The sequence below is a fragment of the Carica papaya genome, chromosome 3 (assembly GCF_054855325.1).
Source record: "Carica papaya isolate Zhongbai chromosome 3, ASM5485532v1, whole genome shotgun sequence".
In the NCBI taxonomy this organism is placed as follows: Eukaryota; Viridiplantae; Streptophyta; class Magnoliopsida; order Brassicales; family Caricaceae; genus Carica; species Carica papaya.
In genome coordinates, this window is record NC_142311.1 from 11,340,322 (window position 1) to 11,412,410 (window position 72,089).

At 34.3% G+C, this 72,089-nt stretch overlaps 2 protein-coding genes and 1 long non-coding RNA gene across 5 annotated transcripts; 2 read left to right on the forward strand and 1 right to left on the reverse strand.

Moving 5' to 3' along the window:
* Window positions 1–558: 558 nt before the first annotated feature.
* LOC110808678 (RNA recognition motif (RRM)-containing protein) lies at window positions 559–10,608 on the forward strand. Its single transcript, XM_022034247.2, has 4 exons — window positions 559–809; window positions 950–1,267; window positions 7,241–8,469; window positions 9,182–10,608. Exons 1-4 carry the CDS (start codon window positions 807–809, stop codon window positions 10,458–10,460), a joined length of 2,829 nt encoding a protein of 942 aa, XP_021889939.2. The 5' UTR covers window positions 559–806; the 3' UTR covers window positions 10,461–10,608.
* A 314-nt stretch (window positions 10,609–10,922) lies between these two features.
* On the reverse strand, window positions 10,923–33,662 carry LOC110808698 (portal protein). 2 transcript variants are annotated; one of them, XM_088215770.1, is made up of 21 exons: window positions 32,913–33,662; window positions 31,878–32,101; window positions 31,681–31,764; window positions 31,164–31,298; window positions 30,945–31,066; window positions 30,525–30,698; window positions 30,103–30,208; window positions 29,744–29,849; window positions 29,519–29,629; window positions 28,934–29,097; window positions 28,685–28,802; window positions 14,260–14,484; window positions 13,725–13,915; window positions 13,366–13,533; window positions 13,171–13,276; window positions 12,862–12,999; window positions 12,514–12,672; window positions 12,154–12,360; window positions 11,681–11,875; window positions 11,524–11,595; window positions 10,923–11,315 (listed from the first exon to the last, which is right to left on the reverse strand). In XM_088215770.1, exons 1-21 carry the CDS (start codon window positions 33,456–33,458, stop codon window positions 11,157–11,159), a joined length of 3,510 nt encoding a protein of 1,169 aa, XP_088071896.1. In that variant the 5' UTR covers window positions 33,459–33,662; the 3' UTR covers window positions 10,923–11,156. The 2 variants fall into 2 exon arrangements, with proteins under 2 accessions (XP_088071896.1, XP_088071897.1); XM_088215771.1 differs by having other exon boundaries at window positions 31,878–32,067; window positions 32,913–33,053.
* Window positions 18,783–20,949, forward strand: LOC110808699 (uncharacterized). Of its 2 annotated transcripts, none has more exons than XR_015817771.1 (2): window positions 18,783–19,847; window positions 20,223–20,949. It is a non-coding gene; the product is annotated as an uncharacterized LOC110808699 (long non-coding RNA). The 2 variants fall into 2 exon arrangements; XR_002538674.2 differs by having other exon boundaries at window positions 20,230–20,949.
* Window positions 33,663–72,089: the final 38,427 nt, after the last annotated feature.

The following is a 72,089-nucleotide window of genomic DNA, read 5'->3' on the forward strand; positions in this document are numbered from 1 at the left end:
ATATTTATTTAAATTTTGTAATTTACTAAAAATAAGACTCTACTTAATACTAGTGAAATTACTTATCTTTTAAGTTATGTCAATTTTTATAGAGTTTTACCCGCTTTTATAAAGATGAATTGTTTTAATATGCCTATTATGTCAATACACGAATCATCTGATACTCTATATAGAACAATTAAAGATCAATGATTTTTTTAACACAAATTCATCTAATCAGATATATATATATTTTTAAATTATTAAATAAATAAATAATAATAATAATCAAGTTTATTTTTTAAAAATAACTATTAAAGTAATCAAATATCACTTAACTATTTTTAAAATTTTTAAATAAAAATAAACTTGTTTGAAAAAAATTATAAAAAATTAAAATAAAAAAAAAAAAAAAATAAGAGATGAGATTGTAGTAAATATTAATTTCAAAAATTAATTTAATAATTTATCAAATCGTTCTGAATATTTTGGCCAAATTAAAATTATTTACTACTGAAACGCTAGCACGTGCGACATCATCCGTGTCAAACTCAGAAGTTCTTTTGTGTTTGTCGTTTTGACGTCGATAACGTGAAATTTACCACTCTTCAAATCTATCCGCAAACCCTAGAAAACGAAACGTCTCGAGTTCTAGGCTTAATCGACAGAGGACTCCAATCTCTTTAGCCATAGATATTGCTCCTAAGCGTCAACACCACTTTCACCTCATAGGGTCCCCAGTTTGTGCTTCACTCTCACCTCAATCACCAGAAGCATTAAGAGAAGCAACAACTATCTTATTGTCTCGCTCAAAGCCTACAATCCCAATGGTTAGTTCTTATCCACTTCAATCTCATAGATTCCCCTGCGAATTACGTTTCTTTTCGTTTATTTTCTTACATATGTTTAAAGATACACATGGAGATTCGTAGTCTTGATTTGTGTTTTGTGTTATTATGTATACCTATAGTCCGGTAGAGGAGTGGGAGGAGGGAGGGAGAGGATGCGGAAGGAATACTCATCGAGGTCGGATGGGATTTCGGGGGGGAGAGGGATCAATCCGCCGTCGAGGCACCTCTGGGTTGGTAATCTATCTCACAGCTTGGTGGAGAGTGAGCTTACGGATTATTTCCTGCAGTTTGGAGAGCTGGAGAGCGTGGCTTTTCAACCAGGCCGCAGTTACGCCTTTATCAACTTCGACAGAGACCATGACGCCATCGCGGCAATGAAAGCCCTCCAGGGATTCCCTGTCGCTGGCAATCCGCTTAGGATTGAGTTTGCCAAGGCGGTTAGTCTTGCATTCCTCTTGGTTTCTTTCCTTTTCGGTTTTTGTTTATGTGATAATCTGGAAGCTGCTGCTGTTGTCGCTGCTGCTGCTGTCGCTGTCTTGTCACTTACTTCTCTTGTATGGAGCACTTGTATTTTCTGTGGATGTCAAATTTAATTGGTTTAACGATAAGTTTACTTAGCAGCTTGAATTCCGAGATTGATGATAAAAGAATCCGAAAGATCCCGTTAGTGAGCATAATTCCCCAACTTAAAGACATGGTACTGGGTTAATATTTGTAATATCTTATGAAAAATATGAATTTGATTAATCTAATTCACATAATCAATCTCACCTGAAAGCTCTCATACATAATCAACCTTATCCAACTTGCAATCTTCGAGGCAATTTCATTAGAACTTGAATCAAGCCTTACAACAGCTTGATTCCTAATTCTTCTTGCCCTGGCTTGGTACCTCTTGGCAGAGTGATAAATAGTTAACTAACAAATTTTGATAAAAATCAATTCTTTTAAGATTTAGCATCCATTACTAATTTGCGGAATTCGCACCCCTAAATGAACATATCGAATGACTAAATCCTGTTATCTTTGTTTCATTACAGAAACAGTAATCTATTGGCAAACAACAAAACCTAAAAAATGAGTAAACAAATCCAATAATGTATCTAAGTTTTTGCAGTAATGTTAACTTGGGTTCCTCCACTAGCAGCTAATATAATTTCATGAGAAAAAGTAGAAGGGAACACCAATCTCAAAAGTTTATATGACTTGAAATACTCTTCTCTGGCTGCTTGCATCTTAGATTTTATTATTTGACCAGGTCTCGTGCTCAATATGTAGAATAGTTTTTTGTCTAAAGAAATGTAGAATGAAATACAAGGCTATTGAAACACTTGAAAAGCAATAAAAGGTAATCCTGCTGGCCAAATGAATGTTGACCATCTGATAAAACAACATGCAAGAGAAAGAGTGCAACTCTATTTTTAACTAGGATCGGTAGTATGAGGAATTACATTATTAAGAGTATTTATGTAAACCAGCATTAATTTGAGAGCTTCTGGCAAAACTGCAATCTTTATAGTGACACAGAAACTTATGGATCAAGGAGATAAAGGTTTCATCCATTCCATGGCTGTCCTTTTTTATGTTGTTATACCAATATTCATTCGCAACACCTTGCTTAGTGTTAAGCCTGAACTAAATAATCGCTGTAGCTAGTTCTGGTGACTTTTTGAAGTTGGCATTACCAACTGCACTTTTAGGTTTACTTAGTATAGTCGCATGTAATTTATTGCCTATGGTGAGCTCAGTGATTGGCCATCTTCATTATGTCAATTCATCTATTATTCATGTACTTCACTAATGCAAATCAACCTTTATTACCCCTATTGTTGCCCTCCTTTTCAAATAACCTGCACATTTTTCTTCCCGTTGGCTTTGGATATTGATGGAAAATGAATGTACAAAAGACAACCAAACTTTCAGTTTGAAGGATAATAATTTTGCTCAAATTAGTATTTACTTTTTATACAAGAAACTGGAGAGAAGGATGATATCTTCACGGATGATCTCTTTTCAGATAGGTTAAAAAATTGTGATTAACGTAACTTCACTGCCAAAAAGAAGGCATCAAACTGATTGGTACACATCTGCTGGGCTTGTTGGTTGAACAGATGCTCCATTAGTGTGAAATCTGCAGGGAAGTAGGTTGCTTTAAAATCCTTATCTACCATAGATTATTGAAGCCGTATGTAGCCAGGGAGAATAACCTGCTTAATTTTCATCATATACAGTTGTGGAGCCTGGATATGCCCATGTGATAAGCAAACTGGATATTTTGATCCTCATATTCTGCTCCAATATTTTTCTTTTCTCACGTGATGTAGAGGTTTAGGTAGCAGCCAATAATCTGAAATTTTTTCCATCTTTATGAAACTAGTGTAAAATCATCAAAATGTCTTTTGTTCTGCTGGAACTCTCCTTGATTGCAATTCTGAGGAACAGGCTGTCTCCTTGATTGCTATTGCGGTCCAATTGCAGGAGTTTTCTCTTGCATTCACTTGTGCAATTAAACATATCGCAAAAGTAGGGTTCTCTGCACTGGATGATTTGAAGGACATTTTTTATATATAGGAAAAGAAGTATTATTAGAAAGAAATGGAGAAGTATGATCAGAAGAACCTGTGTTACATTTTCTTCTCTTCAACTTTAAGTTAGACTTTAAAGTTTCACGAAGACAAAATGAAGGAAATATAACAAAAATGCACCTGAATATATCAATTTATTGAATTTGTGGCTAGAAACGGCATTCGTAAGACTTGAAAAAAGGGAAAGAAGGATGCGGGAAAGATGACAAATGAAGGACTTATCTTGTGACGATAGAAGCTGAAATGGAGAAGGAAGAACTGAGGGATTAAGAACTGAGTGATGGAAAACAGAGAACAAGTAGTTGTTCTTGACCGGGTGAATATTAAATTCTTTTCATCCAAGTGTTATGGCCTTTAAACTTGTATTCACCTTCAACCATCAAGGTCTTTAAGTTAGCCATATTGAAACGAATAGCAGTAATTTAATGTATAAAAAACATTCTGAAATCTCTGTTACAGTTTTACTCTTCCAACCAAAAAGAGCAGCACATACATGTTCTTCCAATACGGAAAGAGGATTGCACAAATTACAAAAGTTGCATTGCTTATCAAGTGGTTGAAAATTAACATGACACATAAATACACGTTTCCTAAACATACACAACTAAGATTTATACCAGGCAGAGATCATTAAGTGAAAGTTGACTAGATGGGAACAAGGGCATGCAAGAAATAACAGATTTGCAAGTTATCCAGAAAACGCTAATTCAATAAGAATGATCAGACAAATGAAATTTCTGGTTGGTTGTCAAAGGGTTCAATTTACCCTGAAATCCATTTTCTACATCTCCAGTGTTTCTCACGATAGCAAGGATATATGTTTATTCAGCTTGCCAGTGTTTGGAACATGCGCACAGTAAATAGATAATTTGTGACAATTCATAGTGACAATTCATATTACAGAAGATGGTATTTGAATCGGACAATTAAAACGATTTGGTTTTGTTATGTTGCATACTTCAAGTGACTTTTTTTTTTTGGTTGACTATGAAGCAGTTAAGGGCTGCACTTGAATCCTTTGAAAAGGATAATAAAACACAGCCTCTGGACTGACGGCCAAGTTTATGTTTCAAGTGGCCTATCAAAGAAATATGTAGAAACCGTGGAGTCTGAGTATCCATAGGCATCTCCAAATGCACGTGAAAAATTCTATCTGATTAATTTGTACAGAGGATGTTATGTCTTTGGAAGTCTAGACATTTTTCCTTTTCTCTATTTCAGCATACGTTCTCTTCTAAGTATTTTTATTTCCCTGGAAAATTGATAAAATAACCAGAAGTGGAAAAAGTAAATGTAATTTAATAACTTAACAAGCTGGGTGTTTCATGGCCTTAATATCTTCTATTTAAGTCAACCTAACTGAGAAGAATGCATTTTCATAGTAGGCTAAAAGTGATTTTATGTGTCATGCCCCTTCAGTGTTCAATATCGTGTGTATAAAAAAGGCGGTGCTTCTCATTTGCTCTATATCGTTGGCGTGTCTTGTATGCGGAAAAAGGTAATCTACTAGGTTCTTCCTTCATTAGCCATGGTAAAATAATAAAGTAGGAAAGATCTTTATATTTTCAGAAAATTTTTGATAAATCAACTCCAGCTCAGAGGAGATAGTAAGTCTACTGGTCTTGCTTCATGTTTTCCCTTTGTAAGAGATCAAATTTAAGTGATTCAAAATTTTCAATAGTTTATTTTTCATGTGGAAACCGCACTGCAATTATGTGGAGTGGCTGAATTCTTTTGTCTTCAAGGTGAATTTGTGGAGCATATGCGTCCATGGAAATATACAAGCGAAAGTTGATTCATTTCATACACATTAATATTTGTGGGGAATACTAGCGTCTCATTTGTGCACCTAATGGTTTAGGCGTATGAGTAAGTTAGAAAACATACCTTGGCAGCTACTTTATCTTCCGGGAAGATACATTTTTGCCATATTGTATAAGCTTTTTGCACCCAGATTTTGCCAGATCAGTTTCCTCTCTTCTTGAATTCGGAATTAGATATTGTTAAAATTGTGGGAAGACAATTGAAATTATGGTATACCTCCATTTATGGTTTCTTTGTCATCATTGATTGACTGATGAATGACAAAGAAGCTTCTGAAAAGATAAAGGGTTTTTCTATTTGAGTTGAGTATTCTATTGCATAGGCTTATTATTTTTTTGGTAAACCAATTAGAAAATTAAAAATATTTAGGTCCCTAATTGTTTAGTATTCCATTTCTTATTTTGTTTGGATTTATTCTAGAATCAGTAAAGTCCTATTAGGAAATTAGACTCTTTAAAAAGAGAAGCACAGCACTGTAATAGGCAGTTCTCTAGAATTTCTCTGCATTTTCCTGGTTTTCATACCAGAAGAGTCAAGTCTCTCTTGATTATACTCCTACTGTTGTATTCTTTTTTTTTTCTTGAGCATCTCTCTTCTTCCACTCCATCACAACCGTGTTTGTGCTGGGTTCTGCTTCCTGCATCGAGTATAATCAGTTTTCTGGCTTTTGACAAGCTCATTGTGCGCTAAAAGAAGATAGTATTAGTCCTCAACAAAGTTGAGCCTTTGACTTTCTTGCTTTTATTTTCATATGTTTAGGATAAATTAATTCCTCAAAAAAATAAAATATTTGTAATTCACATTTTCATATATAGAATCATTCAGAAAGGTATAATTCATTTTAAACGTGTAACTTTGAGAATTTATGGAAATAATTTTGTACATTGATTGCGACCTCTTGGTGCTTGTAATTAATGGTACTGCATATACTTTTTATTTTTAAAAAGGTGTTTTGCATTCCTGTTTGTGGTTCTGCTAATTGAGGCAGCAAAACACTTTCAAATATTATGATTTATTTCAAACATCAAATTTCGTTTGCAAATGGATTTCTGATTATTTTAATTTGCCTCATTTCTCCTTTATTCTGAACAAAATCTTTAGGTTACCTTTTGCTGTATGATCTCATGGATTGATCTCAGATAGCAAATAAGAGACTTACTAGCTTCAGACATGATAAGTTTGGTACGGGTCGAGTCATCTTTATTTTAAGGATCGATGCAGCTTATGAACGTCAATGTTTTGGGTTTGGAAATGTGCAAATCAGTTCAGGGGGTCATATTAGAACGATGCATGTTTAGAGACAATTCAAAATTTTGGGTCATTTGATCTGATTCAAGTAGTCTGATATTAGGTACAACGTGAAATTGAAGATACAAATTGGCTGACGATGATACTTGAATGTGAGAAATGTCACTGAAGTCCAGACCCGTGGGTTGTCTTTGAAGTTGAGGAATGATTAGGTAAGTGATCTAAGTGTGCAAGTCTAGGTAGTTGCTGCAAGATCATATGTGAATATTCGAGTTTGTTTTGATAGCTCCTTCTGTACCTCGCAAGAGGAACTTACTCAGGTTCATTTTGATGGTTACATTCTCTTTAAGTGAAAGAAAAATCCTTTCACGTTGACACTGGGGAGATTCCTGAAATTTATTGCTCTATTAGCTGTTATTTCCTTCTATGTCATGCCAAGGAAACAAAGAGAAACTGTGATAAACTGATTACATATTTTATATTGAGTGCCTGGCTATAGACTATTGATAATGCTGATGGGGTTATCAATAGTTCAAAACCAGGATATCTTTACACTGCTTGAACTCATAAATGATTGTTCATGCACTTGTACTTTGACAGTCCCCATCCTAGCTATGTAGAGTTCATTGCAAATCAGTTCAGGATGTAATCGTATTCATTCATTTCTTTCAAGTATTGTAGGCCAATAAACAGTTTCATCATTAATTGTTTAAGTTAAGGGTGGTTTATCCCTTATCTCGGTCTTTATCACAGGATAAGTCATCAGCACCTCGCACTGAAGATCACGTACGTCATGATGAACCACGATCCAGTGTAAGAGCATCTCCGTTCTCTCAAAAGGATTCTAGAGCACGCCATGCTAGTCCTGATCATTTAAACACAGAAAAATCCAGAATGAGTGATAGAAGTTCAGAAGCTAGTGAGGTCCTGTGGATAGGTTTTCCAGCTTTATTGAAGGTGGATGAAGTGATCTTGCGGAAGGCTTTCTCCCCATTTGGTGAAATAGAGAAGATTACTGTATTCCCTGGTCGTAGTTATGCATTTGTTCGTTTCCGGAGTATAACATCTGCTTACAGGGCAAAAGAAACTCTTCAGGGTAAATTGTTTGGAAATCCCCGTGTGCATATTTGTTTTGCAAAGAGTGATGCTGGTTCATCCAACAGCGGTAGGAGCTCAACAAGTGCCCCTCTCACCCCACATCTGAAATCAAATGGTCGGCTGGGATCTTCTGATAATTTTCATCATGATAGGAATTATGGAAGCACTATTGGAGATCCTAGGATCAGATCTCCGAATCTTATTCCAGATGTGGATTCTAGTGATCCAGATGTTTATAATTATAATAGGAAGAGGTCTTTGTGGAGCGAGGATGATGAAAACTGGAGGTTTGGGGAAGGGGGGCCTGAACCAGGCCTACCACAAGATGTGTACGAACGTCATAGTAGTCCAAGAGAAAGGGTCTCTATTGTCCATGATTTTCCTCAGAAGTTTCCTCAAAAGAGTCAATTCTATGAAGAACCATGGGATTTGCCAGAAGATGCCTATTATCATCATGAAATTAAGAAACTGAAGACTAGTGCCTTTCCTCCTGAAAAAGAGTTGCCAGAATATCCGTTCTCTAAGCCAGAACAAGAGAAACATGCTCTTCCTCGGGTATTCTCTGATTTTCCGCAGAATGAAGCCTTCGATAAAAGCTTTAATTCTGCACCTTTTGGGTATAAACATATTCCTGATCTCCCAGTGAGTATAGGTCTGCCTCATATAGAAAGAAGTGATCATTTGAGAGCACCTTATGATAATTTGCAGATCGGATCTGTCTCCATGCCATCAAATACTGTTGAGAGGAAAAGTTTTACCCCGGAGTTGGATCAGGCATCCATGAATGACTGGAAATGGGAAGGCACTATAGCAAAGGGAGGCACTCCAGTTTGTCGTGCTCGCTGCTTTCCTGTGGCTGTGGGAAAAGCCTTGGACATCATGCTGTAAGTAGTAGTCATCCTTTACATAAAGTTTTTATCTCTCTTAGCCAAGGCATTAGCTTGCTGATAACTTCTATCTTGCCCAATTTGTTCTCTGTGTGTGTGTGTGTCAACTAATATGCAATCCCACTCTCGTACCCTTAAATGAAGAAAAAGAAAGCAACAACTGATATGCCATTATGTATTTTGTTTCTTTATACTTGATATCAATTCAGTAGACAGTTCGGTATCCACTGGATGTATCCAGTTACTTTCTTTTTGTATGCACTCAATGGTTCAATTTACTGTGTTGGACCAGAGCAAATAATAATTTTTTTTTTAGTCTTACAGGCAGGTGCTCTTTGGGTATATTCTGGTCCTGTGGGTTAAAAGTGTTTGAAAACTGAATTATTTATCTCCTGGAGCCAAAGCAAATCACTTGATCATGTTCCAATCTTTTGTAATGCTGATGTTCACTTTGATAAATGAATATTTTAAGTTATACAAGTACGACTGTCAACAAAAACAGATTTCATATTGATCTCCAGTCAGCGTGCATGCCAAATTTGAGTAAATCTTTTCTAAAAATAATTATTTTTCTATTAAAAATGAAAACAATGTAGTGCAACTTCAATTTCATAGGCATCACAATTGAAAACAAACATGCATTTATATGTTTCTCTCTCTGAGTACATTAATTCATGCTCTGAGATGATTTTTTAACGCTTTTTGGCAGGCCTGAATTCCTGGATTGCACAGCAAGAACTGGTTTAGACATGCTGGCCAAACATTATTATCAAGCCTCTAGTGCTTGGGTTGTTTTCTTTGTCCCAGAAAGTGATGCTGATATAGGATTTTATAATGAATTTATGCACTATCTGGGGGAGAAGCAGCGAGCAGCAGTTGCTAAATTAGATGAGAGAACAACATTGTTCCTGGTACCTCCATCAGATTTTTCAGAGAAGGTGCTGAAAGTTCCTGGTAAGCTGAGCATCTCCGGTGTTATTTTGAGACTAGAGCACCCTGGTTCTAGTTTTGGGTCTCTTCCCCAACCAAATGATTACAGAGATGGAAACTTGTTAGCTTACCATGGTGATACATCTAACACAAAGGCTTCTGCACCTCCTGGGTCTTTTCCTCCGATTCCTGATCTGATTAAGGCAGGAATTAATGATCTATCTTTTGTTGGGAATCTGACTGCGCCAGCTCCATCAGCATCATTTTCGGGCTCACTGAATGCTATAAGGAATCTGACCGACTCATATGTCGATAACAGACATGATCACCCACCTCCCCAACGATTAGGACCAAACTGGTCTCCTCAGGATCCACGGAACTCAATTTCTAGTGCTAGAAGCTTACCATCACAGGTATCCAATAATGCTGTTGATCTTCCTTTTCACTCGGGCAATCCTAGGTTGGTTCAAGAAATGAGCTCTGGTCACAATGGCAGTGTGATTTCTGGGATTCCACTATCTGGCCCCAGCAAGTCATCTATCGATGAAACTAAACACTCGATTCCTCCCTTATCTCTGCCTATCTCTGGTTTGCAACCAGAACAGCTTGCACAACTGGCGTCATCTCTTCTGGGACAGTCCAGGCAGGTGGGGAGCACTCCAAATGTATCTATGGGGGAGGAACTTAAGCAGATGAACAGAATGAGCCAGTCTGACAATCTATATAAACCACAAGACAGGTATTCTTTCCAAAGCAATCAGGTGACTCCTGAGTTCTTAGCATCCCAGTTTAGCCAGGTGCAACACCTGCAGCTGCAGCAACAGCTACTGCTACAGCAGCAGCAGCAGCAGCAGCAGCAACAACATGTATCAAATGTTCCTGCAACAATGCTGCCTCCGGGTAAAAGGGATCACCAGTCATTGTCTTCAGGAAATCAACAGCCGCAAAGTAGTGGTACACAAGAGGAAACAGATTCTGATCCACAGAAACGGTTGCAAGCAACATTACAACTGGCGGCAGCTCTTCTGCAACAAATTCAACAAGGAAAAGGAACTTGAACTGCAGCAGATTAATTTTCCATGCGGTGGTCTAGTAGATTACTTTGTGAAAAGTTGACAAGTGAAATGAAGATGACTTTTGTGTTTTGGATGGATGACTCTACTATGCAATTTTATATCTTTTGATGAATCACAGATGGTTTCCACATATTCTTCTCGATTGCTTTTCAAAGGTAAAATGCAAGAAATTATTGAATAACATAATTAACTTTTTCTTTTTATGATAAAAGAAGAAATTTCAATAAAAATAGAAAGAAGCAAAGAACAATACAATCATGGAGTATGAGACATCATAATTGACTAAATATAATCAAGGAGTTAGATGTCCTTCTTGGCGGTCTACTATATCAATGGTTCTGTTGGAGAAAATTGCAAAAGGAATCAGATGTATTTCTGTGCCGTTGCTCAGACTGAAGATAGCCGGAAAACAATAAATCAAGGAGTTAACAGGAATATACAAAATTCAGAAGTATGAAGCTTGTGCTTGAATTGACTCAGTATTGAAAATTGTTGTAAACAGACGATTTTATATATGCATTATTTTAAAGAAGATTTACAAAAGAATACAATGAATTTTCTTGCCACAGATGTTTGTTATCATACAGGTAACATATGCAAACCAAAAGAAGAATTATGATCATATCAGTGATTTACAAATAGGTAGCCTCCAAGATCACCTCATTGGATATTTCAATATTAAACATAGAAGTATGGTGATGTATCTGATATATTTGCTGTGTCTCTACAAAGAATGGATCGAGCTTCAACTACTGAACGAGGAGGCTCAAGATCTTTTTCTTGTAGTGAGTTTCCTTGCAGTCTTTGCATTTGGGAAGCAAATGTGTCATCCAATATCTACAAAGAAAGTAAGAAGCACTTCAGAAATATAATTTTGATACAAGAAAACCATGGATTCCAGATCTATCCATTGTTTAAAACTTCATTTAAGATGAATCCGCTCTAAATCAGTATTATCATAAACCAGAGGCCTGACATCCTCTCTTAAGAACAAGAAGTTGCTGGCATAAATGAATTTCAAAAGATCAGAGGCAGAGCTGCTTACCCCAAGAGCATAATAAGATCCATTATACCATATTCTGTTCTCCTTCCTGCCTTCCAGAAATTTCAGAACAACCTAATATAACAACAAAATGGAACACAGTCAGAAGTTATGAAATGCTGCTACTAAGATACCTTTTGCATACGCTATTTGTATCCACCTGTCCCATTCTATCCCAGAATCCACGGCAGGTGGCAATGAAAATCCGACTTGTAAAGACTTCATGCAGATTAGATATAGAATCAATAAGTTGCGAACTCAGCATCTGCATTCTTTCACGGACCTCCGACTCTCCATCTTCTTCATTTATCTCCTCGAGTATCCTCTTCAGCCGTGTGCTCCTGTTTGCTTGCATCTGAAACAATATTTGCCAGAGTACATTTCATGTCCATTATTTTGCTGATTGAAATTGCTTTGTCAAGATACTTCGTCATGCAGAATTTATGAACTACATTTCTGAGGAATTTTGTGCACACACAAGAATAATATATTAAATCTATGTCGCATAGAATTCAATAAATCAATACTGCAGGGTTACCTTGACATTATCAGGTAATCTTTCATTCTTTTAATAATATATTAAACTTCATGCTGGTGAAAATACAGAAAAAATGAATCTGTTATGGAACATACATTGCTGACGAGTTTCTCTACCATTGCCTGCATATAGTTCTTGTATTTTGTTCTGAGCATAACTGTTATGGCATTCATCTGCTCTCCCAAGATTGATTTCTTATCTCCTAGTTGAGGCAGGTAGGAGCCCCAAGACTTCAAGATGTCCTCTATTCTACAATGCAGGACATCAAGAATTCTCTTGATGGTGTTCAGAAAAATCCCCAACTGGTAGAAAGAAATGTATCAGTAAGAAAAACATATATTAACTGTAACCTGCACAAACTTTTTTCATATGATATCTGATCAAATTCCCTAGTGGCTCTACACTTGAGAGGCCAAAACCATCAAGAATTATATGATAACCTATGCTGCACTTACTTGATTTGGAACCAGATAGAGAGCTGTTGATTGCCTTCTAGTTAGCTTTTGGACGTGCATGTTTAGCCTCTTTGGAATGCTATCTTTCAAAGGAGTCAGAATGTCATTGTATTGCTTCTCCAGGGCTTTAACGATTGCTCTTTCCACATTGGCAACAGCCTTCATACGATAAACAAAGGAATCTCAGGTGCAAGAAATCTTATTAAGGATTCAATTATGTCTACAGAAATACCTATATGCATAAAAAAAAATGGTTGCATAAATACACACATTTGCATCAGTTGAGGGAGAAAAGAACCACTACAGATGCTACTTCTGCCAAGCACTGGACGGGATATTAGAACTTACAGTTTCTAAGATCAATGAATATTGGGGCCATCGGCTTATCACCACTTCATATTCAACAAAAGAGTCTTTGATTTTCTCATACATTTCCTCTGCAAATGGTGAGGTGGAATGATTTGTCATTACTCCAGACCAAGGAACCTGCAAGAAATATCGTAAGTAAGAAGCTCGAATTTTATTTGAGCATAGAAGTTAGGCAGTTTCATCTGATCATTTCAGTGGGGCATGCTTAATCGCAACCCCCCTTTCCTAATTCATATACTGAAGGGATTACACATTGCACAACCATGCATAAAAACCTTGAGATGATACCTTTTCTGCTTTGCAGAGATCAAGTAATTTTAGTTCCATATCCTGGACCCACACCATTATATAATTATGGAACAAACACCTTGAGTCTACACCTCCTTGCACTGGACTGAAGGAAAAAAGTATTCACCAGTCAGAAAATTCAATGTTGGCAATATAAATCATCAATTTTGTTCATATCATATTATTAACACGAACCTGATTCTCCAAGATTCAAGATGTCTTTCAAAATCAGCAATTTCTATTAAAAGTTCATTGACATGAGGCTGTGGTCGAGATGGAGGCCATGCAGCAAGGAAAGCTCTAAGCCTTTTACACAACTCAGTGCTGTACACATCAGCTGCAATGCTTGACAGGTCAATTGAACTGGAAGATGAAGAACAAATGTCAGAATACGTACGTCTACGATAAAAGATATATCTCAAATGCAAGGAATCTTATTCTTATTAATTACTCAAATTTGCACCAAATATGATAAGAGGAAACACTAGGCTCTCTGTGGTTCAATGATTATGAGGCATTTGTGGAAGCAAGTGGATAATGAGCACAAGCTTTACCTGGGAAGTACATGCTCATTGTTGATCTTTATATCAGCCTCTATTTCCTTGCTTATGCTTATACAAAGATTCTTCATCTTTAAATAAGCTGTTGAAATGGTAATGGAATCCATCAGGACATCTTCAGAGTTGCTGGATATAAACTCATCAGTCTCCACAATATGCTTCCGCCACCTCTTTTTTGCTGCTGTCTACAAAATGTTCACATTTGACCAATTTATAACTCTGCTGTCCTTAAATGCATCATAGACATTTGCAAAAGATATAGCCCGTCTACTCATATCAATTCATTAGCTTTGGCTAGTTTCTTGCAAAACCATCGTATACAAAACTAATCAAAAGGGAAGTTATCTATTTACCAAAAAAGAGGTTTTCTATGGAAAGCAAGCAGGAAGGAAGGGAGGGAGAAAAGAAATAAGTAGTGACAATACTTACTAGCAAGTTTTCTGGTCTGTAAGTTACAGATGAAAAGAACAAAGGCTAGATATTGGGTAAATAGGTTGACAAGCAAATATAAGTGAAAGTTTTAACTTACCTGCAGATAATTTCTCAGCATTATCTGTGCATCCTGAGACAGAATATCATGGAGGAGGGCATACACTTGCACAGCAGGCGAGAGAGCTGGTGCTGCAGACTCTTGCATTGGGCCAAATATGTCTGCTAGTCCTGTAGGAGAATTTTCATCCAATGATTTGTAGTTCTCAAAAACATTTGCCAAGAGGCTCTCTATTTGTGTTTCGCAGTCTAGTAAGATGCTTTTCTGCAACAATAAAGATCATCTTAATAATAAGCTGCTTTCTTAGTGGGTGATGTTAATGAATGTTAGATTTTACACCAAATCTGGAAAAGAATAACTCCAATATTGGATAGAACCATAGAATGCAATTAATTGTTACAAGAAAAAGAAACTAAAAGTATAGATGGGACAAACAGCTAGAGAGGTGAAAAGTATATGTCATACTTTCGTGAAAAATAAAATCTATAAAATGCCTCTGTAAAGTGAGACTATAACTGGAGCACTATAAACTGAAATGTAAAAATTGTTTCAAAAAACTATTTCCTCCAACTTTTGTTGCTATAATCTTGAAATATAGATAACTTTTAGTTTCCGTACTTTTTAGTTTCCGTATCTTTTCCTTTCAAGTAATAAATACACTAGAAAAAGCCGAAGAGAGATGCTCCCATTATCTATTACGTAAGATCCAATGCATAAAAGAGGAAACAAGTAGCATCCAAGATGAAACAATTAACGAGTGTAAAATGTAAAAAAAAAACCAATAATCTACTGTGTGAGTTCCAATGCATCTAAACAGTTGGCCTACTACATCACTCCTTCCTGAAATAACAATCCCAGGCTCAATATGAAGAATAGTGGTACTTTATCCACTAACGTTCACCCTTGCATCACAAGCGTTCCCTTAACCCAGCAAATATCTGTTCTGATGTCTAGTTCTTTTGGTTCTGTTAATTAAATGGCACTGTTAATAGCATCAAACGGAAAATATTGACAGCTTTTATTCATAGAAACCTCATTTAACCAAAACATATACTATGTTAGATTTGCTAAGTATATAATCTAAACAAAGATTTATTTTATTTGTCAATTTATTTAAGGGCAATTTCTGAAGAAGTATTCCTAAAGTCTGTGCACTCGAAGTAAAGAAAAGTATATGAATTAAACAGAAATTCTTTCTAATTGTTTTATTTCGATAGGTTTGAGATATACATACATACAGAGGGATATATGTAAGGAAACTAACATAAATTAATCTATTAATTTACTGCCTATAATTGCGATAATATATATAGAAAGTCGACTAGCAATAGTTACGCTATTACACAAAAAAATAATTCATAATCTTATAACACTTCTCCTCAAACTGAAGTATACATATTAATCATGCGCAAGTTATTATGAAAATATTCAATTCGAGTTCTATTTAAATCTTTTGTGAATATATCACCTAATTATTCTCATGTCTTCACATAACCGGCAAAAATCAAGTTTTTTTGAATCTTCTCACGGATAAAGTGACAATCAATTTTAATATATTTAGTTCTTTCATGATATACTAAATTCGAGACAATATGAAGGATGGTATGATTTTCACACTAGAGTTTTGTAGATGATATAGACTCCAAACCAACTTCAGCTAAAAGGTAATGTATTCATAAGATTTCGTCTATGGATTGGGTTATAACTCTATATTCGGACTCTGCCTTGGACCGAGACACAATAACTTGCTTCTTTCTTACTTCTTCGTGATACTAAGTTCCCACAAAAAAAAACTGCAATAACCTATAGTGGACCTTCTATCAATTTTAGATCCAACCTAATCAGTATTTGTAAAACATTTTATGTAAAAGTGTTCATGATTGCTAAACAATATGTCAAGTTCCGGAACTCTTTTTAAGTAGCACAAGATCTGTTACAGAGCCTCCCAATATTTGACTATAGGTGTAGACATAAATTACTTAATAATACTAACGACATATGTAATATCTAGACGAGTTACTATGAGATAGTTTAATTCCCAACTAATTGTTTGTACATTTCCGAATCATCAAGGGGATCATCGTCATCTTTTATAGAATGTATATTTGGCACAATTGGTGTGTTGCATGACTTACCTCCTAACTTCCCGGTTTCTGCAAGTACATCAAGTACATACTTTCTCTGAGACAAAAAAATCTCTTTCTTATTTATTGTTACTTCTATTCTTAAGAAATATTTCAACTGAACCAAGTCTTTGGTGTGAGAGTTGATATGCGAAAATGACTTAAGAGGAGATATTTCTGCACAATTATCTACTATAATGGCAATATCATCAACATAAGTAATAATAAATATAATATCGGCTATTAATTGTCTATAGAAGACCTAGGAATCATATTTGCTCTTCTTTAGCTCAAATTCCAAAAGTACTTCACTAAATTTGTCAAACCACGCACGAGAACTTTACTTCAAATCATACAAAGATTTCTTCAACTCATAGACTTTCCCGTACCTCCTCTAAACAACAAATCCTGATGGTTGCTTAATATACAATTCTTCTATGAGATCGCTATGAAAGAATGTATTCTTAATATCCAATTAGTATAATAGCTAGATGTAAGTAGATAGATATAAGTTTGGCCACTGGAGATAAAGTATCAAAATAATCCACTCCATAAGTTTGAGTATATCTTTTTGTTGCAAGTCAAGCTTTAACTCTTACAGTAAAACCATCTAAATTCATTTTGACTGAAAAGATCTATTTGCACCCTATAACCTTTTTTTCTTTAGGTAAACCCACCAAATCCCAAGTGTCATTTTCATCGAGAGCATTTAACTCCTTAAACATTATATTATTCCAATCAAGGTGATTTAGAGTTAGGCGGAGGAGACTTGTGATCATATGAAATAAAATTAACAATATGATAAGTAAAGTTAGGAAGGGTGTACTGACATTTACCTTTATGAAAACTAATGAGAAGGTTAAGGTCATGTGGAGTAGGATAAGATGATGAAGAACTTGGTGCATAACATGTATTATTAGTCTGTTGTCTTCTGAAATACACATGAACAACTGACGGTTGTACTTAATTCGGAGACACACCAATACCATCATTAGTTTGCTCAACTAGATCTATAGGCACATCATCAAGAGAAATAACATTATCTAATTGCTAAGTAGAAACACTTGGTATGAACCTATAGATGAGTCACTCATCATCCTTCCCCTGAATTGTAGAATTAGAAGATGAGAAGAAGAATGTCGTATTCTTTAAAAAGATCACATCAGTTGATATTAAATATTTATTGAAATTTGTAAAGTAGCACCAATATCTTTTTCGAATGTGAGAATATCCCAAAAAAACATATTTAAAGATTTTGGTGTCCAATTTGGTAACATTAAACCGCACATATCGAACATAGCAGGTACTATCAAATACCTGAGACTATACAAGAAACAATGATTTGTTTTTTTAAAAAAATTGTATGGATTGTCTGCATCAAGTACCGTAGATGACAGGCGATTAATTAAGAAATAGGCCATGGAAACAACATTAACCCAAAAATGATTAGGCACGTCTGTTTGGAACAAAAAAGATCAGAATAATTTTCATAAAATATATGTAAATCATTCGAGAAAAATCGTTTACAAAAATAATAAAATATTTAAATTTTGTTTTACACGAAACAGGACAAGGACCCCAAATATCAAAGTGAACTAAGTCAAAAGCAGACTTAACTCATTTATTAATTATTGGATTTGACAAAATATGATGATATTTTACAAACCGAGATAACTCACAATCTAATGAAAATACATCGTGAAATTGAGGACATAACATCTATAACACATGAAAAGAATGGTATCCCAATCGGCAATATGTTTTAAATATACAGACGACACTAGTGCAGACAACCGATTAAGGCACGCAAGTATCAAGAATGTAGAGACCATCTGATACATGTTCTTTACTAATAATCTATTTCGTCATAAGATTCTGAAGGAGACAACGATCAGGGAAGAATGTGATACAATAATTAAGATTTTTATTAAGTTTACTTACATAAATCAAATTTAAAAGCAAGTTTAGCTACATTTAATTCAGATGACAGGATAATAGATGAAGTTGGTTTTATAATCCCATAATCTATAATGTTATAGGTGGACCAGACCCATCAACAATAATTACAAAAAGAAGTGCTATGTGTAATCGAAAGTTAGAAAAGATATTTTAAAATTACCTATCATGTGATATGTAATATCAGAATCAATCACTTATTTGTTTGAATAAGAGATAAAATATCTTTTACCTAATTCAACAATAGTAGAGAATTTTTTCAAAAATTTTTAATACTGAGAGAATTTAACATATTCGTCAGCTAAAATTATAACAGTTCTCGCAGAAGATAAAATAGAAGTAACATCAACAATATTAATAGTTTATATTCTTTGATTTTGATTATTCAATTTCTTGTGGTACCACTTCGTACACCTTTACTCATGGCAGTAGTGATAAACATTTCTACCCATTTTAATTAAGAATTAAATTGTTGGACAAAAAACCACACCCAGCAACTAGAAACACCCGATGTAGACGAAAAATAAATAGAGAGAATTATCACTGTTAAAAATAGACAACCACTCGTAGGGAGACCCATTACACAAAAACCACTACGCGTAACCACCGGAATGCCTCCACGAGCTTCCACACGCTTCCACCGGAATGACTATGCGCTGCCGCACGTGCTATGCCGGAACCACCACTGGCTGCCGCGAACTTATCAGTAATCACTACAGGACCGTGCGAGCGCTTAGATCAGGCACGAATATCGTAAAATCGCGCCGAAACACGCAACGGATCTATGAAATTGCATGATCTGGCCACTGCAGGTCTTCTCCTCCTTGTGATCTGGCTGGCGCGGGTCTTCTTTTTTGGCCGTGCGCTGTTCTCTCCCTCGCCGTACAGACCCGACCTAACACAAATCTTCTTCCGCCTCAATCAGCACACGAACGGGGAGGACCTGCCGTGATGCACGATTCGTCTTATTCTGGTTCAATGCCACACGCAATCTGGTCGCCATCCACAGATCTGTCGCGACTACTCTGGAACATCGGATAGATCTGCCGGATTGTTTGGCTGGTGGAGAGCCGCCGCGCCGCCGCCTCTGGTTTCTCCTTCAGTTGGTGGTCGGGACACAGATCAGATCTGATCTGATTCTTCTCTCCCTTCTGATCTAATCTAGTCTGGTTCTTTCTCAAATCCTATCTTGATACCATGTAATTAAATAGAAAAGTACAGAAATTCTTTCTGATTATTTTGTTTTTGAGATATATATACATACAAAGTGATCAATATAAAAAAACTAACATAAATTATCTATTAATTTACTGTTTATAATTATGTTAATATATATAAAAAGTCGCTTAGCAATGATTACACTATTATACAAAAAAATATTATGTAATCTTTTAACAATATGTTTCAATTGACAAAGAAAATAGGTTGGAAGACAAAGAACTGAAATCCCCTGCTGCTCGTTTACAAGAGGAAAACAACTAGCAAAAAACGTGGCAAACATCTGGAAGGAAAGGGGCACGTGGCATGAATTGAGCTAAACATAAAAAGGTGGGCAACATGGCTTCAATGGGAATAAAGATGAAGAGTAATGTGAAGGATTAGAGAGAAATTAGAGTTAACAGAAGGATTTCGAAAGAGTTAGGTCATTTGTGCTGTTAGCCGGCTAAGACTTTTGATGACCGTCTTCTCTATTGTAACCATATTCTATTGAGAATTTTTTGCAGGGATTTTTCCAATGTTTCTAATTTTTTAGGCTATATATATTGTGTAGAACATTTTGTCACTATGGTAAGTCTTAATTACAAAGAAAAATCCTTCTTATCCAAATCTTTCTCTTGTCTTCTTACTTTTTCTCCTATTTTCTCTCTTGCAGTCTTCTCATTTCTCTAACATTTTTTTTTTAATCTATTAACACAATAATAGTCATCAGGTACATGTCAAAGGTACCTGACAACTTGGTACAAGAGCCAGACGATTCTGACGAGCCACTTGCAAGTTTTATGGTGATGGCAGAAAGCAAAGAAGAGATAGTAGTTAACGAACCACAAAAATGGCAGACCCTAGAGGATAACGTGAGAGAAGTTGACCGGAATCTCTCTAACTTCATGAATGAGATGTATGACGCAGAACATCAAACCAAAGCATTACCCTACTAGAGGTTCGAACAGCTTGCGGAGATATTGCAAGGGGGAGCGAGGGTGGGAGAATCATCACCACATATGTCATTCTCCTTTTGTATAGACTCATGTTCGGAGTATACTCTCCATCCCAAAGCAACGAGATGTTGGGGGTAATTACATGCAAAAGCCGCGGACAACCAGTCGGGGAACCCTACACCAAAGATGGACATTCCCACCTTCAGTGGTCAAAACCTTAGAACATGAATAAGGGGATGCTTGAAATACTTTATTGTGTATAACATACCTGAAGAAAACAAGGTGGAAACAACGACCCGGTACTTAGGAGATAAGGCTGAAATATGATTCTATGGTTTGACGAATTCCCTAAAAATATTAGAATGAGATATATATATATATATAGAGAGGAATTATATTCGAGGTACGGAGGGTTAGCAGGAATTTATGTACTTGAAGAATTTAATTAATTTGAGAAGATAAAGTGATCAACTATCAAGAAAAGTTCAAAGAAATGAGATCCCTCTTACTCACTGCAAACCCTGAATTATTAGAAAAATACTATATATTTAGTTTTCTTAGTGGGTTGAAAGAAGAATTTAGACCTGTGGTGAGGATGCACAAACCACAAACCTTAAATCGTGCCTTTGAGATAGCATTATGGCAAGAACATGCAATGGAAACCATGAATCAACTATCAAGAAAAAAAAGGGATTAACTATCAAAAAAAGTTTGAAAAAAAGAGATCCCTCTTACTCACTGAAAGCCCTGAATATCAACCTGTGATGAGGATGCACAAACCTCGAACCTTAAACCACGCCTTTGAGATAGCCTAGTGGAAAAAATAAGCAATGGAAGCCATAATGACAGACATCCAAAAATAATCTCTCACTAAAAAGTGCAAAAAAGGGCAACCTAATACCACAAGGAGGGAAACATAACAGTTCTTGTTATCATTGTGGTGAGAGGCATTTTCCTGGCCATCAATGTAAGCTGAAAACAGTTATGGCTGAGGAAAAACGTGAGGAGGAAGAACAGTAAGAAACTTTGGAAGACACTGTACCTCTCTCATTACAAGCCATTAAGAGTATTCCTCAAGTGGAACAGTGAGAATCCGAGACCTACTCAATAAAAAAGCAATCCTCCTAAAAAGTGGAAGTTCTCATTCATTTATAGATTTTTCTGTGGGTGAAGGAATGAAAAATAACGTGATATATGATAGACTCCTCACTATGGTAGTGGCTAATGGTCAAAAAGCGATTAATGGAGGGGAATGTTCGGAAGTTCAATGGAGAATGCAGAGTCGTCTTCTGTTAGAATTTCAGAATTATTTAGTTAAGAGGACATGACATGATATTGGAGGTGAATTTGATGCAAATGTACAACCACCGCATAGTTTTTGATTGCTGAGTTAAAAGTGAGTTTCAAAATGGAAGGGAAGTTGATAACATTATATGGAGCGAAGGTAACTGATAAACTGATTAAATTGTTGAGAGAAAAACTCAAGAAAATGATAATTGGTGGGGGTAAACAGAATACAGGGACTATATACTGTCCTGGTTCCATAGAATTAGACCCACCTGCAAGTCAAGTACCCATGAGAGTGATAATAACATAGAACAAGTGCTGTAAGCCTCCTAGGATATTTTTGAAGAATCAAAAGGGCTCCCACATTCCAGGGGCTTATATTATGCCATACCTCTTGCAAATGGCAGTTCTCCAATTAATCTAAGACCCCCATAGATATCTATATTTCCATAAGAAGGAGAATGAACAACTACTAAGAAAAATGTTGAATCCTTCAATCATCCAACCAGACCATTTTCCATTTGCATCTCCAGTCTGGTAAAAAAAGTATGGAACTTGGAGATTTACGTGGATTATAGAGAGCTCAATAAGATTACAGTCAAGGATAAATTTCCAATCCCTATTATTGATAATCTCTTAGATGAATTACATGAGGTGGCAGTATTTTAAAAAATAGACTCGAGGTCTGGATATCTCCAAATAAAAATGAAAGAGGAAGAAGTCTATAGAAAACAGTCTTCTGGACCCATAATGGGCACTATGAGTTCAGAGTTATGCTCTTTGCCTTAACCAATGCACCGACCACCTTTCAATCCTTTTATGAATCACATATTTGAAGCTTATTTGAGGGAGTTTGTACTTGTCTTTTCTGATAATATTCTGGTTTACTGTCCTTCCGGGGGCCATTGGGACGACCACCTACCCCTGATAGAGTTTGCTTACAACAACAGTTACCAAGCAAGCATCGGCATGGCCCCATATGAGGCGCTATACGGGCGCCCGTGCAGGTCACCGATCTGTTGGGAAGAAGTGAGCGATAGAAGATTGTTCGGCCCGGATTTGGTAGAAGAAACCACGTCCAAGATAGTTAAGATCAAGAAGAACATCCAGACAGCTCAGAGTAGGCAGAAGAGTTATGCTGATACCCGGAGGAGAGACCTGGCATTTGAGAAAGGCGACCGGGTGTTTCTTAAAGTCACCCCCTTCAAGGGAATTAGTAGGTTCGGCAGGAGGGGAAAATTAAACCCCAGATATATTGGACCCTTTGAGATCTTAGACAAGATTGGTACCACTGCCTACAGACTTGCACTGCCTCCTGAGCTCTCCCGGGTTCATAATGTGTTCCATGTATCTATGCTACGTAAGTACAATCCGGACCCTTCTCATGTCTTGGCTCATGAACCGCTTCCACTCCGAGAGGACTTGACTTATGAAGAAATACCGGTCAGTATCACGGACCGAGAAAGCAGAATACTCCGCAACCGGGAAATATCATTTGTAAAAGTCATATGGCAGAACCACACGCCCAGGGAGGCGACTTGGGAACTGGAATCAGAATTTAGGGCCCAATATCCCCATCTGTTTGATCAAGAGTAATGAGGCAAATTGGGGGACCAAATTTCTTTAAGGGGGGAGAGTTGTAGCGCCCGGAAAAGGGGCCGAAAAAGAAAAAAAAAAAAAAAAAGCCACGTCGGCAGGCCCGGTCAGCAGTCCCGGCCAACCGGGACCTGCCACGAGGCAAGACCACGTCGTTCCGAAACGGGCCACGTTGGCAATCCACGTAGGCGCGATCGGATGGCCCAGATCAAGCGTGCGATCGGACGGCCCAGATTTAATCAAAAACGGACGGTCCAGATTAAAATAAAATGGACGGCTGAGATCAAAAGGGCAAAGGGTTATAAATAGAACCCCCACACCAGACCACAAACCCTAGCTGCCTGCCGCTAGCCGGAGAAGACGAACCAGAAGCCGGCCGCCGCCACTCGCCGCCGCACCGGAGGGATTTCCGACCGCCGATCGAGGTAAATTTCATACCCCCGACTCGTTTTTCCACGCTGATTTTTCCAGTGGCCAAATTGTAGCCAAAATCCCGGCCAAACGGCCGGAAAACACGGCCGAAAGCCAGCGGTGCCGCCGCGCCCCTTCTCGATTTTTGCCTCCGATGAGGCCCTTCCCGGCCTCCGTTTAATGCAATTTTTATATCACCGTGATCACCATTCTTTTCTCTACAGGTTGATCGGAGCCGAATCACCAAAACACGAACTTCACCGGAGAGCCGCCGCACCCGAGAGCACCGCCGCCGGTAAGCTTCGGTTTTCCGTAAATTTTCGGCCCCCCGAGGGCCGTAGGGTTGTTTTATCACAGGAACCAATGCGAGTGTGGCCGAATTCGGCCGAAAACGGCCAACCCGAGGCAAACCGCCGCCGCTTGCGGCGGCGCCGTCGCCGGAGCACGGCGGAGCCGCCGTGCCGGAGTTGCGATTTGGGCCGAAAGGGGGCCCTGGGCCTAATTTGAGATTTTTTTTGGAACACGTGCAGGTACCAGTAGTGCGTTTCAGTTCCCCGAGAAAAATTTAGGAAAAATTAGGGACAGCCTGTAGGCGCACTGTGAAGTAGTGTTCGGACCCCGAAACGAGTAAGGATCCCTCACCCTATTTTCTATCACGGTATTAAAGCTAAATAAATAATTAAACAGTATTTTGAGACTTTATAGATGTATAATTGATTGAGATTGCCAATGGAGCCCGAGTCTGATACAATGTTGGTCTGTTATTGTTTGATCTAATTTTCAGTATTAAATGCAGTATGAGGTTTGATGTTTTCATTTTATGGTTTCGTGTGCATATTTTACTGTTTTATTGATTATTGGTTGAATGACTGAAATACCGATACTGTATGTTGTCTGTTTGGCATGAATTACTATTTTGCTTATCTGAATGCGAATTGATGATGCTGATTGAGGTAAAGAAGAAAGGAAGATTGTATAAATTGATAATTGTGTAATGGGGTCAGCCTGACTAGATATCCTGGGAGATGGTGGACGGACCGGGTCCGTAGGGGACCCTACCGGGATTGTGGTCTCTCATACCGGACGGGGTATGGGGACGGCCCGTTTCACCCTCATACCGGACGGGGTATTGAGGTTTACAGTTTTGGCGCTCATACCGGACGGGGTATGGGGACGGCCCTGAAAATCTGATTACAAGTATTAAGGGTAACGGGTAGCGGGACCCCTATGGATCCCCATGGATACTAGTAGACTGGTGAATGAGGAAAAGTAATTGTGAAATGATTGAATTGCAAGGGCGTGATGAGTATTATGTTACACAGTTTATATGATTTCACGATTATGATAATGTTATTGCTTTCGTATATTGTTTTATGAATTTCACCGAGGTAAGTGAATGGTAAAGGGTTTTATTACTGATAAATGAGTTTATTGTAAATTATGCTCCATTGGTCTTTTTGTGTTTTCTACCCACCTTTATCTCCGTGACAGTGAGATATCGTGATGTCCTTACTGGGTTAGTGTAGCTCATTCCTTATTTAATCATTTCAGATCAGGAAGACATTGTTCCCGAGCCCGTTCTGCAAGAAGACGACGAAGGGGACGCCTAAAGACTCCAAAGTCATATTCATAGTTTACTTTCGAATCTTATATTTTGAGCACGTTTTTGGTTTTAGTGGTAAGGGATGTTAATCGAATTTTGACTTCGCTTCCGCATTGATATTTTTAATATACATTCCATTTTAAATTTCCGGGGCCGTTACAGTTTAACTAGCCCTACAAAACACGAGAAATCCATCTGAAAAAAATCTGCATCATTACATAATATCTCTAAACAAAGGGTTAAAGTAGACTCTCAAAAGATAGAAGTTATGCTAGCTTGGTCCTTTCCAACCTATATCAAGGGGGTTGGAAGTTTATCTTACATAAGGGGTTAAAGGAGACCCTAAAAAGATAAAGTTATGCTAGCCTAGTCTCTTCTAATCTCTATCAAAGGTCTACATAGTTTTTTAGACTCACAGAGTATTATTAAAAGTTTATCTGCAATTATGACACTATCAACAAACTTTTGACAAATATGTTGAAAAATGATAGATTTAAATGGATAAATGAAGCAAAAAGGGCATTTGAGCTATTAAAAGAGGTAACAACTGAAGCACCAGTATTGAGGTTGCCAGATTTTTTTTTAAATAATTCACTCTGGAAGCTGATGTTTGTGAAGTAGGAAAGCTTATTCTTATGCAAAAAAAAAAATCTATTGCTTATATTAGCAAGGGCTTCTATGAAAAGAATCAACGCTATCGATTTACGTAAAAGAGCTATTTGTTATCCTTTATGCAGTTAGTAAATGGAGGCATTACTTGGAAGAAGCTCTCTTTATCATAAAAACATATAAAAAAAGTGTTAAACAGCTAGTAGTGCAAACGGTAACTTCTATGCTGCAACAAAAGAGAATTGTAAAATTTCTGAGACTGAACAAGATGACTGATGTCCTCTCCAGAAGGAAATATGAGAATCAGATGAAAAAAGACGAGGTGGTAAAGCTATCGGCAGTTACTACTAATTCACCCTCTGGGCTCGCAAAAATCATGACAAGCTACCATGGAGATCCTCTTACTGAAGAACTAAAGAAAGAATCTCTAATTAAGAAGGATGGCCTAACATGCTATCAACTCAAAGCAAGAATATTGAGATACAAGGATTAGGTTGGTCATTAAAACATCGGGAGAATTAGGAGAAACTAATCCAAAGGTGCCATGACATAGAGTTATGAGATCATTCGAGAATCAAAACGCTTACGAACTCCTCAAATAACAATTTTCTAGCCTGCTATGAAAGAAAATGTAGTGGAATGAGTGCAAAAATGTGAGACATGCCAGAGGTGTAAAACAGAAAGTGTTCCACTCTCGGATTTCTATAACCACTCTCTCAAATCCAACCTAACCCCGCATCTCAATGAATTTTATTGAGCAGCTCCCCAAATCATGAGATAAGGACCCAACCCATTCAGGGATTTTTGTGATTTTTCTAATTTTTGTAGGTTATATATATTCTGTAGAATGTTTCATCACCATGGTAAGTCTGCTATGAAAGAAAATATAGTGGAATGAGTGCCAAAATGTGAGACATGCCAGAGGTGTAAAACAGAAAGTGTTCCACTCTCGGATTTCTATAACCAATCTCTCAAATCCAACCTAACCCCGCATCTCAATGAATTTTATTGAGCAGCTCCCCAAATCATGAGATAAGGACCCAACCCGTTCAGGGATTTTTGTGATTTTTCTAATTTTTGTAGGCTATATATATTCTGTAGAATGTTTCATCACCATGGTAAGTCTGCTATGAAAGAAAATGTAGTGGAATGAGTGCAAAAATGTGAGACATGCCAGAGGTGTAAAACAGAAAGTGTTTCCACTCTCGGATTTCTATAACCACTCTCTCAAATCCAACCTAACCCCGCATCTCAATGAATTTTATTGAGCAGCTCCCCAAATCATGAGATAAAGACCCAACCCATTCAGGGATTTTTGTGATTTTTCTAATTTTTGTAGGCTATATATATTCTGTAGAATGTTTCGTCACTATGGTAAGTCTGCTATGAAAGAAAATGTAGTGGAATGAGTGCAAAAATGTGAGACATGCCAGAGGTGTAAAACAGAAAGTGTTGCACTCTCGGATTTCTATAACCACTCTCTCAAATCCAACCTAACCTCGCATCTCAATGAATTTTATTGAGCAGCTCCCCAAATCATGAGATAAGGACCCAACCCATTCAGGGATGTTTGTGATTTTTCTAATTTTTGTAGGCTATATATATTCTGTAGAATGTTTCATCACCATGGTAAGTCTGCTATGAAAGAAAATGTAGTGGAATGAGAGCAAAAATGTGAGACATGCCAGAGGTGTAAAACAGAAAGTGTTTCCACTCTCAGATTTCTATAACCACTCTCTCAAATCCAACCTAACCCCGCATCTCAATGAATTTTATTGAGCAGCTCCCCAAATCATGAGACAACCCATTCAGGAATTTTTGTGATTTTTCTAATTTTTGTAGGCTATATATATTCTGTAGAATGTTTCATCACCATGGTAAGTCTGCTATGAAAGAAAATGTAGTGGAATGAGTGCAAAAATGTGAGACATGCCAGAGGTGTAAAATAGAAAGTGTTCCACTCTCGGATTTCTATAACCACTCTCTCAAATCCAACCTAACCCCGCATCTCAATGAATTTTATTGAGCAGCTCCCCAAATCATGAGATAAGGACCCAACCCATTCAGGGATTTTTGTGATTTTTCTAATTTTTGTAGGTTATATATATTCTGTAGAATGTTTCATCACCATGGTAAGTCTTGATACAAAGAAAAGATCCTTCTAATTCAAATCTTTCTTGGGTCTTCTCAACTTTTCTCTTCCCTTCTCTCCTGCAGTCTTTTCATTTCTTTTATAATCTTTTCTCTCATCAGTTTACACTATAACATGCACCAGGTACATATCAAAGGTACCTGACAATATGCTGCTCTAGCACAATCACTCGTAAATTTCTTGTATTGTTAATCTTTATCCAGCTAGCAACGTGTATCTCTCAAAGGATATAACCTTTTACTTCGTAACTTTGTTAGTTCCTTCGTAGCTACTAACCATGTTAAAAAAATATGACCAGCAGGATGTGTCTTTTCATCATAACAACACCCGGATATGATATATCTCTAATATAGATGTCAAACCTCAAGGCACGTGAAAATAATTGTAAGAAAGCAGCTTCATTAAAGCTTCCGTGAAACGTTATCATCAAATCAGGAAAACAACGTCACGCTTATTTCTCTTTCCCAAGCAATGAAACCAAATATTACCAAAGCCAAGGAGACAAATAATTACTCAACAGCTATGGTATTTCAAACTTCATGATAAGACATTGAAATCTGGAGAGGCATACCTCCTGCCTTGTCAAATTTCTCTCACTCTTTGCCTTTAAAATGGGTACAAGTAACTCATTCACAAGCTCTAGGCAGTTCTTTGTTGGAGTAGCCACCTGCATAACATGTGAGAGGTACCTGCAAGGAGAGAAAAGTAAATACATCAGAAGAAATCCACAAAGGACAGCTTAATAAGTTCTAGCAGCCTAATAAATTGAAAAGATTTGCATATAAGGACCTATAACAAGGAAAAGAACATCTGAAAGTACCTTAACTTCGTGTATGAATCAGAAACTCCATAGTAGTCTGCAAATTCAGTCAACAACCATTTCCAAGGTCCATGCAACCTCAAGTTCCGGGAATGAAAATTTAGTGCATGCATAGCAGCCTCCAAAAGCAAATCATATGCTAGAGTTTCCACAATAGGTCCACTCTGTAATAAGCAGAGGTACAAAAATTAAAGCCTTAACATGTATGTAGGTATGCTCCAGCCAAAAGTAAATCATATGCCAAGAGTTTCCACAAGAAGTCCACTCTGTAATAAGCAGAAGTACAAAAATTAAACCCTTAACATATATGTATATATACTCCATCCACACATCACATATGATCCTAACAAGCAAAAGAGCTTCAGCCATAATCCACACATCAGATATGTACCCTGACAAGCAAAACAGCTTCTGGCCTAACTTTACTGGACAATGTATGATTTATACACAAATTTAACAAGGACTACTGAAGGACCCACATCACCCGTGCCTAACTACCTTATCCTATTAGAAATAAAAGAAAAATCAGAATATAACAGGATATAAATTTTTTATATGCTTTTTTTAGATGGAAAGAAAGGAAACCTTTATATGATTAGCCTCCTCAGATGTTATTGTACTACCAATAAAGAGCTGGATCTTTCCAACACATTCTTGATCATCGTGATGTATAGGCCACCAACGTATTCTTTCATTCTGCATATCAGGGAAACAGCATCTGATTATGAGTTAATGTAGAAAGATGGTAAGTCCATAAAAGAGAGAGAAAGATTTCAATCTGATTCTAGAAGATAGAAGAGTAGTACATACTGGATTATCAGTCAAAGATAAAACTGGAATGGATGCTCGACCTTGAATTGATTTCTTCTTATCCTGGACCTCCACCAGCAACGCATCCCTTTCAGTTTCTGGAAAACTAAAATAGAATGTGTCTGAGTAAGATCTTCTGCAGTGGTGGTTTGCACCGTAGCTAATTGTTACTTCCAGTCTAAAATGCTGAAACCACAGACTTCAAGACAAGATATTATATTTGATCCTTGATTGCATACATAAACAAACTTCACATTTAATAGGATAATATCTCTCAGGTTTTATCTATCAGCCTAACTAACTAAGCTTCGCCAATGGTTCTCATTATAATACCACCATACTACAGAAATGTAACTTACAAGACGTGGTAATCGCCAGTTCCAGGAAGCAAGCAAACTGCAGAACCCTGTTCAACTTGCGCATCTTCTATAGCACTTTTCAGTTGGAATAAGCATGACATTTTCTCTGCAAAAATGAAAAGATTATTTTGTTAGCCATAAAAGTCAGTACCAACAAAATCCCAAAAGAAGTATGCAGTCCATGCAAGTAATAAACTGGGAATGATCAACCCATGCATGCTTTCAGGGATATACAAGATTGTCATCATAATCTTTCATATCATATGGAGTTGAAGATTTTAGTAAGAAAGCTACACAGATGGACTATTGCTAAGTTGTTATACAATTTTAATGATCATAGCTTTTTATTACCATCTCCAAAACAAAAGCAGGGCAATATTGTGGTTGAACTTTTAAACCTATTTGTAGATAATAAGACAAACCTTCTGAATCTACTGTCGTCACAGACGAGGAGGCTAGTTTAAGGGAATTCATCCCAGTTTTCACTAGTGAAGAAACATGTCGAACATATTCTGCCCACTCTTGTATGTCCATTGCACCTCGTAATGAATGAGTGCTCCTAAGTTTCCGCTTGGGTATTATTCGAAGTTTCCTCACTGAAATAATCCAATAGTAATTGAAATCGTGAGTGAACTATATGACATTTTAATCCCTTCTCCTTATTAACTTCTGAACCAAATCTAAATACATGTATACTAAATCTAAGTACATGCAAACGTATATATCAAAACCAATTTTCAAGCAGGAAACTTAATTATAAAGAGAAATAATTACAACAGATGTCCATAACTGTATAAATGATTGATATGTGAGATAACCACTATCGCACAAGAATGTCTTACCTTCCACTCTTATTTTTCCAACTACCTTCTTTGCTTTCACTGCGCACATTTGTTCTGAATGCTTACCAGTCCTCAATTCTGTCATTTGCACGCCTCGAGGTTGCAACAAAAATTTGTGTAGTCTATATAACCATAGAATATGAGAGACCACCGTTTAGACTTAAACTAGCCATACAAGTTCAATGAATTTCATAACTAGGTAAGCATCAGACAACCAACCCAAAGGCACTTCGCAGAAGAAGGCATTCATCACGCAGAAACTCAGGTGCCTCAGTGCAGCCTCTCGCCCACGCAAACAGACAAAGCCGAATGCATGCATCATAAGTTATAAGAGTTTGCCAGGCATACTGACCACTGTCATAGCAAAATTGGAAGGCAATATTAATGAAAAAGATACGTGAAACTCTGGAATGCTAATGTTGACAGAAGAAGCATATCAAGAAATTTTCTTCATAAAAATACATTTAGCGTCTACCAGTTAAAGCCGGTTAAATTAGTACTGAGAAGCAAAAGTACATTTAGCGTCTAACAGTTAAAGCCAGTTAAATTAGTACTGAGAAGTAAAAGTACATTCAGGGTCTACCAGTTTAAGCCGATTAAATTAGCACTGAGAAGCAATGAGCACTGGTAGACATCAAAATTTCACTTGTGGCAACCGTATCATACGCTAGTAAAATAAAATCAGAATATAAAGTCAGTCAACCAGTGCAAATTGAATTTCAGATGCATAATACACCTTGTATTGTAGCAAGGTGAATGATCCAGGCTGCTTTGCCAATAAGGGATTTGCACTTCTCCTCCAATTGTGGTATTTTTTGTACTGCAAAAGGCCAATTCAATAAACTTAAATGCCTGGTATTAATGGCAATTAAAAAAAAAAGGTGCTAACTGTGCACTGTACCGAACACGGAAGAAAAAATAGCTAACAGTCACCTCTCGCTACCAGTGTCTTTTAAAGCTTGCATCTTGCTATCATCTGCTGAAGATTCTTTCCTACCATCAAAATCTGATTCCCTCTCCTTGGAAATTCCTACTTCATGTTGCTCAACTTCTGCAAAGCTCTTCACTTCTCTTTCAGTCTCAATTATAGGTGGTGCGCTTGGTGTACCCATATGTTCTACCTCTGCATGAATGCTTTTAGAGTCAACAGGATTAACCTGTACAATTCACCAATTTCCAGCACAATGAATTATCTTAAAAATAAAGCTTTTAAAAGATTGATATAGTTCTATAAGGAACATCAATTTCAATTCGACACCAAGATCTTCCACTTTTAGGTAAGCCAAGAATTCAAGATCCCTATAAAATTACCACCAATGTCAACTTGTCATAAAAACCAACACTTTTAGCACAATCCTTTTCAAGGATTGATTGGATAACAAGATTAAAATAAGGGAAATGCCCATCTTTACAATTCATACTATAAGATCAGGGTGTTCAAGATCTTATTTGTCAGGGAAGGAATGTGTTACAGACTAAATAATAAATTGGACATCAACACTTTTAGATCCCAAATCTAAATATTTTCTATTATATTCAGACTATAATAAATTCCTTGATCTTATGAGATCAGGAAATGACTTCTACTTTTAAGTAAGCCAAGAATTCAAGATCCCAATAAAATTACCACCAATGTCAACTTGTCATAGAAACCAACACTTTTAGCACAAATCTTTCTTCAAGAATTGATTAGATAACAATGTTAAGATAAGGGAAATGTCCATCTTTACTATTCATACTATAAGGTCAGGGTGTTCAAGATCTTCTTTGCCAGGGAAGGAACGTGTTACAGACTAAATAATAAATTGGACACCAAATGATAATAAACGTATTATATATATGGAAACTCTGTTACTTTACACTATTGATCACCAACAGCAGTAGTTCATGAGTCAAATTTTAACATCCACAAAATAAAACCATGTATCTGTTACCTTATAAAGTGTAGAAAGATACCAAAATTCTTACCTGGGCACTGGGTAATTGAACTCCTTCTCCAAGCCGAGCGCTACCACCTGGGAATGAATTCTTGATGGCAAATTTCCTCATCCCCAACTCGCCATCTGTTAATCTTCTGTTACTTCCAGGGATCTCAATCCTCAAATTCTTTTCCTTCAAGAACCCTCTATTTAACTTTGAGCTATACTTGTTACCAAGAACCTCCTCTTCATCATAAGCCTGTCTAGGTCCCAAAACCTCCTCCTCCTCTTCTTCATCCACAGAGAAACTCCCACCAGCATCATCAGAAACCGAATTGACACTCTCTTGTTCTTCGTCATCGAGGCAAGAAGCTGCAAGGCTGTGAGGAGTTAACAAGGCAGAGTGGAATCTCAATGGTGGCATCCCATGAGGAGACATGAAAGCAGTGGGAGTATTGTAGGAAAGAGGAGATTTCGGAAATGTATCAAGAGGTAGATTCTTTTTAAAGGGAGATCTGATGCAGGGTTCTTGATCCGTTTCCATCCCCTTCTTGATCCAGTTGATTGCATTTTCATCTAAACCCTCCGTGAACATCTTTACACTCTACACTATTTTTACAAATTACGCAAGCACAGAAAAGAAATCAAGAACTTGAATTAGCTAAAGAGACAAAGATCAGGGAGAGAAGCGAAAGAGAAGGACGGGAAGTGGAAACTGAGAGAGAAGAGAAGAGGAGGGGAAGTGGAAACAGAGAGAGATGAGAAGGGAGCGGAGCGGATGTTTCGAATTGGTAACGGCTAGTTTGACATACATAAATAAATAAATAAAACAGCTGGAGCCGGTTGTCCAAACACACCGCCACTATACATCTATACGACCACGTGCGGAAAACAAGTTTATTTCTTATGTATATTTAAATTCTATGAAATAAGAATTAAATACAATATAAATATTATAAAATTCTAAATCAATTTAATGTGCAATTAATTTAGATATTTTTGTCATTTTTTTTTTACTTAATATGTGAGAATAGAAAGTAAGTTTGTCTAATTAATATATAAATAATATTAAATCTAATTATATGTTATGAGTAATTTTTATATATTAATTAATCAGTAATTAAGATTTATCAATTAAATAAAATTAGTATTTTGTATTAAAAAATCCTAATAGTCATCAAAAGTATCATTTTTAATTATTAGTTAAATTGTAAAAAAAAAAAATTACATTATCTTATTTGAATAAATATTTATATTGTCATAATTTAATTACAATCGCAAATTACAATCATACATCTTATTTATAAAATTTAAGTTATAAATATTTAGATAATTTAAATTCTTAATTTTTATTAATATTTACTAAAATCACCTATCACAATTATAAAACTACAATAAAAAAAACTCATAAATTTAGATATTTTATTATCCCATAATTTAATGAATTATGTTGTTTATAGAATTCAGATATTATATTACCATATAAAAATTTAAACTCTAATTATTAATAAATAAAAAAAATTTAAACACAAAATTATAAATATATTTTTCTTCGTATGATCGTATTATTAGTTAATTATGAAATTCAAAATTTGTATTAATAAAAATATCAATTTATCTATTCATTGGTTTAATAAGTAGTTTGTTAGTAGTAAAAAATTAATATTATAAATTATACTAAAAAATTATTATAAAATTTTTAAAAATTATTGATATAAAAAATATAAAATATTATGTTAAATTTAAATAAAGATTAAAAAAGTAAAAATAATCAAATCTTATCATTTTTAAACTGATTTTAACACTTATTTAATATCTTTATTTAACTAAGTTGATTGACTGTTTTGCTAAAAGTCAAATCCAATTCAACCCACTGCTTCAAATTAATTTTAAGAACTAATGCTTTCAAAGCATTAATACAAATCATATTCATATGCTTGCCAAATACATAGGAAAAGGCGGTGAGATAATAAAATAGAATAGAATAAAAAACTCCTCTTGTGTGCGCGGGCTACAGGACAATTGAGAAAGGCCAAGAAACATCATTACCCCTCAAGTATCAAATATTTACATAAATTGCCACAAATCATCAATTTTTCATTATCGCACTGCAAATACGTAATGATGAAGCACGTAATTTTTCCTCCGCTTGCCAAATGCCGATGAAAGTAGGCAATTTGAATTCCACTTCTATCTCATTTAATGATTGATTCATTGATGCTTGCCCATATATATATACATGGAGAACAAGAACGATTCTGGGTGCAGCTTAACCTTAGTCCTAGTACCAGATACAAAATCCCAGTGAAAGCGAAAGGTTAATTAATCCCTCGAGTCTACATCCAGAGTTGAGTTAGTCAGTCTCCAGGTAACCGTAGCAGCAGCTTCACTGGCTTGTTTCGTCCGTTTCGTTTCCGTTTTTGTCCTGATACGTGAGTATATCTCACTCTCCGCCCTCTCAGAAACATACAAAAAATATCCGTTGAGTTTCTTTTTTGGCTTCTTCTCTCTTGCTCCATGTTTTAGTCTCACTACTCGCCCCCACGATATCTCTCGTGTGACCCTTCTTTCCTCCTTCCTTAGGATCTATATATATCGGGTCTCATTGCAAAACAGTTTCTCCAGGTTCTTTCCTGGGTTCATGTCTGATAATAGGATAAATGTTGAAATGATTCGTGCGGGGATGAAGGACAAAGGGAAAGGGATTTTTGTTGAGGAGAGTCCTCATGAGGTTAACCATAGTTGTTACAGAAAGCTTCGTGATGGTCGTCGTGACCAGCTAGATCATGGTGATTCAAACACATTGCTTTTTCTGCAAGAAACCATCGCGCCTTCAACTCCAGTTGTCAAATCCCTAAATGATGACCTTGATTTTGTTCTTATTGATGATATTGACGATGAGAATTCGGAAGAGGTGGAGGAGGAAGCTGGCGGTCCTCTAGCTGTCTCCACCGTCATGAAACCTCGGCTGAAGTGGACCGGAGAGCTGCACGACCGTTTTCTGGGTGCTGTGAAACAACTGGGTGGACCTTTTAGTTAGTAGCCCCAATCTTATCCTCCTACTTGCTGATTTCAAAATTTTAATTTTTTTGTTTGTTTCTTTTATTTTAATCTTTCTAAAAGCTTAAAATGCAGCTTTATTGTTATTTGAGAAATACGTTTTGCCTTCTACTTCTTTCTTTTTTGTCTTCAGTTCCAGAGGCTACTACATTAAACATCTCCATACCCATGTTTTTTATCTTTCAATTACAATCGCCATTGGTTAATTCCGTTTAATTCCTTTTTCCTCCCCTCATAGATTCATTCTTACGAAGAAAATTAACATACATGTATATATATGTGTGTGTATATCACATGCCCTTTGACTATATTGCCTTTGTTTTTTTTTTCCTTTTCAGATCCATTATCGCGTGCTTTATTTTATTTTATTTTTTCATCTTCTGAAATTTCTTCTCTTTTTTTCTGCTTGACATATGAATTCTTCTCTGGATGCACTTTCCTAACCTCCATTGTTTCTTTCAAAAGGCAATCTGGTTTACCAACAACATTTTTTTGAGCCATAATCTTACTGATACGTAAACCAGACAATGATGAGAACTTTAAGTTGGCAAGGAACTCTAATTAATAAATCATTCTTAATTTTCTGCCTGTTTTTCTGTTTTATAAAACTGGGGTTCCCTTAATTCTTTCAGATGCTATTAGGTTCCATCAGTTTTTTTATATCATGACAATTTTAGTTGGATAAAATCAAGTTATATCAGATTTGACCAAGTTGTTAACTTTTGTCTTTTTAGGTTTGTTTCTAGAGAAAACTCTTGAATGTGTTTCAGAAATTCACTGCGCTTGTTGATTATGTGAATTTGTTAATTTGCATACTGCTATTACCTAATTTAGTATCGAGTGAGTTTAGTAGAACATTGAGTTACATATCATTAATTCTCTTCTTCAATTATATGGTATTTGTGAAAAGCACATTGCTCAATGGCCTTTATAGTACATTAAGCCTGGTTCTGAAGAGTTCCTTAAATTTCGATAGACAGCTTTTTAGCACATAAAAATCAAAGAAATTTAATAGTTAATGCTGAATGAGAACTTGTTTGTTGGTAGTTGATTGGACTTTGATAACTATTCTTAATCCTAATGTAGATCGCCTCCCACATTATTGATTCTCTGCCAGGTTTATCGGGCAAGTTTGTCGCTTTTCAGTTGTTTCGTGTGCCCTGATCGAATTTTTTTGCTTTCTGATTTTTGTTCTCTTATAGTCAATTATTTTTGGATAGAATGATCTTGGAAAAATTTTATCATTGATCTTAATACTATCGAATCTTTTTTAACCTTTTGACGTGCATTCTAAGTTACCACTTTTTTACTTAGTAACCTAGGAACTTTATTATTTTCCTATTGCTGCGGAAAAAAATTTGAGATTATCTAGCAAGCTAGATTTTTCTCATATATTAGTTCCCTAGATATAACTTTTCTAAAAATTATTAATTTTCTGCCAGGTGCCAAAGTCAAGTTTGTCGCCTTTCGTTAGCTTCAGACGTTTTTCTTTCATTCTGCAATAATGATACTTGTCGTTTTCGACCTCTTGGATTGAGTTGGAATTAAATGGTGTAAAGGAAAATATATCTAATATTTTTTCACTTTTTATTTCCTGCCATACCCGTTTGGAAAATTTGTCGGTTACCATAGATCGTTTCTTATTTGTTTTGTAACTTTATTTATTCCATCTATCAACTGTGTTTGTCGTATTCTCTTAAATTGAATTAGAATTCAACTACGTAAAGTGTCGTTTAGCGTTCATTGGCTCATGATCCTTTTTTAATGCAGTTAGCTTAAATTTCATATATAGACTAACTTAGGCAGTGTGTTCGTAGTCTTATCTTCATGGTTTTGAAGCTTATGTCAAATATTTTTAGTACTAATTGCGTTTAAGAATCTGGCTTTCAATTTTTCTTTTTTGTTGCCTTGATCAAGACTTGTAAATTTTACCAGGTTGTATTTCCTCATCTTCTGTTCTATTTATGTAAATATTTCTTTGCTCTCTACCAATTACTTTTCTTTGTAAATAATCACATTATTAGATCATTAATATTAAGTTAAAAAATATACATTGCTGTCTTAAGATTTTGAATTGAGGTTTATGTCAAAACCAGAAAAATACTTGCTTCAGACATGAGTATAATGATCTACCCATGCATTATGAGATTAAAACTAAAATGATTCAGCTATAGCCTCATAACTCTAACACTATCACTATTTTCAACCGATAAAATAAAGTTTTCGGAGGGGTGATAGCACCAAGCATATCAAATGAGTTTAAATCTAATTTATTAGTTCAGTACTCTCAATATTCCTTTACTTAATGTTTTTCCTTATCAATCTATATTTCTAGTTCAATACACCTTTCTGTTTTCGTTCCATATTTATAATTGCATCAATATTCTGCTAATTATTTGCAGATGCAACACCAAAGGGTGTTATGGAGATGATGGATATTTCAGGTCTTGAACTTTGTCATGTTAAGAGACATTTGCAGGTATATTTACGTCATATTTTTCCATCAATTCAACTTTAACATCAATTCAAATAACTGAGTTAATATTTATCAATACTTGTTACAGAAGTACAGAATAGGAAAATTTTTGGTGAAGGCTATGGACTCTAACCATCTCGCAAGATCTAAAAGTAATAGTTTTTTGCTTCTCTTAATGCTTGTTCCTTTTGATTTACTATTACCATTATACGTTTCAAGCAGTGTGTTCAATATCTAAAATGTTGTTTGGTAATAGAAAATTTTTGAATAGACATTTCTTGAGAGTTCAGAAGAAATGTGTTTCTTAGCAAAAATTTTCAGGCTTTTAAAGATTTTTACCTTTTCTTCTCCTGCAAGGAAGATGCAGACAAACTTTATATCCAACCTTTAATCCGAACTTTACCTTTTTTAACCCTACATATTATTTGCCTATTTCCTACTCTACCATTGGTTCCCTACAATAATTGCCCTTTGAACATCAACTTTGTCTTCAAAATTTAGATCCAACTTCTAAATATCTAGTGCAAAAACCTATTTAACCTCTCATATATATTTGGTTGTGATAGTGTGACCTGATCTTAATCTATAATGGCACTGAATGACAGGTAAAGAAAGCACAGAAACTGGTGCTTGTGCATGCGCTAATGCTTTAGCAACTGTTCTTTCTACGGCTCCGTATGTTTCTGCCATTCCTGGTGTTTTCCCGGTTCCCCATGCTTCCTTGAGCCCTAGGCTTGGTCCTTCTTTGATCCCCAAGCCTGGTGCTTCTCCAAGTCCTGCTGCTGTTTTATCCCAGAGAAATTTGTAAGACAGAGACACCATTCTCTTTTTGGAGATTTTCTTATTGAACGGAAATAATTAGAAACTCTAAGAGTCTTTTTTTAATATCGATCTAATAATTGTTACTTCCTGTATTATATGTTTATTATTATGGGCATATTAGAAAACCAAGAGCCAAAAGACCTTACAGACCCCGACAGAAGGCAAAGAGACAAGAAGAAGGGGTTTGGCAAGCTGAGGTAACTTTCCTTATCTTTTATAGACTGTGTTATACTAAATTTTCTATACAGAGAAACAACTTCATTTTTTCATAATCAACACCCTTCATTCTTAGCATATTTTATGGAAAACTTAGTCGAAATATGATAATTGCAAGCCAATTACAAACCTAGAGCCTCATTACTTGGTAATGTTTAATCTGACCACTTGATTATGAAATTAATAAAAATAGTAATTTTTTTTCTGGCATAAAATTATGACCTTTACAGGCTGAGAATTATGTGGTAAGATGTCAAGAAGCAGAAATGCAGTACCTAAACATGGCATTGAAGAGTACCCAACAAAAACTGGAAACTCAACATTGGCAAAATCATGCTCTAGCAACGGTGAACCATGGAGCTCAAGGTTTTTGGCCAGGATCTATGCCAGCAGTTAATACTGCCATTATATACCAAAACCAGCAGAACGGTTCATTCTCAACTTGTCCCTTATCTACTCATGGATATGGTTCAGACCCTCCCTTTAACACAATGACGCCTATCCAACCCCAGCTTGGCATTTCAGGTGATCTCCCTAGTAACAATTTTGCCCCTGGAAACAACAGGACTCAAAGGAAACATGCAACAGGTTCATGTCCGGTGCCAGTTGACTTTGCAGATAATCACCATGGTAATCATAGTTTTGTACCTCAAAACTCAGTTTATGCTGCAGCTGGAAACATAATGACTCTAATGGAAAATTCAACAAGTGCATGTCCGGTGCCAGTTGGCTTTGCAGATAATCACTCTGGTAATCATAGTTTTACACCTCAGAACTCAGTTTACGTTGCAGCTGAAAATATAGAGACTCTAACGGAAAATTCAGCAAGTGCATATTCGGTGCCGGTTGGCTTTGTAGATAATCGCCTTGGTAATCATAATTTTGCACCTCAGAACTCAATTTATGCTGCAGCTGGAAATATAGTGACTCCAATGAAAAATTTAGCAAGTGCATATCCGGTGCAGGTTGGCTTTACAGATAATCACCCTGATAATCATAGTTTTGCATCTCAGAACTCAATTTATGTTGCAGCTGAAAATATAGTGACTTCAATGAAAAATTCAGCAAATGCATATTCGGTGCCAGTTGACTTTGCGGATAATCACCCTGGTAATTATAGTTTTGCAGCTCAGAACTCAGTTTATGCTGTAACTGAAAACATAGTGACTCAAATGAAAAATTCAGCAAGTGCATGTCCGATGCAGATTGGCTTTGCAGATAAGCACTCAAGTAATCATAATTTTATACCTCAAAACTCAATTTATTCTACAGTTGGAAATCTAGTGACTCCAATAGAAAATTCAGAAAGTGTATGTCTGGTGCCGGTTGGCTTTGCAGATAACCACCCTGGTAATCATAGTTTTGCACTACAGAACTCAGTTTATGCTGCAGCTGAAAACATAGTGACTCCAATAGAAAATTCAGCAAGTGCCCTATTGTTGGAACCAGAACATCTCCCTGCAGCAGCACCTGTAGCAGGTGAAGAGCAAGAAGCGGAAGCCGTGGAAGAGGACCCTTTGGATTTCTATCTGAATTGGGAGAACATAGAGATGATGAACCACGATGCTTTCCTCAACGATCTAAACCCATCTGAATCTGGTGGGAACATCTGAATTGAAGAGAAAAATTTACTGAGTCCTTAAAATATGAGTGTTATAGAATTTTAAAGTTACTCTAGTTATCTAAATATGAGTCATGGTCATATGTACTGGATTTCATTTGTTAAGGAGTTTCCTTACAATGGTTGCTTCTTATTAATGGTCTCAAATTCTTATTAGATTTATTATAAATTAAAAATTTTAGTATTAGGAAAAGAAAATCTAGAAGAATTATTCTTAATAAAGGGAGGGTATAAAAGTTTTTAAAGTTTTTCTAAATCCAACTAGTTCGATTTAGGATGAAGCAACCTTTTTCTGTTGAAAATATTTTGCCCTATTGGTTCTTAAAAAATAAAAAATAAATAAAAATGTTTGAAATCTTTTTATAAAAAAGAATATTAACTAACTTTTTAAAATGATACTCCAAAATTTAAAACTAATAGCATGTATTTTTTTAATTTGCAAAAAGAAAATAATTAGTTTGCTAAAGATATATAAAATACCATAAATTTACTGCACTTTTAATTTGTTTATTATTATAGACAAATATATTAAGTGCAAATTAAAAAAATATATTCAAACATTAGCCCACTCTATGAGAACTTGTTGGATCTCACGACTATACTTTTTGTTTATTTTTAATTTATTTAGTTATTATTTTGATTATTTTATATTAACCGATCTAAATATTTTTTATTAAAAATATCATTAAAGTATTTTTCCAAATAGTTTTTAAGGAATAAAAAAATGATGAAAATATTTAAATTTTTTTAAATAAATATTTATTAAAATTTTAAAATGGTATTTTAAAATTTAGAAATAGTAGCATGTACTTTTTTATTTGAGAAAATATAGTTATTTTGACAGTGCTAATATAAAATATCATAATTTTACAATATCTTTATTATGTTCACTATTATAACCAAGTATATCAAGTCCAAATTTAACAAAAAAATTCAAACATTAGCCCACTTCATGATGTGCTCGGCTCAGACTTGTCGAAACTCACGGCTCAAGGTATTGATTATTTTTAATTTATTCAAATATATACCTCTTGTTCATTTTTAATTTATTTAACTAATATTTTAATTATTATTTTTTTTTTCTAAAAATATCACTGATCATTTGTAGTATTTTGTTCTATTGGTTTTAAAGAATAAGAAAACGATAAAAATGTTTTAAATTTTTTTTGAAAGGAGTATATTAAATTTTTAACATGGTATTGCAGAATCTAAAAATAATAGCGTATATTATTTTAATTTGAAAAAATATAATTATTTTATAAAAAATAATATAAAATTTTACAATTTTACTATACATTTAATATGTTTATTACTATACACAGATATATCAAGTACAAACGTAAGAAAAAGTTCAAATATTAGCCCACTCCATGATGTTCTCGGCTCAGACTTATCGAATCTCACGGCCTAAGGACTATACCTCTTTTTCACTTTTAATTCATTTGATTAATACTTTAATTATTTTATATTACCTCGTTCAAATATTTTTTACTAAAAATAACATTGGCTTTTTTGTAGCATTTTGCTTTATGGGTTTTTAAAGAATAAGAAAACTATAAAAATGTTTAAATATTTTTTTTAAAAGGAGTATTTATTAACTTTTTAAAATGGTATTCCAAAATCTAGAAATAGTATCATGTACATTTTTTATTTGAAAAAATATAATTATTTTGTCAAAGAAGATAATATGAAATATCATAATTTTACTGTACTTTTAATGTGTTCATTATTATAGGTAAGTATATCAAGTCCAAATTTAATAAAAAAAAATTGGACTTGATGTGTTGGACTAGGACTTATTGGACCTCATGACCCGATGACTATACTTCTTGTTCATTTTTAATTTCTTTGATTGAATTATTGATATTTTATATAGTCCGTTCACGTACTTTTTGCTAAAGATATTACTGGTCTTTTGTAATATTTTATTTTATTTTTCAAGTCTAAATTAAAAAAAAAAAGCTCTAACATTAGTTTGCTCTATAATGTGCTAATCTCGAACTCATCAGGTCTCAGAGTCTAAGGACTATACTCTTTTTTCATTTTTATTTTATTTAATTAATATTTTGATTATTTTATATTATCCTGTTCATGTATTTTTTGTTGAAAATATTACTAATTTTTTTTAGTATTTTAAAGAATAAGAAAATAATAATATTTTTAAAAAATTTAAAATAAGTATTTATTAAAATTTTAAAATAGTAATCTAAAATCTATAAATAATAGTATGTACTTTTTTTAATTTTAAAAAAATGAATTTTTTTTCTAAAAAGAACATGAAATATCACAATCTTAATGTACCTTTAATATGTTCACCATTACAGATATATATATATATATATATATCAAGTTCAAATAAAAAAAAAATTTAACCTACTCTATGATGTGCTGGTCTAGGACTTATTGGGTCTCAAAGCCCGATAACTATACTTTTTATTGATTTTTAATTTATTTGATTAATATTTTGATTATTTTATATTAACCTAATTAATTATTTTTTTTACTAAAATATCATTAATCTTTTGCTGCATTTTGCCAATTGATTTTTAAAGAATAAGAAAACGAAAAAAATGTTTAAATTTTTTTTAAGAGGAGTGTTTATTAAATTTCTAAAATGGTACTCCAAAACCTATAAATAGTAGTAGGTGCTTTTTTAATTTAAAAATGTATAATTATTTTATCAAAACTAATATGAAATATCATAATTTTACTATACCTTTGGCATATTCACTATTATAGACATGTATATGAAGTCTAAATTTAAGACAAAGTTCAAACATTAGCTCACAGGCCAAGGTCAATATCTTTTATTTATTTTAAATTTATTTTATTAATATTTTAATTATTTTACATTAATCTGTTCAAATATTTTTTATTAAAAATATCATTGGTCTTTTATAGCCTTTTGTCCTATTAATTTTTAAATAATAAAAAAATCATTTAAAAAAAATGAAAGAGGTATTTATTAAATTTTTAAAATGATATTCTGAAATCTAAAAATAATAGCATGTAATTTTTTAATTTAAAAAATAATTATTTTGTAAAAAATAAGACAAAATATTACAATGTTACTGAAATTTTAATCTGTTTATCATTATAGATAAGTATATCAAATCCAAATTTTTAAAAAAAAACTTCAAATATTATATGCTAAATGATGTGCTGTGCTAGAACTTGTTGGGTCTCCCAATTTGAGGCCTATACTTTTTGTTTATTTTAATTTATTTAATTAATATTTTGATTATTTATATTAGATTGTTCAAATATTTTTTTTGCAGAAAATATCATTGCAGCATCTTGTCTTATTGATAATTTAAGATGTTGATAATTTAACATATATAGATATGTATTATTTATATATGCCAACTTTGATGTATTATATATAATAATTCTGTTGTTTTACATTATTGATTATTGATATAAGCAGTTCATTGAGTCAAATTTAACATATTTACAATAAAATCATGTATTTTTTTTTTTTATACCTTAAACAGAGCAAAAAGATACCAAAAGTCATACCTGGGCATCTGTTAATTGAACTCCTTCTCCAAATCAAGCGCTACCACTTGAGAACAAATTTTTGATGGCAAATTTCCTCATCCCCAATTCACCATCTATGAATCTTCTATTATTGTCAAGGATCTCAATCCTCAAATTCTTTTCTATCAAGAACTTTCTGTTTAACTTTGAGTTACACTTATTAACTTGCACCTCCTCTTCGTCATAACCTTTTTTGGGTACTAAGACCTCTTCCTCCTCTTCTTCTTCATCCACAGAGGAGGTTTTGGTATCCTAACAGGTTATGATGAACAGGAGGTTCAAGGTAATAAGCGTAACTCAAAGTTAAACAGAGGGTTCTTGAAAGCAAAGAATTTGAGGATTAAGGCCCTTAACAATAACATTACATTCACAGATGGCGAGTTGGGGATGAGAAAATTTGCCATCAAGAAATAATTCTCAATTGGTAGCGGTCTGTAACACCTACTAATTTTATAATTTTTATTATTATTATTTTGATTTTTTTTTTAATTTATTTTATTTAGTTTATTTTATAATTTTTGAATTTTAATTGATTAATCTAATTAAATTAAATAAAAATAAAATAATAATAATGATAAAATTGGGTAAAAATATTATTTGGATTTAATTGAAATTGATTTTGGGAAAAATGAGTGAAAATTAGGATTCTAGGGGTATTTTTTTTAAAAAAATCAGAAACCGGGGGTCAAAACGCAATTTAGAAAAATTGTGCCCCGTCAGCGCCACGTCAGCAGCCACGTCAGTGGCCCAGTCAGCAACCCTGGCCAACCAGGACCTGCCGCGTGGCAAGACCACGTCGACACGGGAACGGGCCACGTGGGCGATCCGCGTGCGCGCGATCGGACGGCTCAGATGCGTCCCCGCGCGCACGGACGGCCCAGATCAAGCGTGCGCACGGACGGCCCAGATGCACGCGCACGGACGGCCCAGATTCAATCAAGTACGAATGGCCCAAATTTAATCAAGATGGACGGTTGTGATTAAAAGGCAAAAGGGTATAAATAAAACCCCCACACCTGACCACAAAAACCCTAGCCGCCTGCCCTCGCCGGAGAAGACGAACCAGACACTGGAGGAGCCAGCCACCGCCAGCCGCCGCCGCACCGGGGAGTTTTCCGATCGCCGATCAAGGTAAATTTCATACCCCCCGCTCGTTTTTCAATGCTGAGTTCCCCTGTGGCCAAATCGGAGCCAAAATTCCAGCCAAACGGCCGAAAAACACGGCCAAAACCCAGCGGCACCGCCGTGCCCCTCCTCAGTTTTTGCCTCCGATGAGGCCGTTCCCGGCCTCCATTTGATACAATTTTTATATCACCGTGATCACCATTCTTTTCTCTACAGGTTGATCGAAGCCAAATCACCAAAACAAGAACCTTGCCGGAGAGCCGCCGCACCTGAGAGCACCGCCGCCGGTAAGCTTCGGTTTTTTGTAATTTTTTGGCCCTCCGATGGCCCTAGGGTTGTTTTATCGCGGGGACTGATGTAAGTGTGGACGAATTCGGCCGAAAACGGCCAACCCGAGGCGAATCGCCGTCGCCGGAGCACGGCGGAGCTGCCGTGCCGGAATTGCAATATTGGCCGAAAAGGGGCCCCGGGTCTAATTTGGGATTTTTTAGGACACATGCAGGTACCAGTAGTGCGTTTCAGTTCCCCGGGAAAAATTCAGGGAAAATTAGGGACAGCCTGTAGGCGCACTGTAGAGCCGTATTCAGACCCCGAAAACAAGTAAGGATTCCTCACCATATTTTCTATCACGGTATTAAAGTTCAATAAATGATAAAAACGGTATTTCATGAATCAATAGATGTGTGAAATTGTTTAAGGTTGCTAATGGAGCCCGAGTCTGGTGTGTTTGTCGGTCAGTTGTTGTTTGACCTATTTTACAGTTTTTAAATGCAGTATGAGGTCTGATATTTTTATTTCATAGTTTCGTGTGCATATATCACTGTTTTATTGATTATGGGTTGAATGACTGAGAATCCGATGTTGTATGTTGTCTTGTTTGGTATAAATTACTGGTTTGCTTGTTTGTGTGTGATTTGATGATGCTGACTGAAGAAAAAGGGGAATGAAAGGTTAAGTAAATTGATAATTGTATAATGTGGTCAGCCTGACTAGATATCCTGGGAGATGGTGGACGGACCGGGTCCGTAGGGAACCCTACCGGGATTGTGGTCTCTCATACCGAACGAGGTATGGAGACCTTATGTGTTTTGGCGCCCATATCGGACGGGGTGTGGGGACGACCCGTTTCACTCTCATACCGGACGGGGTATTGAGGTTTATAGTTTTGGCGCTCATACCGGACGGGGTATGGGAACGGCCCTGGAATCTGATTACAAGTGTTAGGGGTTCACGGGTAGTGGGACCCCTATGGATCCCCATGGATACTAGGAGGTTGGTAAATGAGGAAAATTATGTTGTGTAATGATTGAATTGCAAAAGGCGTGATAAGTATTATGTTATACAGTTCATATGATTTCATGATGATCATAATGTTATTGCTTTCGTATGTTGTTTTATGAATTTTACCGAGATAAGTGGATAGTAAAGGATTTTATTATTGATAAAAGAATTTGTTGTAAATTATGCTCCATTGGTCTTTTTGTGTTTTCTACCCACATTTACCTCTGTGACGGTGAGATAATGTGATGTCTTTACTGGACTGGTGTAGCTCATTCCTTATCTAATCATTTCAGATCAGGAAGACATTGTTCCCGAGCCTGTTCTGCAGGAAGACGGCGAATGGGACGCCTGAAGACTCCGTAGTTATATTTATAGCTTTTATTTTCGAGTTTCTCTTTTAGTTAGTTTGTTCTTTTATACTTTGAGCACGTTTTTGGCTTTAGTGTAAGGGATGTTAATCAAAATTTCTATTACACTTCCGCATTTGACATTTTTAATACACATATTAAAATTTAAAATTCCGGAGCCGTTACACACTCGGTTTGGAGAAGGAATTTTGGTGATAATTGAATCGACACTCTCTTGTTCTTCATCATCAAGGCAAAAAGCCTCTCAAAGCTGTGAGGAGTTAACAAGGTAGAGTGGAACCTCAATGGTATCAACACACAAGAAGACATGAAAGCAGTGGGAGTATTGTAGGACACAGTAGATTTTAGAAAAGTATCAAGAGGTAGATTCTTGTTAAAAGAAAATCTGATGCAGGGTTCTCGATCTTTTTGATCCAGTTGATTGCATTTTCATCTAAACCTTCTGTGAACATCTTTACACTCAATACAATTTTTAACTGTTAAATAATATTAATAAATATATTGCACACACAATTATGTATTTCTCTATTGGTGATTGATTATACGACTTTTCTTTTTCTTTTTACACTTAAACAAACAAAATTCTATATATATATATATGTTATAAACTTTTATAAAAATAATATTTAATTCTACATCAATAATGTGCAATTAATTTAGGTATTTTTGATAATTTTTTTAACGTGAAAAAAAATAATTTTGTGCAATTAAAATATAAGTAATATTAAATTTAATTGTATGTTAAAATAATCAAATCTTATCATTTTTAAATTGATTAGTTTTAACTGAAGTACAAATTTTTATGGGTTTTCTAAAACTCATTCTAACACATATTTAATATATTTATTAACTGGGTCCATTAAATGTTTGGTCATACAGTCAAATCCAGTGGAATCCACTGGGTTAATTTAATTTTAAGCATTAATACAAAAATCATATTTGATATAGTTACCAAATGCATAATGGTGTATGTATATGTAACTTATTATTTTTTTTAATCTTCTTGTTATTTGTTGGTGTAACGTGCCACAGAGGAAAAGGCGAGGAACCAATAAAATAGAAAAGAACAAAAAACTCCTCTTGAGAAAGGCAAAGAAACATCATTACGTAATCGCAAGTAACTGATCAAAGTAAATAAACCAGTCCACAGTATAATTACACCGCCTTCCATTCTCCAAATTCACATTAATTACCCCTCAATTATCAAATATTTACACAAATTACCACAGTCCCACCAATTAATTATTACTTTTCATCATCGCACTGCAAATACGAACTGATGAAACACGTAATTTTTCCTCCGTTTGCCAAATGCCGATGAAAGTAGGCAATTTGAATTCCAATTCTACTCCATTTAATGATTGACTCATTGATGCTTGCCCATATATATATATACATATACATATATTTATTGAAAATAATAATATATACAAGGACAAGGAACTTCTCGTGCTCTAGTTTCGACTAAAATGCAAGGAGTGCAGATGAAAATGAGGCAAATATATCTATCAAGAAACTGAAGTTGTAAGTTATGTCATATATATATATATATATGTAATAGTGTATACATTTAGAACAAGAACAATTCTGGGTGCAGCTTAAACTTAGTCCTAGTACCAGATACAAAATCTCAGTGAAAGCGAAAGGTTGATTGATCCCCCTTGAGTCTACATCCAGAGTTGAGTTAGTCAGTCTCCAGGTAACCATTGAAATAGCTGCACTGGCTTGTTTCCTCGGTTTCATTTCCGTTTTTGTCCTGATGCGTGAGTATATCTCACTCTCCACCCTCTCAGATACATACAAAAAATAGCCGTTGAGTCTTCTTTTTGGCTTCTTCTCTCTTCCTCCATGTTTTAGTCTCACTACTCGCCCCCACGATATTTCTCGTGTGACCCTTCTTTCCTCTTTCCTTTGGATCTACATACATTGGGTCCCATTGCAAAGAGTTTCTCTGTGAGTGTATTTATGTGTATACTTTTATATCTCTGTGTGTGCATGTTTCCTGGTTTCATGTCTGATAATAAGGTAGAAGAAACAATGGTGCGTACTAATCGAAATGTTGAAATGATTCATGCAGAGATGAAGGATAAAGGGAAAGGGAAAGGGATTCTTGTTGAGGAGAGCCGTGATGAGGTTAACCATGGTGATTATAGAAAGCTTAGTCATGGTCGTCATCTTGACCAGCTAGATCAAGGTGATCAAAACACATTGCTTTTTCTGCAAGAAACCATGGTGTCTGCATCTCAAATCAGCAAAACCGAAAGTAATTACCTTGATTTTATTCTTATCGATGATATTGATGATATTGATGATGAGGATTCGGAAGAGATGGGATTAGACGAGGAGGTGGACGAGGATAGCAGCCCCATGGCTGTCTCGGCCGTCAACAATCCTCAGCTGAGGTGGACTGGAGAGCCGCACGATCGTTTTCTCAATGCTGTCAAACAACTTGGTGGACCTTTTAGTTAGTAGCCCCAATCTTATTCTCCTGCTGGTTGATTTTTAAATTTAAAATTTTTCGTTTGTTTCTTTTTTGTTTAATCTTTCTGAGAACTTAAAAAGCAGCTTTATTGTTGTTTGGGAAATACGTTTTGTCTTCTACGTCTTTGCTTTTTGTCTTCAGGTTCAGAGACTGCTACATCAAACATCTCCATTTTTTAACCAAACCCATGTTTTTGATCTTTTAATTACAATAGCCATTGTTTAATTCCGATACAATATTTGATGCTTAAAATTAGGTTTTGTTCCTCTTTCTTGCCCCTCATACATTCATTCTTATAAAGAAAATTAACACATATGTATAGGTGTGCGTGCGTGTGTGTATCACATGCCTTTGACTATATTGTCTTTTTTTTTTCCCTTTTCAGATCCACTATCGCATGCTTTATTTATTTTATTTTTCATTTCCTAAAATTTCTTCTCATTTTTCTGCTTGACACATGAATTTTTTCTCTGCATGCACTTCCTTTCCTCGATTTTTTTTTTTCCAATTAGGCAATCTGGTTTACCAGCACTATTTTTTTGAGTCATAATCTTACTGATATATAAACCAGAAAATGATGAGTTGCCAAGGGTCTCTAATTAATAAATCAGTCTTAATTTTCCGCCTATGATTTCCATTTTCTTTCTGTGCAAAACTAGGGTTCACTTATTCATTTCAGATGGTTCTATGTTCCATCAGTTTTCTGATATCATGCAATTTTAGTTGAATAACTTCAAGTTATATCAGCTTTGACCAAAGTTGTTACCTTTTGTCTTTTTCTTTTTGTTTCTAGGAAAAACCCTTGAGTGTGTTTCATAAAATTCATAGTTAATTATTTGAATTTGTTAATTTGCATACTGCTATTACCTCATCTAATGTCAAAGGAGTTTACCAGAACATTGAATTACATATCATTAGTTCTCTTCTTTGATTATATAATGTTTATGAAAAGCACATTGCTCAACGACCTAAATTACATTAAGCCTGGGTCTGAAGATTCTTTTAGATTTCGATATACAGCTTTTTAGTCCATAAAAATCAAGGAAAGTTGTTAGTTAATGCCAAATAAGAACTTGTTTCTTGATAGCTAATTCGACTTTGACAATTAATTATTTGATAGTTAATCCCAACATTGATTCTCTGCCAGATTCATGGGGTATGTTTGTCGCTTTGCATTTATTTTGTATGTTCTCTTTCAGCTTTTTTCTCTTTCTGATTTTTGTTCTCTTGTAATCGATTGTTTCCAGATGGAATAATCTCGCAAAAAATTAATCATCAATCATAATAATATTAAATCTTTCTTCACCTTTTGATGTGTGTGCTAAGTTAACACTTATTTATTTAAGAATCAAGGAACTTTATTATTTCCCCATTGCTGCAGAAAAAAGAAAAATTGGGATCATATAGTAACCCTTAAATTTTTCTTATCTCTCAGTTTCCTAGATATTACTTTTTGGAATCTTGTTAATTTTCTGCTAGGTGCTAAGCCAAGTTTGTCACTTTTCATTACTTCATAAGTTTTTCTTAAATTCTGCGATAATGATACTTGTCGTTTTCAATCTCTTAGATTGAGTTAGAATAAAATGATAGAAAAAAAAAATATACATATATATATATATATAACATTTTCTTTTTGTAACTTCATTTTTTCCATCTATCAATTGTGCTTGTCATATTCTCTTAAATTAAAATAAAATTAAACTATGTAAATTGTCGTTTACCGTTCATTGGCTCATGATCCTTCTTTAATGCAGCTGGCCTAAGTTTCATAAATAGACTAACTTAGGCAGCATGTTCGCTACAAACTCTATCTTCATGGGTTTGAAGCTTACATTGAGCGATTTTCAATACTAATTGCTTTTCAGAATCTGAGTTCAGATTTATCTTTTTGTTTGCCTTGGTCAAGATTTATCTTTTAGTACTAATTCCTCTACTTAATTTTTTCCTAATCAGTCAAATTCTTGCTTTCTATTTTCATCCATCCATATTTCTACTTCAAATATGTCTTTCTTTCTACATTCCATATTTATAATTGCATCAATTATTTTCTCCTAATTATTTGCAGAAGCAACACCAAAGGGTGTTATGGAGATGATGGATGTTTCAGGCCTTGAACTTTGTCATGTTAAGAGCCATTTGCAGGTATATTTACATCATTTTTTCCATCAATTTAACTTTAACATCAATTCAAGTAACTGAGCTAATATTTATCAATATATGTTCCAGAAGTACAGAATGGAAAATTTTTTGGTGAAAGATATGGATTACAACTATCTCACAAAATATAAAAATAATAGTTTTTCGCTTCTCTTAATGCTTGTTACTTTTGATTTACTATTACTACTACATCATTTAAGCATTGTGTTCCATATCTAAAACGTTGTCCGATAATAAAAAATTGTCGAATAAATTAGTTACTTGATAAACAAACTGGAGAAAGACTAAAGTTTGTGAAAGAAAAAAATAAAAGAAATCATGTAAATAATGTATTATAACCTGACCTTAATCAACAATGGTACTGAATTACAGGTAAAAGGAGCACAAAAATTGGTGTTTGTTCAAGCATTGATGCTTCATTAACAATTGTTCCTTTTGCTATTCCTAACGTTTCCTCGGTTTCTCATGCTTCTGCGATTTCTGGTGTTTCCCTAGTTCCTCGTGCCTCCACGATTCCTGGTGTTTCCCCCATTCCTCGTGCTTTTGCGATTACTGGTGGTTCCCCGGTTCCCCATGCTTCCTTGATCCCTAGGTTTGGTGCTCCCTTGAGCCCTAGGCCCAGTGCTCCCTTGATCCCCAGGCATGGTGTTTCTCCAAGTCCTACTGCTACTTCATGTCAGAGAAATTTGTATGACGAGATATCATTCTCTTTTTGAAGATTTTCTTGTTGAATAGAAATAATTAGAGGGTCTAAGAGTCTATTTTTTAGTATCCATCTAATGACTGTTACTCCTTATATTGTATGCTTATTATTGTGGGCATATTAGGAAACCAAGAGCCAAAAGACCTTACAGACCTCGGCAGAAAGGAAAGGGATAAGAAGAATGGCTCTTGCAAACTGAGGTAACTTCTTTTATCTGTCATAGATTGTGTTATACTACATTATTTTATAAAAAAAAAGTTTTTCAGTTTCTCATAATCAGCTGGCTTCATTCTTCGCATATTTTGAGGAAAACTTTGTCGAAATATGATAATTGCGCATTGAAATTCAAAAAGCCAATTACAAGTCTAGAACCTCATTACTTGACAATATTTAATCTGACTACTTGATTATGAAATTAATCAAAGTAGTGATTTTTTTCTTCCTGACATAAAACTATGACCTTTACAGGCTGAGAATTATATGATAAGGTGTCAAGAAGCACCAAGGAAGTACCTAAACATGGCATTGGAGAGTACTAGACAAAAACTGGAAAGCCATTAACACATCACATCTTTTCTCAAGTAATCATTGAGCTTAAATGTAAGATATGAGACATGGATGTTGGGGCTCCATAATCATTTTGAATTTGAAAGCCTTATCATTGGGAATATTAAAGGTCACCATTTTTCTATAACAATCTATATTGGCATGGTACGCTTTCAACCAATCCATTCCTAGTATGACATCAAAATCATGCATGTCTAAGAGTATAAAATCTACTGGTAACTCTCTGTTGGTAATCTCTACAATACATGTTTGGCTGACTGTACTAGTGGTTAAGTCCTTATTGGCTGGAGTAGAGACAACTAATAAATAATCTAAAAGTAACTGTTCAATGTTTTGATGTTAAGCAAACTCATGTGATGCAAAAGAGAGTGTAGATCCTGAGTCTATTAAAACTTTCACCAAGGTACCAGAGATAGTAAACATAACTTGGATTACATCCTAAGAGGTTTGAGCATCTTGTTCTGTAATGACATATATTCTTCATTGAGTTCTTGGCCTAGTCTACTATTTATTGATAGGACACTCTTTGATTCGATGTTGAGTATTACCACATCTGAAACATTTATTTATCAACTTGTAGTAGGGTATGTTACCATGGTTATTTCCACAATGTGAGTATATTTGTTCTGGCTCTCGTGTTGGGACTAGGAGACAAATTTTTTGCCTCTTATCAAGTTGTTGCACCTCCTCAGTCTTCCTCTTATTATTTGGTATGAATGATCGAACCCACTAGATTTGTTGTGGGACTAGACTTGTAGCATCTTCTGCAATCTGGGCTCATTCCAGTGTTTTTTAGTAGTCATTAATCTTCAGAACTAAAATGTTATCTCAGATCTCCTTACGCATGCCTCTCTGAAACTTTCTAGCTCTTAGACTTCCATCTACTACTAAGTTGGGTGTGAACCAAGCCAACTCTATAAACTTTTCTGTATATTCTGTCAAACTCATGTTCCCTTACTTTAATTCTAAGAACTTTATTTACTTTTGTTCTCAAACAAAGTCAGGAAAATATTTATCGTAGAATGCTACTCCAAATGTCTCCTAAAAGATTGATGTCCTCAAGGATCCCTTCTTCAGGCACCATTAATGTTCTGCAGCTTCCTTGAACATGAATGCGGCTAATTGTACCTTTTGCTCTGAAGTGGGGCTGAGAACATCAAATATCTTCTCCAACTCTATAATCCACTGTTCGGATAATATCATATCAGTTGCTCCATCAAATGATGTGGGTTCATCATCTTAAATCTTTTAATGAGTTTTCTATTATTTTCCTCCATCAGTTGGGTGTTACTGGTATTAGCATTATTACGATTAATAGCACTTTGACTATGGACTACGTGTTGACTTACCACCATAGCCAAACCTTCGACTATACACATGAGTCTATCTAGATTCAGCTCGATCCAGTCTTCTGGAACCCGATGTGTCTGCTCTCTCAGTATCTTTGTAATTTTCTACATTCGTGAAATTCAAATTTAGAGGCATTTTCCTATGTTTCACAACTCTATCTAACTTAATGTAACCCTAAGCATAGTATTCAAGGGATGTCCTAGAACGGAGTTCTGATACCACTTGTCACGGACTACATCCCGTCTTATAGGATAATGACTGAAGCATACTTAATTAAATCACATATACTCGAGTTAAGTAAAATACTACATCCCGTCTTATAGGATAATGACTGAAGCATACTTACTTAAATTACATATACTCGAGTTAAGTAAAATAATTTAATTTTATTAATCATAAAAGAGTCACAAAAGCAGTACATCCCTTAAATGTAAAACATAAATACATGTACGAGATTCTAAATTTCCTTACTTATATTACTAAATAAAAATACAAAATAGTAACTTTAATATCAGAGTCTAATTTCACTCTGCAGCAGTACCTTTAGTACCCGGAAGGTTATAAACATGAGATAAAATATCCCAATAAGCGATGTTATGAAATCAGAGCATAGTACATGCAATATATAGTTTCTTTACACATAATAAAATCTATATTATATAGTATTTTCAAAACATATATGAATCAGAAAACGAATGCACAAATCAGAAAATAAATGCATATTGTATATTTCATCACTATTATAGAGGATCAATCAGCTGTCATACATTATGCGTAAGCATAAATACTTATCACTAGTTCTCCATGTACCCGAATAGGGAATGACATACATGAGTACCTTGAAACACTGCTACCCCTCGAACAAGAAACGGTTAGGGCACGCAGATTAGAGTATTTCTTCATACACCCGAATACAGAACGATTATATATGGGTTCACACTTATCACTTCGCCAATACATCTGAACACATAACGATTATGTATGGCCAGATTGAATTCTAGCATAATGTAGGTGCTTTTGAAATAACTTCTTTTCATAATGAGTGATATACGCATATCAAAATCACATTTTAAAAACACAAAGCAAAATAACATTTATATCAAAGTAAAACTTTAACAAATATGGAAGATAAATTAAATATGTGCACATTTTTATACTGAAAATACGTAAAATACTTCAAAACTACGTAAGTTATGAATCCATAATATCAATTTACCTTAGGTCTTTAGCAGTCGTAGTTTTAATTTCGGCAGAGCTTTGGCTTTATTTATGACTTTTTCTTTTAAAAAATCCAACAGAGTTTCGGGATGATTTTTGATCACTTTATTGACTCAAAAATATCTAACATAATACTCAAAAACTAATCCCAAAAATCAAAGAGAAATCAAACTTCAAAACTTAAGAAAAAACTTACATTTTTAACGGTTTATAACTTTCTTTTGATTGTGAGTTTTATTCATCTTCTCTTCCTTTTTATCTACTCTCACAAATTTAGTAGAGTTTTTCTAAGATTTTTATTTAAAATCTCAAAATACTTTCAAATATCACACACTTGATACTCTCTCTTCTTCCTTCACCTCTATGTTTCTCACTATTTTTCTCTCATTCGGAATGTCTTTTCTTCCCTTCTCTTATTTATAGGAATAGAGAGTCACGAGAGAAAGGTTGCCACCATTCTATCATACCATTTCATCTAAAAATTATCACCTTTTATCATGTCACTTCACCTAAAAGATTACAACTTTTCACATGTCGTTTTATCTAAAAGGCCTTTTCACATGTCACTTCATCTAAAATATTACTACTTTTCACATTCCACTTCATTTAAAAGTTGTCACTTTCTATGATGTCATTTCATCTAAAAGTTACCACTTTTCACATGTCACTTTATTTAAAATGTTACTACTTTTTACATTCTACTTCATCTAAAAGTTGTCACTTTTTATAATTTCACTTCATCTAAAAGTTACCACTTTTCGTTATATTATTTTATCTATTAGTTATCATTTTTCATTATAACATTTCATTTAAAAAGTTTCCACATTTTTTCATGTCTCTTCATGCTTATTCTACCTCATTCATCTTTATCCATTCTTTTTTCGTTTGGCTATAAATTATGTACTTAATTTATATATTTTCAAACACATATAAAAGGTAAATTAAATATATCAAACATAAAAAAATAATTCGAGAGTATTTTCAAGCTATCACACCTCTTTTTCACTTTTAATTCATTTGATTAATACTTCGATTATTTTATATTACCCCGTTCAAATATTTTTTGCTAAAAATAATACTGGTTTTTTTGTAGCATTTTGCTTATTGGTTTTTAAAGAATAAGAAAACAATAAAATGTTTATTTTTTTAAAAGGAGTGTTTATTAACTTTTTAAATTAGTATTCTAAAATTTAGAAATAGTAGCATGTATATTTTTTATTTACAAAAATAATATGAAATATCATAATTTTATTGTACTTTTCGTTTGTTCACTATTATAGGCAATTATATGAAGTCCAAATTTAATAAAAAAATTCAAACATTAGTCACTCATGATGTATTGGACTCAAACTTATTGGGCCTCATGATCCGAGAACTATACCTCTTATTCATTTTTAATTTATTTAATTAAAATTTTGATATTTTATATAGCTCATTCATATATTTTTTGCTAAAAACATCACTGGTCTTTTGTAGCATTTTGTGCCATTGGTTGTTAAAGAATAAGAAAATAATAAAAATAATTTAATTTTTTTTCAAAAAGATTATCAATTAAAATTTTAAAATGGTACTCCAAAAAAAATTATTTTGCTAAAGATAATATGAAAATATCACAATTTTAATGTACCTTAAACAGAGCAAATGTTCTAACATTAGTTTGCTCCATTATGTGCTGATCTCGAACTTGTCGGGTCTCAGGACCCGAGAACTATATTCTTTGTTCATTATTTATTTATTTGATTAATATTTTGATTATTTTATATTACCCAGTTTAAGTATGTTTTGCTTGAAATGTTATTAGTTTTTTAGCATTTTGCCTATTGGATTTTAAAGAATAAGAAAACAATAAAATATTTAAAAAAATTTAAAGGAGTATTTATTAAAATTTTAAAATAGTAATTTAAAATCTAGAAATAATAGTATGTTCTTTTTTAATTTGAAAAAATAATTATTTTGCTAAAAAGAATATAAAATATCACAATTTTAATGTACTTTCAGTATATTCACTATTATAGATCTGTATATTAAGTTTAAATTAATAAAAAAAATCAAATATTAATCTGCTTTATAATGTGTTGGGCTCGGACTTATTGAGTTTCAAAGCCCAAGAAACATACTTTTTGTTGATTTTAAATTTAATTCATTAATATTTTGATTTTTGTATATTAACCCGTTCAAATTTATTTTATTTTTGCTAAACTATCATTAATCTTTTGCAGCATTTTGCCCAATTGATTTTTAAAGAATAAGAAAACAACAAAAATGTTTTAAAAAAATTTTAAGAGGAGTATTTATTAAATTTTAAAATGGTCTTCCAAAACCTATAAATAGTAGTAGATACTTTTTTAATTTGAAAATGTATAATTATTTTATCAAAAATAATATGAAATAGTATAATTTTACTGTATCTTTGGCATATTCACTATTATATACGGTTATATAAAGTCCAAATTTAAGAAAAAGTTCAAATATTAGCTCGCTTTATGATGTATTGGGCTTAGACACTTGGGTCACACGGGCCAAGAACTATATTTTTTATTCATTTTTAATTTACTTTATTAATGTTTTAATTATTTCATATTAGCCTATTCAAATACTTTTTATTAAAAATATTATTAGTTTTTTTATAAAATTTTGTCCTATTGATTTTTAAATAATAAAAAAAGATAAATTTTTTAAAAAAATTAAAAGAGATATTTATTAAATTTTTAAAATAGTACTCCAAAATCTAGAAATAATAGCATGTATCTTTTAATTTTTTAAAAAATAATTATCTTGTCAAAACTAAAACTAAATATTACAATATTACTATACTTTTAATCTGTTTACCATTATAGACAGGTATATCAAATTTAAATTTAATAAAAGCTTCAAATATTATCTGCTCTATGATATGCTGGGCTCGGACTTGTCGAGTCTTACAATCTAAGACATATACTTTTTGTTTATTTTAATTTATTTTGATTAATATCATTGCAACATCTTGCCCCGTTGGTAATATAATATATATATATATATATACGTATTATACATATATATGCTAACTCTGTTAGTTTATATTATTGATCACCGACATCAGTAGTTCATTGAATCAAATTTAACATTTATAAAATAAAACTAGGTATTTTTTACCCTAAACAGAGCAAAAAGATACCAAAATTCTTACATGGCATTTGTTAATTGAACTCCTTCTCCAAGCCGAGCTCTACCACTGAGAACAAATTCTTGATGGCAAATTTCTTCATCCCCAATTCACCATATGTGAATCTTCTATCCTTGCCAAGAACCTCAATCCTCAAATTCTTTTCTTTCAAGAACTCTCTGTTTAACTTTGACCTGCACTTATTATTAACTTGAACCTTCTCTTCATCCATAGATGAATTATGAAATTTAAATTTTCATGTGATGTATAATAATTAAAAACTTTTACCATTATGCTATCTCCCATAAGTCATTTTCTCTTCATAGAATTCCTTCAACTAAATCCATGTATAACTAATTGCTAGCCAGTAATAATTATTTGTTATAGGAATTATGATAATGTTAAACCCACATTCAATAATTTTCACTGTACTAATCAATTACAATTAATAACCATCAAAACATAGTTATTCATAACTTTCATATGGCCATTAAAACAATTAGGATATCAAATAAAGAAGTTTATTAATACTAGAAAATTGTTATTGTAAAATATACACATAAAAACTTACAAAAATGGTAAAAAGTATTAATATTAAATATTGGGTTAAATTTAAAATTTTAAAATTACAAGATAAATAATCAAATCTTATCATTTTTAAATTGATTGGTTTTAATTGAAATACTAATTTTTATGGGTTTTTTAAAACTCATTCTAACACACATTTAATATCTTTATTAACTGGGTCTATTAAATGTTTGGTCATCCAGTCAAACCCAGTGGAATTCACTGGTTTAATTTAATTTTAAGCATTAATACAAAAATCATATTGATATAGTTACAGTAATAACTGGAAAAAAAAATAGAAAGAAAAAAGAGAAAAAGGGAGGGAAAGGAAAGAAAGAAAAAAAAAACAGAGAAAGGAGAGAACGGGGAGGAAAAAAAAAGAGGAAGCAGAGAAGAGAGAGAGCGGGGGAGGGAAAAGAAGGTTCGAGAAAGAGAGAGAGAGGAGCCAAAGCAGAAAGGAACGAGAAGGGAGAGACCAGGGAGGAAAAAGAAAAAGAAAAGAGAAAGTAGAGAAAAGAGAGAGCGGGAAGGGAAAAAAAGGTTCGAGAAAGAGAGAGAGAGGAGCTGAAGTGGAGAGGGATGAGAAGGGAGAGAGAAGAAGAAAGAGGACGGCGACGGTGCGATCGGTGGGAGGAAGGAAGATGGAAATGGGAGGTATGATAATTTTAAGTTTCCTTTTAGTGGATGTGTATTTGAAAACTTGCCTTAGGTGGAGGAGTTGGTTTGAGTGTGAGGGAGACCGCAGAAGGAGGAAGAAGAAGAAGTGTGGCGTGGGAGAGGGGCCTGTGAGGGAGAGGTGAGGTCGTGTGTGAGTGGGGGCGCATGGGAGAGATTAGGCTGCGGGAGGAGAGGAAGGAATGAGTGCGGTGTGTGTGAGTGTGGTCTGTGAGGGAGAGAAGATGTGGTGCGTGAATGGGGGCGTATAGAGAAGGCTAGGCCGCGGGAGGAGAGAAATGAAGGAGTACGGTGTGTGTGAGTGCGGGCTGTGAGGGAAAGGAGTTGGTGAGTGTGAATGGAGGCATTGGGGGGGGGGGGAGGAGGAGGAGAGAAAGAGAGATGTGTGGTGTGTGAGTGATGTTCGTGAGAGGGAGGGGATGTTGTGTGAGCACGAATGGAGGTTTGCGGAGGGGACGGGAGGAGAGAGAGGTGATTTCAAGATTTGAGAGTGGAGTATCTAGAGTAGGCCGTGGAGGGGGAGAGAAGAAGAGATTTGACGAGTGAGGTGGATATGGGTAAGGGAGGCAGTAGTGTGTGTGGATGTAAAAGATTTGAGAGGAGAAAAGGGAGGCCGTAGACCGGGGGAATGAAGTGTCGGAATAGAGATATGGGGGTTCTCTGTGTAGGGAGAGGGGATAAGTGGTGTAGCTGTGTGGTGTGAGAGTATAAGCTGTATGTAGGTTGGTATAGCTGCTGTAAATGTGATAGTTGGTAAGGGAACGTTACAGGTATGAGTGTGTGAAGTGTTAGTGCATGTCTTATGCACGGACAAGATGACATTGTGTTGAGTTGATAACATTAGGGGACGCCAATAATGGTTGTTGCTACCTAGAAAAAGTATGTTGATCGCCGATAGTGGTGATGGTTGGCGGAATTCGACGGAAAAGGGGTTTAGTCGCCGATACTGGTGACAGAAAATAATAGTATTTGGGTGGGTGCGTGGCCTATTAGGGGTTGAGGGTTAGGCGGTTTGTTGGTGGTCGCCGATACTGGTAACGGGTGGAAATAGTATCTGTGTGGTGTGAGAGTATAAGCTGTATGTAGGTTAGTATAGCTGCTGTAAATGTGATAGTTGGCAAGGGAACGTTACAGGTGTGAGTATGTGAAGTGTTAGTGCATGTCTTATGCACGGACAAGATGACATTGTGTTGAGTTGATAGCATTAGGGGACGCCGATAATGGTTGTCGCTACCTAGAAAAAGTATGTTGATCACCGATAGTGGTGATGGTCGGCGGAATTCGATGGGAAAGGGGTTTGGTCGCCGATACTGGTGACAGAAAAGAATAGTATTTGGGTGGGTGCGTGGCCTATTAGGGGTCGAGGGTTAGGCGGTTTGTTGGTGGTCGCCGATACTGGTGACGGGTAGAAATAGTATCTGTGTGTGTGTGTGGCCTATTAGGGGTCGAGGGTTAGGTGGTTTGTTGGTGGTCACCGATACTGGTGATGGGTGGGAATGGTATCTGTGTGTGTGTGTGGCCTATTAGGGGTCGAGAGATATACGGTTTATTGGTAGTCGCCGATACTGGTAATGGGTGGGAATAGTATCTGTGTATGTGTGTGGCCTATTAGGGGTCGAGAGATAGGCGATTTATTGGTGATCGTCGATACTGGTGACGGGTGGGAATAGTATTTGTGTATGTGTGTGGCCTATTAGGGGTCGAGAGGTAGGCAGTTTATTGGTGAGTGCTAATACTGGTGACAGGAAAGAATGGTATTTGGGTGTGTGCGTGGCCTATTAGAGGTCGAAGGATAGGCGGTTAGTTGGTGATCGCCGATACTGGTGATGGGTAAGAATGGTATTTATATGTGTGTATGGCCTATTAGGGGTCGAGAGAGGCGGTTTATTGGTGATCACCGATACTGATGACGAGTGAGTGTATTTGCACGGTTAGGGGACGTCGAGGAGTGGTCACAATTAACATGGATTATCTTCTAAATTACCAAGGGTAGGTATTAGGTTAAGTAGGTGGAGTACATATAGGATCTCTGAGATCCTTATTGTTGTGTATGATGTCTGTAACTTAATTTTTACTGTATTGAGTTATATATACTCACTCCATATCATTTACAGATGGAGTAGGGATGAAGTCGGAATCGGAGTTGCTAATTTTTGAACCTAGCAGATAGAGGAACCGAGCAATAATATTTTCGTCACTTGGCATGATTGAGTGTGTAATAACTAGTAGTAGTGTAGATAGTGGGTCTGTTGTGAGTTTGTAAAATTATCCTTCACTGTGATATTTCATGTAGGGTTGTAGGTTTATTGTGATTTTGAGTAATAGATTCGCGGTAAGGTTTCTATGTTTGTAGTAGATTTGGAATGACACTTTCGTGTGTGGGCGCGGAATTGTTTTAGATTACACCCTTAGAAAAAAAAAACGGGGCGTTACAGTTACGAAATGCATAATGGTACTTCTTTTACCATTATTAAATGGCTTGTTTCCTCGATTTCATTTTCGTTTTTGTCCTGATACGTGAGTATATCTCACTTTCCACCCTCTTAGATACATACAAAAAATAGCTATCGAGTCTTCTTTTTGGCTTCTTCTCTCTTCCTCCATGTTTTAGTTTCACTACTCGCCCCCACGATATTTCTCGTGTGACCCTTCTTTCCTCATTCCTTTGGATCTATGTATATTGGGTCCCGTTGCACAGAGTTTCTCTGCAAGTGTGTCTGTGTGCATATATTTCATGTCTGATAATAAGGTAGAAGAAACAATGGTGTGTACTAATTGAAATGTTGAAATGATTCGTGCAAAGATGAAGGATAAATGGAAAGGGATTCTTGTTGAGGAGAGTCGTGATGAGGTTAGCCATGGTGATTATAGAAAGCTTAATAATGGTCGTCATCTTGACCAGCTAGATCAAGGTGATCAAAACATATTGCTTTTTCTGCAAAAAACCATGGCGCCTGCATCTCAAATCAGCATAACTGAAAGTGATTACCTTGATTTTATTCTTATTGATGATATTGACGATGAGGATTCGGAAGAGCTCGGATCAGGCGAGAAGGTGGAGGATGTTGGAGATATAAGTATTATGTTCACAATCTAATTATTCATGTAATATATTGAATACATTATTATTTGACAATTTATTTTAATATATGGCAATAGTATTTTATTATCATATCGTTTAATTTATGTGATAAAGTCTTTAATAAATTTATAGATTTTACATCAAGATGGAGATTTTGATAATAAGAGTAAAATTTTTTATGATTTAATTTAAAATATTCTTAATCATTGGATCATCAAAATGAGACATTAATGATCCGATAAGATTAATATATATGTAATAGTCTCTATAATATAAAGATTAGTTGATCTCATTAATTAAATCACATATATAAATGATGCATATGGAGATATGATCATTGAACAACCCAATTGAGAATTTCTAATAGTTAATATTACCTTATACTATCAATTGAGTATTCTCTTATTTTGATAAGATGTAAAAATTTTCTTAGACTTGAAATCATCATAATAATTGATAAGTCATTTATTATATTTTGATTCTGAATACCTACGGTCATAGAACTATAGTTAAAAAGATATTGAATGTGGTTAAATGTTTGTAGAATTAATGATTTGTCAAGACAGAATCTGTCAACTTGGGTAATAAGTTTAAACTCTATGTTGTCATTTATTATAATGATTAAATTAAGATCTTAGTTAGTGCAGTTGAATGAAGGAAGAAAATAGTTTTTTATGTCATTTATTAGTCAATTATAATTGATATGAAACATAATCGGTTACCTTTTGGGATTTGACGGTTAACCATATCCTAAGGTTAATCTGTAATAATAATAACAGAAGGAAATATTACATATTTCTTTAGTAGGCTCTTGAGAGTATTTGTACATTTCATATTATCCAGTCGTTGAGAAGTGTTGTTAGATGTCAACCTTAATTAGTAAATTGGTTTGATCAATTTGTTACCGATTTAGTGTTGAATTTATGGGGTCGCACACAAATGAATGTTCTGATTTTTATTAAATAGATTAATTATTTTAATTATTTGAAAATTAAATTAGAGAATTTAATTTAATTAAATAAATAAATTTTTAATTTAAATGGAATATTATTATATTCTTTATTATTATTGAGAATATAATTAATATTGTAGAAAAATTAAATTTTTCTATTTTTAAAATAAAAAAATTAATATTTATATTTTGATTATTATATTATTAGTATAATAATATGATATGTATGGTTATTATAATAATTGAAATTATTGTAAAATTTAATTAGTTTATAAAATTATTTTATTAAATAATAATAATTAAAAAGGATAAACATATATATATATATATATATATATGAGATATATATGTAAATATTTAAGTGTTCAAAAAATAAATAAAAAGGAAAGTGGATGAGTCCAAATAAATTTGGACGTCCACAGGAAGGGTCCAAAAGGAACTCCTCCAGCCATGCCACCTATATATATGTGTGTGTGTGTGTGTGTGTGTGTAGAGCACGGTCCGCCAAAATCGGCATAGATTAGGTGCTATTGATGGAACATGGTAAGCCTATCAGTTTTGAAAAGAGTGAGATGGGAATTAGAAAATCAGCCACACACCAAAAAAAAAAAAGATGGTGAATTCTCTGAAAAAATTTTGTTAGAAAATTTTAACATATTTATATTGTTGAATTTGCCCGTAAATTCCGTTAATCAAAGAGTTAAACGGTAAATATTAGTTTTAGTGTGTATACACATAGAATATTTATATTTTTGAACAATTTTAATTTGAGAACTCATTGTCAACTATATTTTAGATTTGATTTTTGATCTGTAATATAATTTTTAAGTATAAATAGATTAGATTGAATTGTTATTTTTATATTCTGCTGTGTGTTATGCACATATTACAATCCTTCAGGAGGAGGAGGATGGCAGCCCCATGGCTGTCTCGGCCATCAACAATCCTCGGCTGAGGTGGACCGGAGAGCTGCACGATCGTTTTCTTGGATGTGGTCAAACAACTTGGTGGACCTTTCAGTGAGTAGCTCGTCTTATCCTCCTACTAGTTGATTTTTAAATTTTAATTTTTTTCCTTTGTTTCTTTTTTTTGTTTTAAATCTTTCTGAGAACTTAAAAAGTAGCTTTATTATTGTTTGAGAAATACGTTTTGTCTTCTACTTGTTTCCTTTTTGTCTTCAGTTTCAGAGGCTGTTACATTAAACATCTCCATTTTCAAACCAAACCTAGGTTTTTGATCTTTCAATTACAATCGCTATTTCTAATTCAGATACAATATTTGATGCTTAAAATTGGTTTTGTTCCTTTTTCTCTCCCCTCGTAAATTCATCTCACGAAGAACCTCAATATATATATGTGTGTGTGTATCACATGCCCTTTGATTATATTGTCTTTTTTTTTTCCTTTTCAGATCCATTATCGCATGCTTTATTTTATTTTATTTTACTTTTCAGTTTCTAAAATTTATTCTCATTTTTCTGCTTGACACATGAATTTTTTCTCGGCATGCACTTCCTTTCCTCAATTTTTTTTTTTTCAATTAGGCAATTTAGCTTAGCAACACTATTTTTTTCAGTCATAATCTTACTGATATATAAACCAGAAAATGATGAGAACCTTAATACTCTACTTGAATAATTTTTGTGATGGTTCATTAATGTAGGGTAATGTATGGTAAGTGTGCAGGATAATAATTGATAGGTTATGACATATTTGAAAAAAAGTATATTAATATATGATAATAGCATTTGTTTTATTTAGGTTGATCAATTGATATGATTGTATATCAAATCAAATTACTAAATTATTTATTTCTTAATATATGTAATATTGAAGGGAAAAAAAATATTTATTTAAATTATAATTAAATTATTTAATTTGAGAAATTATTTAATCTGTAAATTTTAATGAATTTTCTTTTAAAATATCAAAAAATAAATTTATTATGAAGGATAAACATTTATTTTTTATAGTTAGTATAAAAAATTAATTTAAAATTGTAATTTTTAATTTATAATTATAAATTAAAAAAATCTAAAAAAATAGATTGAGAAGAAGAGAAAAGAGAAGAAAAGAAAAAAAGTAGGTTGGGCTGCTGAGAAAATTTTTTTCGAGAGTAAAATGGGAATTATGAAATTTTAATGAGGGTATAAATAGAACAAAAATGTTAGCCTGTCAAAAACCTCCTAAATCGGTGGTTTTAAAAGTTATCCAAATTTTGCCGTTAGAATACCATAAAAAATTTTTAAGATAACTATACCATCAGCAAACAAACATGATGTTGCTATCTCATTATCATGCCCTACATTAATGAATCATATTTTACTATCATCCAAACATAAGGTAAGCTGGCAAGAGTCTCCAATTAATAAATTATTTTTAATTTTCTACTATGTTTCCCGGTTTTTTTTTTGTGTGTGCAAAATTGGGGTTAATTAATAAAAATCAAGGAAAGTTAAAAGTCAATGCTGGATGAGACCTTGTTTCTTGGTAGTAGATTTAACTTTGACAATTAGTCATTTGGTAGTTAATCTTAATTATTTGATAATTAGTCATTTAAAGTTAATCCTAACATTGATTCTCTGCCAGGTTCACGGGGCAAGTTTGTTGCTTTGTATTTGTTTCGTGTGTCCTTTTTCGGATTTTTTCTCTTTCTGATTTTTGTTCTTGAACTTTAATAAGTAATCATTTGATCGTTAATCCTAACATTGATTCTCTGCCAGGTACACAGGGCAAGTTTGTTGCTTTGTATTTGTTTCGTGTGTCCTTTTTTGCATTTCTTCTCTTTCTAATTTTTGTTCTCTTGTAATCAATTATTTGTGGATGGAAAGATCTTAGGAAAATTATATATAGTATTTTCTTTTTGTAACTTCATTCTTTTCACCTGTTAACTGTGTCTGTCGTATTCTCTTAGATTGAACTAAAATTAAACTAAGTAAATTATCGTTTAGCATTCATTGGCTTACAATCTTTGTTTCATGCAGGTGGCCTAAATTTCATAGATAGACTAACTTAGGCAGCGTGTTTGCTACAAACCCTATCTTCATGGTATTGAAGCTTATGTTGAGCACTTTTAGTACTAATTGCTTTTCAATATCTGGCTTTCAATTTATCTTTTTATTTGCATTGGTCAAGATCTATCTTTTAGTACTAATTCCTTTAGTTAGTGTTTTTCCTTATCAATCAAATTCTTACTTTCTATTTTCATCTATCCATATTTCTACTTCAAATATTCCTTTCTTTTTTACGTTCCATATATATAATTGCATCAATTATTTCCTGCTAATTATTTGCAGAAGCAACACCAAAGGGTGTCACGGAGACGATGGATGTTTCAGGCTTAAATTTCGTCATGTTAAGAGCCATTTGCAGGTATATTTACATCATATTTTCTATCAATTCACTTTAACATCAATTCAAGTAACTGAACTAATATTTATCAATATATGTTACAGAAGTACAAAACTGAAAAATTTTCAGTGAAGGATCTGGATTATAACTATCCCACAAAATGTAAAAGTAATAGTTTTTTGCTTCCCTTAATGCTTATTACTTTCATTTTACTATTACCACTATATCTTTCAAGCACTATGTTAAAAATCTAAAATATTATCTGGTAATAAAAAACTGTCGAATAAATAAGTTATTTGATAAACAAACTGGAAAAAGACTAAATTTTGTGAAAGAAAAAAATAAAAGAAATCATAAACAATATATTGTAACCTGACCTTAATCAACAATGGCATTGAATCACAGATAAAGGGAGCACAAAAACTGGTGCTTGTTTAAGCACTGATGCTTCATTAGCAGCAATTCTTTCTGCGATTCCTGGTGCTTCCCCAGTTCCTCATGTTTATGCAATTCCTGATTTCTCCCCGGTTCCTTGTGTTTCTGCTATTCCTGGTGTTTTCCTAGTTCCTCATTTTTCTGGGATTCTTGATGTTTTCCCGGTTCCTCGTGCTTTCGCCTTTTCTGGTGTTTTCTCGGTTCCTCATGCTTCTGCAATTCCTGGTGTTTGTCCAATTCCTCATGCTTCCTTAATGCCCAGGCCTGGTGCTTCCTTGAGCCCTAGGCTTGGTGCTCCCTTGATCCCTAGGCCCGGTGCTTCATCCCAGAGAAATTTGCAAGACGAGATCCCATTCTCCTTTTGGAGATTTTCTTGTTGAATAGAGATAATTAGAAGGTCTAAGAGTCTCCTTTTTTAGTATCCATCTAATAACTTTTACTCACTATATTGTCTCCTTATTGTTGTGGGCGTATTAGGAAACCAAAAGCCAAAGGACCTTACAGACCTCGACAAAAGGGAAAGCGACAAGAAGAATGGCTCTTGCAAGCTGAGGTAACTTCATTTATCTGTTATAGACTGTGTTATACTGCATTCTTTTATGAAAAGAAAGTTCTTCAGTTTCTCATAATCAGCAGACTTCATTCTTGGAATATTTCGAGAAAAAATTTGTGGAAATATGATAATTGCACATTGCAATTCAAAAGGCCAATTACAAGTCTGGAACCTCATTGCTTGACAATGTTTAATCTGACTACTTGATTCTAAAATTAATAAAAGTAGTTATTTTTTTCTTTTTGGCATAAAACAATGACCTTTACAGGCTGAGAGTTATATGATGAGGTGTCAAGAAGCACCACCTAAACATGGCATTGGAGAGTACTCAACAAAAACTAGAAAGCCAACTTCCTCAAAATCATGGGATACCAACTGCGAACCATGGAGCTCAATGTTTCTTGCCAGGACCTTTACCAAAAGTTAATGCTTCCATTATCTACCAAAACCAATAGACTGGTTCATTCTTGACTTGTCCTTTATGTTATCATGGATATGCTCCATACCCTCCATATAGCACAATGGTGCCTGTCCAACCACAGCTTGTCATTTCAGATAATCATCCTGCTAATAATCTTGGACCTCAAAGCTCACTTTTTGTTGCAACAGGAAATAATAGGACTCCAAAGGAAAATGCAGCAAGTTCATTTCTAGTGCCAGAAAATTTCAACATGCAAGCTGGCTTCTTAGATAATCACCCTGGTAATTATAATTTTGCACATCAGAACTCAGGTTATGTTACAGCTAGAAACATAGTGACTCTAATGGAAAATTCAGCAAGTGCATGTCCGTTATCAGTTGGCTTCGCAGATAATCACTATGGTAATTATAATTTTACACATTAGAACTCAGTTTATGTTGCAGCTGAAAACACAGTGATTCCAATAGAAAATTCAGCAAGTGCTCCATTGCCAGAGTCTGCAAATCTCCCTGCAGCAGCAGCAGATGAGGAGCAAGAAGTGCAAGCTGTGGAGGAGGACCATTTAGATATCTATCTGAATTGGGAGAACATAGAGATGATGTTGAACCAGGATACTCCCCTCGACGATCCGAACCAATCTGAATTTGGTGGGAATATCTAAATTGAAGAGGAAATTTTAGCGAGTCCATAAGTATGAACCGTGTAAAAGTTTAAAAAACTTTGTGATTGCTCTAGTTATATAATTAAGAGTGCTGGCCATATGTTTTGAATTTTATTGGTTAAGGAGTTTTATTATAATGTTTTAATGGTCTTAGATTCCTATTAAATTCATTGCAAATTAACTTGAAATAATTATTATTAGGAAAAGAAAATATTTTTTGAAATAAATTAGGAAAAGAAAATTTGAAAGAGTTATTCAAGTGGACAGTATAACTATCATTCTTTTGCTGAAACTATCATTGGTCTCTTGTAACATTTTAAAATGGTACTGTAAAATTTAGAAATAATAACATGTGCTCTTTTATTTTTTTTAAATAATTATTTTATTAAAAATAATATAAAATATCACTGTAACTTTAATATATTTATTATAAACAACTATATCAAGTTCAAATTTAAAAAAAAAAATTCAAAAATTAGTCTGTTCTATAATGTGTTAGGCTCGGACTTGTCGAGTCTCAAGACCTGAAGACTATACGTATCTTTTGTTCATTTTTAATTTATTTGATTAATATTTTAATTACTTTATATTAATTTGTTCAAAAGATTTTTTACTAAAAATATTATTGGTAGTTTGTAACATTTTATTATATTTATTTTAAAACGATAAGAAAGTGTTTAAATGTTCAAATTTTTTTTTTGAATTAGTATTTATTAAAATTTTAAAATGGTATTCCAAAATCTAGAAATCATAGCATGTACTTTTTAAGTTGAAAAAAAAAAACTATTTTGACAAAGATAATATATATTATCATAATTTTACTACTTTTTAATCTGTTTATTATTAGACAGGTATATTAAGTTCAAATTTACAAAAAAGTTCAAATATTTTTGGTGAAAATATCATTCATCTGTTGTAGTATTTTGCTATATTAGTTTTTAAAGAGTAAGAAAACAATAAAAATATTGTTAAAAAGTTAAAACGAATATTTATTAAAATTTTAAAATGGTACTTCAAAATTTAAAAATAGTAGCATGTACATATATTTATTGAAAATAATAATATATACGAGGACAATGAACTTCTCGTGCTCTACTTTCGACAAAAAATTAGGCAAATATATCAATCAAGAAACTGAAGTTGTAAGTTATGTCATATATATATATATATATGTAATAGTGTATACATTTAGAACAAGAACAATTCTGGGTGCAGCTTAAACTTAGTCCTAGTACCAGATACAAAATCTGAGTGAAAACGAAAGGTTAATTGATCCCTTGAGTCTACATTCAGAGTTGAGTTAGTCAGTCTCCAGGTAACCATAGAAGTTGCAGCACCAGCTTGTTTCCTCGGTTTCATTTCCGTTTTTGTCCTGATACGTGAGTATATCTCACTCTCCACCCTCTCAGATACATATAAAAAATAGCCGTTGAGTCTTTTTTTTGGCTTCTTCTCTCTTCCTCCATGTTTTAGTCTCACAACTCGCCCCCACGATATTTCGGGTGTGACCCTTCTTTCCTCCTTCCTGTAGGAGTGCAGTTTCTAAAGCACAAATAAATAACACTCCTCCTTGCATTAGGAGCTGCAAACTCTAAGTTTTAATCGAAGAAGCTCAAACTTGTTTGCTGGAAGCGACTTTGTAAAAATATCAGCAAGCTGATCTTCAGATTTGCAGTGAATCAAACTCACTTCCCCTTCCTTCTGCACTCCCCTTGAAAAGAAAAGCTTGATCTTGAAATGTTTGGTTTTACCATGAAAGACTGGATTATGAGATATTGAAATCGCGGCCTGATTGTCTACAAAGACATTTGTTTCATTCAATTGCTTAAACTGAAGATCACATAATAACTTTCTTAGCCACAAAGCTTGAATTACTGCTGCTGTAGCAGCAATAAATTCAGCCTCAGCAGTTGATTATGCTGTGATTTCTTGCTTTTTGGAGCACCAAGAGAAAATACTTGATCTCAAACTAAAACAGTACCCTGAAGTGCTCTTCATATCATCCACAGATCCACCCCAATCGCTGTCTGAGTATATGAGCTGCAAATTTTGACAACTTTTGAACTTCACACCAAAATTAACAGTCCCTTTGATATACCTCATAACTCTCTTTGCTGCTTTAAGATGCATTTCACTTGCACAATGCATGAAGCGAGAGAGAATGCTTACAGTAAAGATGATATCTGGCCTGGTTGCAGTTAGATACATCAAACATCCAATTAAGCTTCTAAAATAGCTTTCATCCACCTTATCATGTGCGTCATCCTTGCTTAGACTTTCCTTTTGACTCATTGGTGTTGTTGTTGCCTTGCATTCTTCCATGTTGAATTTTTTCAGTATTTCTTTTGCATACTTCCTTTCACAAATAAATACTTCACCTTTACTTTGTTTGATTTCAATTC

Coding starts and splice junctions, on each gene's coding strand:
- LOC110808678 (XM_022034247.2), top strand. Junction 1,268..7,240: donor GGATTGAGTTTGCCAAGGCG/GTTAGTCTTGCA, acceptor TCTTTATCACAG/GATAAGTCATCAGCACCTCG. Junction 8,470..9,181: donor AAAGCCTTGGACATCATGCT/GTAAGTAGTAGT, acceptor GCTTTTTGGCAG/GCCTGAATTCCTGGATTGCA.
- LOC110808698 (XM_088215770.1), bottom strand. CDS start 33,458: ATGTTCACGGAGGGTTTAGATGAAAATGCAATCAACTGGATCAAGAAG. Junction 29,630..29,743: donor TATCTTTGACTGATAATCCA/GTATGTACTACT, acceptor CCTGATATGCAG/AATGAAAGAATACGTTGGTG. Junction 11,876..12,153: donor TAGAGAAACTCGTCAGCAAT/GTATGTTCCATA, acceptor ATATTGTTTCAG/ATGCAAGCAAACAGGAGCAC.